The sequence below is a fragment of the Prenolepis imparis genome, unplaced genomic scaffold, assembly GCF_030444845.1.
Source record: "Prenolepis imparis isolate NDT839.2.m4 unplaced genomic scaffold, iyPreImpa1.0 SCAF_4, whole genome shotgun sequence".
NCBI classification, from domain to species: Eukaryota; Metazoa; Arthropoda; class Insecta; order Hymenoptera; family Formicidae; genus Prenolepis; species Prenolepis imparis.
In genome coordinates this window covers 19,260,402-19,313,737 of record NW_028141162.1, presented here as the reverse complement: position 1 = coordinate 19,313,737, position 53,336 = coordinate 19,260,402, and the positions used below count along the sequence as shown (strand labels likewise).

General features: G+C 31.9%; 1 protein-coding gene and 2 pseudogenes across 1 annotated transcript; 2 read left to right on the top strand and 1 right to left on the bottom strand.

Annotated features, from left to right (window-relative positions):
- Positions 1-23,645: 23,645 nt before the first annotated feature.
- On the bottom strand, positions 23,646-27,339 carry LOC145935250 (uncharacterized; annotated as a pseudogene).
- A 1,336-nt stretch (positions 27,340-28,675) lies between these two features.
- Positions 28,676-31,877, top strand: LOC145935248 (uncharacterized). Its single transcript, XM_083036394.1, has 3 exons — positions 28,676-28,870; positions 28,942-29,090; positions 31,715-31,877. The coding sequence occupies exons 1-3, from the start codon at positions 28,772-28,774 to the stop codon at positions 31,875-31,877; spliced, it is 411 nt and encodes a 136-aa protein (XP_082892520.1). The 5' UTR covers positions 28,676-28,771.
- Positions 31,878-32,883: 1,006 nt separating this feature from the next.
- On the top strand, positions 32,884-36,695 carry LOC145935245 (uncharacterized; annotated as a pseudogene).
- The last annotated feature ends 16,641 nt before the right edge of the window (positions 36,696-53,336 follow it).

The window sequence follows — 53,336 nt, the reverse complement described above, 5'->3', positions numbered from 1 at the left end:
ATATTAAGAATTACTACTATATATTACTACTACTATTACCATCACTACTATTACTAATATTTTTTTTTTAATTTTTTCTTGTTTCTTTTTTTACTGATTTTTTAATGATAATTCGAAATAAGCACAGTTAGAACACTTTTACAATTTTCATGCAATATTTTTTATTATTAATTATTGCTATTATTTATTATTATTATTATTTATTGTTATTTGTATTTTATAATTTATTATTTATTATTTAATACCTTTTTATTCACCAGAATATCTATACATAGAAAACACTATTGTCTTTTTTTGACCAATAATTAAGGCTATCTTAAAATATAAACAACCCATGATTCATCGTATCATGACAATAGCAATTGCTCGAAGTCATAAATCATACATGAGTAAACAAAGAAGATAAAGAGAGCGGAAATTTTTTTACCGTGATAAATTCGCCGAGGTACAGTAGGTTCCTTCGATATACATTAGTCATAATATAAACATACAGAATATATGTATATTATATTAGGTTTATTTGAGATACATTAGTCAGAACGATTTTATAAACTATTTTAGTAATAAATATAAAGATTATCACATTTTATCCCTTCTGTGTGTGTGTGTGTGTGTGTCAATGATAGATACCCCAGTATACAAAACGTTTTTAAATGTTATAAGACTGTGTCGGATGTTTTCTTCGGTTAAAATAAAATTCTCTTGAAAGGCCTTTGTATTCGAAAATTTCGTAAAACATAAATGGAACGTCTGTTCGATGCTCAACAATTTCTATAAATAAAATGGACGCCATGAATGTGGAAAAAGGGCACATACGCCAAAATATTATTTCGAGAAAATCGACTTCAAAGTTTTCATTAGAATATTACTTAATGAAAAATAATGCGATTAAACCAATTTTTTTTAAAGATGTATAATATATCCTTTAAACGTTCTGAAAACAGAGGTCACGATTTGAAGATGATATTTGTATGATTTTTTATGAGTTTTAAAAAATTGATTTATGTGTGCTCCTTTTCCATAAATAGAATAAAATCGTAAAAAAGTGATATCTTTTTTAATTAAATATAACTAAATTTATTAAATATAATTATATTTAATTAAATATAATTATTTATATTTTATGAATGTTTTTTATTTTTATATTGCTAGTACATTATTCAACAGGGTAGTTAAATTAATCGACCAAAAATTTAATTAATATCTCATTGTCAGTTATACTTTAAAAGGATCACAACCATATGATCGAAAAGTCGTAACTTAGACAAATTTATTGGCTAGTTTTGGTCAATTAATTTAACTACCCTGATAATTATTTAGTTTATAACTTTCTATATATTGTTTAAATAAATATTAAAATAATTATATAATATTATAATATATTATATATTTTATATAATATATTATATATTATAATATACATATATATTTAATATATATACGATATATGTAATATATATGTATATATATTGTATATTGTACCATATACATAGGTCGTCGGAAAAGTTTTGAGCCTCAACATGTAAATGTCGTTACTCGTCAAAACTATTCTGATACTATAATTGTACATGCTTTGAAAGATACCTCTGAAAATTTCAGCCACTTTAGACGCTCAGTTATTGTTTGACAGTCGTTTGTGTTAGTCGATGTCAGTGTTTTTGTAAAACATACTTCGACGGTCGCTATGGCCAAAATTCACGAATTGCGATTCGAATTGATTGATCACCCACCGTATTCACCAGATCTGGCCCCCAGCGACTTTTTTCTGTTTCCTAAGCTCAAAGTTTGGCTCGGAGGTCAGAGATTTTCATCAAACGAGGTCATCACATCCGTAGAAGCCTATTTTGCTGAGCAAGACGCCAACTACTATTAGGACAGGTTAATATAAAGAGATTGGAGCATCGCTGGAAAAAGTGTATCGACTTAAAAGGAGACTGTGTTGAAAAATAAAACTGAATTTAACCGAAAAAATACTTGTTTCTATGTTAGGCTCAAATCTTTTCAGTCTACTCTTGTATATAATTATTATTATTTTTAAAGTAAGGTCCGTTTTGAAATAAAAAAAGATCTTAACATATAAAAATAACTTATTATGGCCAAAAAACTTCTACAAGCTTACTTTATTTTTTCACATACTCATCATTGACTTCCACCCATTTTTGATATTGTTTCAACAGGTTTCTAAATCCATTGTTTTAAGAGTCTGCCGCCTGTGTCTTGAACCAGTTATAGTAACGCCGTTCTTTAGTTCGCCGTTAGGAAATTTAATAGATAACTTTGTGAGGTTTTTGGACCAAATGTTATGAGTGACAGTAAAGTTAGGCAATGGTGTCGTTTGTTTAGAGAAGGACACACACATCACGAACATAAGCATGACGTCTTTTAAATAAAATGTATTATTAATAAGACGAGGGACCAGGTATGTCGGCAACATCAGCGTCTGCAGCATGTAGCTTTAAAATATTTTTATTTTTTTACAGCAGTAGCATATAATTTGTCCGCCGACATAAGAAACAAATGTTTTTCATTAACTTGCATGTTTATAGCTGTTTCTCCCCTCGTCTTTAATGCAGATTTAAATACACAAATAGCATTAACAGAAGCCGACAAAAATTTATTACGTTTTTTTTGTTTTTACATTATTTAAAAGAGAAAACATTCTCTCCGGATCGGCATTAGAATTTGGAAGCGATCTAATAGTATTTATAACATTTTTTAAATTAGGATATTTAGCATTATTATTGGTGTCTCGACGTTGTAAAATTTCTTTCCAAGCATTATCAAAATTTAATTTAGTGAGGCTTTGTTTTTCTTCCATTGTAAAATCTGATTCTAATGCAATCCATTCTTTTTTTAAAGCATCTTCATCAAAACCGCTAATAGTTTTAATGACGAAAGAAACGTTATAGAATGATGTTTCTCTATTATAAAATAAGCTTACAAATGGTTGAAAAACTATTAATTGTGATAAAAATGTGTCATTTATTGGTAATCTTTTACGAATTTCTTCTGCAGCAGTCACATAAAATGTTAAACAATTTTCTCGAATAATTTTAACAATGTCTACGTGACCTTCCAGTAGTAATTCGTTAAGATATTCCTCACATTCTGAACCCAAAGTAACTTCATTAAGATTCTTTTTGGTTCTCCTTTAGATAGAATGCAATATTTTCAGAAAATGATTGTAAATGCTCTTCTTTTAAAAAAATTTTTGCAGATTTGGAAAAGAAATTTTTTGGATTTTGGTTGTAATAAATGAATTCTGGTTTCTAATGCTTGAAAAAATGCATTAAATGCATTAAAGAAATTTAAAGTATATTTTAAAAAAAGAAAATAAGCTTTTAGTTAACGTTGTTCATCATAGACAGTAGATATTTTCCAGAATTTTTTTTTTCCCTTACAACCATTTCGGTAAGAAAATATTTAATTGTATCCCAAGATTCAAGAAGTCGTTCGACACATAAATAATGAGACAGCCAGCGTGTATCACATAATTTTAATATTTTGCGATTTGTTTCTTGGAAACATTCACAAAATTCTCTGAAAATTGCTGTACGTTTTGGGCTGCTGTTCAAATAATTAGAAATTTTTTTTATAAATTCATTGCAATACGCAGGTATTATATTACATGCAGTATGCGCTGCTAATGCAGCGGAGTGGCAAGGGCATTTAAAGTTAGTAAACGTGGACATAGTTCTTCCAACTTTTTTTTGAACGATAAATATTTCCCTGTCATAACAGATGCGTTATCGCACGATAAGGCAACAATATTTGGAAATGGTATCTGCAGTTTCCACATTTCACATTTAAATGCCTGAAACAACTTTTCTGCGCTTGAATCTTTGGCATCAATATCGATTAATTTGACTAATTGCGAGCGAACATCTAATGTCTCCGAATCAACGTATCGGACAAAAAAGTCATCCATTTATTATTAGATATGTCTGATGTTTCGTCAATAAAAACTGAAAACTTTGTATTTTGAATTTTATTGACGACACGATCCGTCTCAATCGGACACAAAACGTTTGTAATAATGCTTTTACATTTCGTTCGACTCATGCTCATGCTTTTCAATACGTCAGGATCTTCTCCTATTTGTTGAAAAAATGTAAGAATCTCTGTGGCATTTTGATGAGAAATGTTTTTATCAGCAATTAATGCTGCATATCTGATTTCCGCGGATTTTTTACGCTCATTAAATGGCAAAAGAGATTTATTTTGCATATTTAAATCTTCTAAATTTGATTGATTTTTTTCTAGATATTTTTATATATATTTATATGTGTTTTGGATTCTGCATGACGATGGATTTGCGATAAACTACTAGCGATAGATTTATCGCAAATCAAACAAAAAATAAACTTTCATCATGTGGCACTTCACGCAACCAAAGTTTAAATTCTTCAATATCTAACCATTCTTTTTTAAATATTGATTTACGCAATTTTTTTATTGGTATCTCAACATTATCATTACTATTATTATCAGATGATAATGTATTCTTTTTAATATTATTTTGTTGATACGCGGAGTCAGCATGTCTTAATATGTATATTGAATTGCACGAAAAAGTTTTATTGCATATACTGCAATAAAATAAAGACTACTATCAGATGATACTTTACATACCCAAGATTTGTATCGGTCGTCTGTAAGCCAAGCTTCTGCAAAACTTCGCTTACGAGCTTTTCGGGACTTCGTCAATTCAACACACATTTTTCGTTACTTTATACTATTTGTTAAAGCGAAATATATATACTGATCAAGAGCTAATTGCTCGAAAACGAGAGATGTTTATAGTAAAACGGTCTACAGCTGACTCGACGAATTTCGAAGACAAATGTCAAAAACCTGTCGCTAGATTGTTATTGTGTCAAACAGCTGATTGGAGAGCTGCTTGACAAGACGAGACGCGCGGTAAAACGATCAACACGCGCAAAAAAGGTAAACACGGCTCGTCGGGAAGCCGAATATAATGATTGAAATACATTTCCCAATATACAATATTTTAAATTTTTTGACGGAAGAAACCACCACCTTCTCGCGGTTTCCGTTGAGCAACAATATGTACATCGTACATTAGTACAAAATAAATAGAGAATAAAAAGAATAAAATCTTAAATAATATTTATAAATTAAAATATTATTTTATTACAATTATTTCTTTAAAGATAAAAAATCTTTTTTAATAGAAAGGCGTATATATTGGCCAAGAGTGGATTTTTATATATAAAATATACTTATAATTATTAATTATAATTATTATTAATTAATAATTATTTTTAATTAAAATTTTAAATATAAGTTACTTAATTTATGTTTAAAATATATTAATTTTATTAATATTATTTTATAATATTAAATATATTTTTTATATTTTATATTTTCTTTTTGCATATTGGGTCACATCGCCTACTCGCTATCGCCAGTATTCCGGATTCGCTCGAAATTCGTAGCTCTATTCTATCAAAAGAAAATAAAGGACAAAAGATACATACCTGTCCTCTTCTATCTTCGAAGGACAAGGGTTCTCATCTTTTCGGTGCGCTCTGCGCTGCCAACCTACCCCCTCCACTGCAAGATGGCTGTCACGAAGTGGCTGTCGCGCGCGAAATCTTGCATCACTGTATGTCTGATGTTTCGTCAATAAAAACTGAAAACTTTGTATTTTGAATTTTATTGACGACACGATCCGTCTCAATCGGACACAAAACGTTTGTAATAATGCTTTTACATTTCGTTCGACTCATGCTCATGCTTTTCAATACGTCAGGATCTTCTCCTATTTGTTGAAAAAATGTAAGAATCTCTGTTGTATTTTGAGGAGAAATGTTTTTATCAGCAATTAATGCTGCATATCTGATTTCCGCGGATTTTTTACGCTCATTAAATGGCAAAAGAGATTTATTTTGCATATATAAATCTTCTAAATTTGATTGATTTTTTTCTAGATATTTTTTATATATATTTATATGTGTTTTGGATTCTGCATGATGATGGATTTGCGATAAACTACTAGCGATAGATTTATCGCAAATCAAACAAAAAAATAAACTTTCGTCATGTGGCACTTCACGCAACCAAAGTTTAAATTCTTCAATATCTAACCATTCTTTTTTAAATATTGATTTACGCGATTTTTTTATTGGTATCTCAACATCATCATTACTATTATTATCAGATGATAATGTATTCTTTTTAATATTATTTTGATGATACGCGGAGTCAGCATGTCTTAATATGTATGTTGAATTGCACGAAAAAGTTTTATTGCATATACTGCAATAAAAAAAATAAAGACTACTATCAAATGATACTTTACGTACCCAAGATTTGTATCGGTCGTCTGTAAGCCAAGCTTCTGCAAAACTTCGCTTACGAGCTTTTCGGGGCTTCGTCAATTCAACACACATTTTTCGTTACTTTATACTATTTGTTAAAGCGAAATATATATACTGATCAAGAGCTAATTGCTCGAAAACGAGAGATGTTTATAGTAAAACGGTCTACAGCTGACTCGACGAATTTCGAAGACAAATGTCAAAAACCTGTCGCTAGATTGTTATTGTGTCAAACAGCTGATTGGAGAGCTGCTTGACAAGACGAGACGCGCGGTAAAACGATCAACACGCGCAAAAAAGGTAAACACGGCTCGTCGGGAAGCCGAATATAATGATTGAAATACATTTCCCAAAATACAATATTTTAAATTTTTTGACGGAAGAAACCACCACCTTCTCGCGGTTTCCGTTGAGCAACAATATGTACATCGTACATTAGTACAAAATAAATAGAGAATAAAAAGAATAAAATCTTAAATAATATTTATAAATTAAAATATTATTTTATTACAATTATTTCTTTAAAGATAAAAAATCTTTTTTAATAGAAAGGCGTATATATTGGCCAAGAGTGGATTTTTATATATAAAATATACTTATAATTATTAATTATAATTATTATTAATTAATAATTATTTTTAATTAAAATTTTAAATATAAGTTACTTAATTTATGTTTAAAATATATTAATTTTATTAATATTATTTTATAATATTAAATATATTTTTTATATTTTATATTTTCTTTTTGCATATTGGGTCACATCGCCTACTCGCTATCGCCAGTATTCCGGATTCGCTCGAAATTCGTAGCTCTATTCTATCAAAAGAAAATAAAGGACAAAAGATACATACCTGTCCTCTTCTATCTTCGAAGGACAAGGGTTCTCATCTTTTCGGTGCGCTCTGCGCTGCCAACCTACCCCCTCCACTGCAAGATGGCTGTCACGAAGTGGCTGTCGCGCGCGAAATCTTGCATCACTGTATGTCTGATGTTTCGTCAATAAAAACTGAAAACTTTGTATTTTGAATTTTATTGACGACACGATCCGTCTCAATCGGACACAAAACGTTTGTAATAATGCTTTTACATTTCGTTCGACTCATGCTCATGCTTTTCAATACGTCAGGATCTTCTCCTATTTGTTGAAAAAATGTAAGAATCTCTGTTGTATTTTGAGGAGAAATGTTTTTATCAGCAATTAATGCTGCATATCTGATTTCCGCGGATTTTTTACGCTCATTAAATGGCAAAAGAGATTTATTTTGCATATATAAATCTTCTAAATTTGATTGATTTTTTTCTAGATATTTTTTATATATATTTATATGTGTTTTGGATTCTGCATGATGATGGATTTGCGATAAACTACTAGCGATAGATTTATCGCAAATCAAACAAAAAAATAAACTTTCGTCATGTGGCACTTCACGCAACCAAAGTTTAAATTCTTCAATATCTAACCATTCTTTTTTAAATATTGATTTACGCGATTTTTTTATTGGTATCTCAACATCATCATTACTATTATTATCAGATGATAATGTATTCTTTTTAATATTATTTTGATGATACGCGGAGTCAGCATGTCTTAATATGTATGTTGAATTGCACGAAAAAGTTTTATTGCATATACTGCAATAAAAAAAATAAAGACTACTATCAAATGATACTTTACGTACCCAAGATTTGTATCGGTCGTCTGTAAGCCAAGCTTCTGCAAAACTTCGCTTACGAGCTTTTCGGGGCTTCGTCAATTCAACACACATTTTTCGTTACTTTATACTATTTGTTAAAGCGAAATATATATACTGATCAAGAGCTAATTGCTCGAAAACGAGAGATGTTTATAGTAAAACGGTCTACAGCTGACTCGACGAATTTCGAAGACAAATGTCAAAAACCTGTCGCTAGATTGTTATTGTGTCAAACAGCTGATTGGAGAGCTGCTTGACAAGACGAGACGCGCGGTAAAACGATCAACACGCGCAAAAAAGGTAAACACGGCTCGTCGGGAAGCCGAATATAATGATTGAAATACATTTCCCAAAATACAATATTTTAAATTTTTTGACGGAAGAAACCACCACCTTCTCGCGGTTTCCGTTGAGCAACAATATGTACATCGTACATTAGTACAAAATAAATAGAGAATAAAAAGAATAAAATCTTAAATAATATTTATAAATTAAAATATTATTTTATTACAATTATTTCTTTAAAGATAAAAAATCTTTTTTAATAGAAAGGCGTATATATTGGCCAAGAGTGGATTTTTATATATAAAATATACTTATAATTATTAATTATAATTATTATTAATTAATAATTATTTTTAATTAAAATTTTAAATATAAGTTACTTAATTTATGTTTAAAATATATTAATTTTATTAATATTATTTTATAATATTAAATATATTTTTTATATTTTATATTTTCTGTTTGCATATTGGGTCACATCGCCTACTCGCTATCGCCAGTATTCCGGATTCGCTCGAAATTCGTAGCTCTATTCTATTAAAAGAAAATAAAGGACAAAAGATACATACCTGTCCTCTTCTATCTTCGAAGGACAAGGGTTCTCATCTTTTCGGTGCGCTCTGCGCTGCCAACCTACCCCCTCCACTGCAAGATGGCTGTCACGAAGTGGCTGTCGCGCGCGAAATCTTGCATCACTGTATGTCTGATGTTTCGTCAATAAAAACTGAAAACTTTGTATTTTGAATTTTATTGACGACACGATCCGTCTCAATCGGACACAAAACGTTTGTAATAATGCTTTTACATTTCGTTCGACTCATGCTCATGCTTTTCAATACGTCAGGATCTTCTCCTATTTGTTGAAAAAATGTAAGAATCTCTGTTGTATTTTGAGGAGAAATGTTTTTATCAGCAATTAATGCTGCATATCTGATTTCCGCGGATTTTTTACGCTCATTAAATGGCAAAAGAGATTTATTTTGCATATATAAATCTTCTAAATTTGATTGATTTTTTTCTAGATATTTTTTATATATATTTATATGTGTTTTGGATTCTGCATGATGATGGATTTGCGATAAACTACTAGCGATAGATTTATCGCAAATCAAACAAAAAAATAAACTTTCGTCATGTGGCACTTCACGCAACCAAAGTTTAAATTCTTCAATATCTAACCATTCTTTTTTAAATATTGATTTACGCAATTTTTTTATTGGTATCTCAACATTATCATTACTATTATTATCAGATGATAATGTATTCTTTTTAATATTATTTTGTTGATACACGGAGTCAGCATGTCTTAATATGTATATTGAATTGCACGAAAAAGTTTTATTGCATATACTGCAATAAAATAAAGACTACTATCAGATGATACTTTACATACCCAAGATTTGTATCGGTCGTCTGTAAGCCAAGCTTCTGCAAAACTTCGCTTACGAGCTTTTCGGGACTTCGTCAATTCAACACACATTTTTCGTTACTTTATACTATTTGTTAAAGCGAAATATATATACTGATCAAGAGCTAATTGCTCGAAAACGAGAGATGTTTATAGTAAAACGGTCTACAGCTGACTCGACGAATTTCGAAGACAAATGTCAAAAACCTGTCGCTAGATTGTTATTGTGTCAAACAGCTGATTGGAGAGCTGCTTGACAAGACGAGACGCGCGGTAAAACGATCAACACGCGCAAAAAAGGTAAACACGGCTCGTCGGGAAGCCGAATATAATGATTGAAATACATTTCCCAAAATACAATATTTTAAATTTTTTGACGGAAGAAACCACCACCTTCTCGCGGTTTCCGTTGAGCAACAATATGTACATCGTACATTAGTACAAAATAAATAGAGAATAAAAAGAATAAAATCTTAAATAATATTTATAAATTAAAATATTATTTTATTACAATTATTTCTTTAAAGATAAAAAATCTTTTTTAATAGAAAGGCGTATATATTGGCCAAGAGTGGATTTTTATATATAAAATATACTTATAATTATTAATTATAATTATTATTAATTAATAATTATTTTTAATTAAAATTTTAAATATAAGTTACTTAATTTATGTTTAAAATATATTAATTTTATTAATATTATTTTATAATATTAAATATATTTTTTATATTTTATATTTTCTTTTTGCATATTGGGTCACATCGCCTACTCGCTATCGCCAGTATTCCGGATTCGCTCGAAATTCGTAGCTCTATTCTATCAAAAGAAAATAAAGGACAAAAGATACATACCTGTCCTCTTCTATCTTCGAAGGACAAGGGTTCTCATCTTTTCGGTGCGCTCTGCGCTGCCAACCTACCCCCTCCACTGCAAGATGGCTGTCACGAAGTGGCTGTCGCGCGCGAAATCTTGCATCACTGTATGTCTGATGTTTCGTCAATAAAAACTGAAAACTTTGTATTTTGAATTTTATTGACGACACGATCCGTCTCAATCGGACACAAAACGTTTGTAATAATGCTTTTACATTTCGTTCGACTCATGCTCATGCTTTTCAATACGTCAGGATCTTCTCCTATTTGTTGAAAAAATGTAAGAATCTCTGTTGTATTTTGAGGAGAAATGTTTTTATCAGCAATTAATGCTGCATATCTGATTTCCGCGGATTTTTTACGCTCATTAAATGGCAAAAGAGATTTATTTTGCATATATAAATCTTCTAAATTTGATTGATTTTTTTCTAGATATTTTTTATATATATTTATATGTGTTTTGGATTCTGCATGATGATGGATTTGCGATAAACTACTAGCGATAGATTTATCGCAAATCAAACAAAAAAATAAACTTTCGTCATGTGGCACTTCACGCAACCAAAGTTTAAATTCTTCAATATCTAACCATTCTTTTTTAAATATTGATTTACGCGATTTTTTTATTGGTATCTCAACATCATCATTACTATTATTATCAGATGATAATGTATTCTTTTTAATATTATTTTGATGATACGCGGAGTCAGCATGTCTTAATATGTATGTTGAATTGCACGAAAAAGTTTTATTGCATATACTGCAATAAAAAAAATAAAGACTACTATCAAATGATACTTTACGTACCCAAGATTTGTATCGGTCGTCTGTAAGCCAAGCTTCTGCAAAACTTCGCTTACGAGCTTTTCGGGGCTTCGTCAATTCAACACACATTTTTCGTTACTTTATACTATTTGTTAAAGCGAAATATATATACTGATCAAGAGCTAATTGCTCGAAAACGAGAGATGTTTATAGTAAAACGTTCTATAGCTGACTCGACGAATTTCGAAGACATAAATGTCAAAAACCTGTCGCTAGAGATTGTTATTGTGTCAAACAGCTGATTGGAGAGCTGCTTGACAAGACGAGACGCGCGGTAAAACGATCGACACGCGCAAAAAAGATAAACACGGTTCGTCGGGAAGCCGAATATAATGAAATACATTTCCCAATATACAATATTTTAAATTTTTTGACGGAAGAAACCACCATCTTCTCGCGGTTTCCGTTGAGCAACAATATGTACATCGTATATTAGTACAAAATAAATAGGGAATAAAAAGAATAAAATCTTAAACAATATTTATAAATTAAAATATTATTTTATTACAATTATTTCTTTAAAGATAAAAAATCTTTTTTAATAGAAAGGCGTATATATTGGCCAAGAGTGGATTTTTATATATAAAATATACTTATAATTATTAATTATAATTATTATTAATTAATAATTATTTTTAATTATAATTTTAAATATAAGTTACTTAATTTATGTTAAAAATAAATTAATTTTATTAATATTATTTTATAATATTAAATATATTTTTTATATTTTATATTTTCTTTTTGCATATTGGGTCGCATCGCCTACTCGCTATCGCCAGTATTCCGAATACGTTCGAAATTCGTTACTCTATATCTATCAAAAGAAAATAAAGGACAAAAGATATATATCTGTCCTCTTCTATCTTCGAAGGACAAGGGTTCTCATCTTTTCGGTGCGCTCTGCGCTGCCAACCTACCCCCTCCACTACAAGATGGCTGTCGCGAAGTGGCTGTCGCGCGTGAAATCTTGCATCACTGCAAAGGAGGGGGAGTTTTCTGACTGCAATATTTGTAGATGGTATCTTTACGACTTTTTTATGAGGGATCTTAAACATTTTCCCAAAAGGTATAGAACAAACGCCGATGATCGACAATTTTGTACCCTCGTTAATATAATTTTATTACGGAAGCGCCGATGTCCAGCTGCTCGAACTTGTCAACGGAGCGTTCTAGAATCCATTAAAACTATGTTTTTTTTCATTTTATGAACAAAATGTCCATTAAATGTCCATAAATCATTAGGATATTATGGAAAGAAATGAAGATTTTAGGGCCGACGCTGCGACGAACATGTCAAAACATTATTTATAGGTGCAAATGTAAAAGCGTTGACGTTCGGCAGCTTTGTATCCTCGCGGATCGGTCGTAAACGAGAGCGAAACATCTTCCTTAATATTTTTTAAGGAAGAATTGCGACGTATCGGCGCCAACGTTCGGCTGCTCGAATTTTTATAAACAGATAGCGCTCGATTTTATTACTATGATATTCCTTTGCGATAATTTTGAGAGGGATAGGGCTGAAGCTTATGGAGAGTGGGTCTCCGCGTCAAAAAGTCTTTAGCATTCGACGAGTTAAAGTGTCCTATGCGAAGTGTCAGTGGCACAGTGTAGTGAGTTAAAAAGAAATGGAAAATAATAATTTCGAAAGAATATTAGACGAGTCATCTGATGAAGATCACGAGTTGTCGGATAAGTGTAGACGAATCTGACGAAGATCACGCGTTGTCGAGTGACAGTAATTATATTAGTGATCGCAGTGAGGACCTTACGGATATTCACGATAAGGTAGTGTCTAATTCACAAATCCTTGCGCTAAACGGACGTACAAAAGTTTGCGCCATATACTTTTATTATTCTACGGGTGGTGCTCTGGCTTTATGTACTTCATGTATGATCTCTATTCAAGATTTCGGGCACATGTATGCTGTACGAAAGCATGTGATTAAATTACACAATGCAGTGGATTGTCAATGGTGTTGCAATTGTAGAGAATCATTGTGTCAGATATTTCCATGTGATATGTGTCCTATTTGCACAAAATAAACTTTTGGAGATTGTGCTGGGACACTTAAAGTGAGAATTCTACAAGTGTTGTGAAAATGGCGAGTCAGAAAAAATCGAAGGTGTCTTCGGTGGTACAGTTTCTACGAAATCGTGAACTCGGTGTACAGAAACCCCAAACAAAAGATTTGGCCCATTTTATAGAAATTCATGAAGATATTTTAAGAACAACTGGCGGTTTATCTAAATGCTTCAGAGCACACAACAATATCAAATGCTTTCGACGTCGCTATAAAAGATTATAAATATTACACATACCTATTTTATGAATAAAAAATTATTTTAAATATAAAAATACATATTTTACTTTAGAATAATTCCTCTCTTTCCTCCCATTTATATTAAGAATATTATAATAAAAGAATTATTATTATTAATATTGGAAAAAAATATTATTTAAAAAAAAAATCTTCGCATGCGCCTCGCGCTATCTCTTTCTTCTCTCTCGCGCTATCTCTCTCACGGTCCCTAACCTCGCGCTATCTGTCTCTCTTTCGTGTACCTCGCCGCGATATCTCTCTCCTTCACATGCGCTATCTCTTTCTTCTCTCTCACGCTACCTCTCAGTCTCTAGCCTGGCGTTTCCCCTTCCCCGTATGACGTCAGACCCCGCAAGGACCAGGCAACAAGTTATGTATGAGAGCTGCTTACGGGTGGGAGAAAGATGGAGAATGGAAATGCATGCAAAAATTACATCATAATTTAGACTTTAAAAACTCTTTATTTATATATTTTTTCTTACATATTATGGACTAAAAACTAAAGCTGCCAGCTCACAATCGATGAGTTGATGTTTATTGAAGGCGTCGCTAGCGCGTATTACATTTGATACTTCTTTAGGATTCGTTACATTGGACGCGATATTTGAAAATTGTGTAAATTTAACATCGACTGTCTCGGTAATTTTAACCAATCGATCAAAAGATACATCAATGCATGGATCGAGATCGAACATACGGTGTAACGTCGATTCGATCATCATCATGCATACATTTGAAGATTCGAGAGTTATGAGTTTGGCGTTGTTAATCGTATGAACTCGCATTGTTAGCGGTCCAACGCTTATAAAACTGTGAACATCATTAGAGTCGTTCCGAAGAAAATTTTAAAGTATCATCGAATATGAAATTTTTATGCTTTTATTCCACATATTCCTACAATTTTTTTTTGAAGATCTTACATTGAAAATTATTGTACGGAATTCACAAATTTGACATAATAACTTTAAAAGCGTATTTATTTCGTTCTTAAATCGGATTTTTTTTTTTTATGCAAAGAATAATATTATAAAATCGTAAATCCCCTTACTAATCTTGATCATTGAATAAATCTCACCATTTATCTATATTTCCCTTCAATCAGAAATTTAAATAAATTTAAAATCATACTATATTATCGTATGCAATTAATTACAACTGCGATTTAGTGCGATTATTTATATTTATAATAAAAAATGGAAAAATGTTTATATTTGTTTTATTTGAATATAAATGCTTAACGAGAAGACTAGAGGAGACCGGGGCTAATAGGCTCAGTTCAAAGATATTATAAAATACCTCTTTTGTTATAAAATATATATATTTTTTGTTTTGTTTTGAACACGCGTTTTAGATTGGTCATCACTAATTAAATAAAAATATATTATATAACTAATTTTTATCGGATCTATATTGATGTTTTATTTCTTCTAGTATAACAATATTGATATGTGTGCAATTGAAAACTATTAAAATCATCATAAAAGCCCGATCTCTAAAAGTTAATAAATTATATAATTTTTTCCATGATTCACGTATATGGCACCACTGTGCGACATTTCTCTCGCGCTATCTCTCTCACGGTCCCTAGCCTCGCGCTATCTCTCTCTTTCGTATACCTCACGCTCTCTCATGAACGCCTCACGCTATCTCTCGTAATCGCCTCACGCTCTCTCTTTTCTAAGCGTTCTCATGGTCCTTTCCGTTGGTATAAACAAAATAGCGTATGGCATACAGCATTACGGTGAGCGCTGATGTCCAACCGCTCGAATTTATAAACAGATATTTATTATAATAAAAAGAACACTCTCTTCTCTCGACCAATACTGGCAAAATTCTTTATTAGATAAAATCACGACGTTTCGACCAAAGTTTTAGGTCCTTATCAAGTGATCCCTAATAAAATACAGAAAATCAAATTTATAACGCAGAACGAAAGAATATAAAGTAACATAAATACATACTTGCGAAAAATAGTTAAAATCTTAGTAAGTAAACGAGTGAGTACATGTCAAATAGACATAATGTCTAGTCGTCGAACAGAAACAAGCAACTAATCGACCTTTATTATTTGGTCATAAATGCTGTTTAAATTATCGGTGTCCTTTTGTAAATTTATTGTGTTGTTATTTTTCTTAATAAAGAACATTTCAGCAATCTCTCTTTTCCTAACATGTTTTTCACTGTGTAATATTATCGGGATCGACCAGTCAAAATCATGATCAAATTCAATTTTATGTTTACTGACTACTGACAAATTACTAGAATGCATTTTTATGTTGCTGAAATGTTCCTTAACCCGTGTGCTCAGATGTCTTTTTGTTTGTCCGATATATGAAGTATCACAGTCCTTACAATTAATTTTATAAACCACCTCCGTTTTATTATCACGATATTTATTCACAGTAAAAAAATTTGTGTTAAATTTAACACATTTCACATGTCCCAATTTATCCACTCTAATTTTAATGTCAATTTAACAGAAGACAAATATGTAAATAAATAACACACGTAATATGTGAAAAAATAACACAAAAATGTAACACTTGGATGTTATCTGGAAATAAAGTTTATGTTAAATTAACATACTTGTAAAGTTAAATTTAATTAAAATAAAATGTTATTTTTACATTTTTTAAAATAGTTGTTTAAAGATTTTAATGAAATTAAAATGTTAAATTTACACAGCCGGTGTGTTAAGAATTTTATATTTCAACGTTAAAAAAATGTTAACGTAACATTTTTTAAATGTTAACGTAACATTTTTTAAATGTTAACGTAACATTTTTTAAATGTTAACGTAACATTTTTTAAATGTTAACGCAACATTTTTGAAATGTCAGCGTTACATTTTTTAAATGTTTACGTTACATTTTTTAAATGTTAACGCAATATTTTTGAAATGTCAGCGTTACATTTTTGAAATGTTAACGTTACATTTTTGAAATGTTAACGTTACATTTTCTAAATATTAATGTTACATTTTTAAAATGTTTATTGCTATTATTATAGTATTATAATATTGCAGTATTATAATACTAATATATTAATATTATTTATTGTTATATAACATAAAATAACACATTTTTCCACAAAGTGTTTTATTTATTATAGAAATGTTATCGGATACATTTGACAAAATTGCACATTTTAATAATAGTCAATCAAATTTATAATCTGTTCCTTATTTGAAGAAACAGATTACAATTGTATAAAAATTACAAATTACAAAAAATACTCTGTTACAATAACCGTATCATTTTCTGATGTCTTATACATTTCCCAAGCTTTGGTAAATGGCAAATTGACCATTTTCATTATAAAGAAGGAAGAATTATTTTTTATGATGTATCCCAAATTTAGTGGAGATATGTCAATAGTATTCCAACTTTCATATAAAACATATATTGTAGAATTTAAAGAAAAATATAATTTTGTTTTACCAAAATTCGGAAACTTTTCAGAAAAAGATGTACATATAAATTTATTTAATTTTATATTTGTACTTCTAAATTGTACGTTTTTTCCAACGTAAATTAATGTATTTAATGTAATATTTAAATGTTCTGCAATTATTGCTCCATAGTCTGTAGACTTCAAATGTTCCTTTTTAAAATTTTGGAGGATTGGCTGTTCCTCAATAAAATTACACTTATTTTTCCACTCATAGTTAATATATTTTTGATGACGTAACGATAAAGTAAACGCAATATCTTTAAAGTTTTTTAATTTATGAGCTAAATCTTTAAAATAACCATTTTTAGCTTCAAATCGCATAGTCCAGTAAGCTCTTGGAGGGCCCATTTTTTCTATTATAGTAGGATAATGCGTAATTATATGATCTTTTGGAGTTAATAGAACAGAAAATTCTTTTATTACAAGTTCATGATGTTCTTTTATCGTTATTTGTAAATCATGTAACATATTAGGCGTAATTTTTGGTGATAAAACAATCTTTAACATTTTTATGAGTAATAAAATTATTTTCCATTTATTGAAATTTTCTCCCAGTTTTGGAACTATATCTTCTAGAATTAAAGGCAAAAATATTGTTAAACAAAGAATTTGTGCTGCACGTTGTCCAATTGAATTTGACTTTTTATTAAAATGTATAATGCTTGGAAGATTTTTTCTATTACAAAAGCCATAATCAAACGCTTGTACTTTATCATTTAAATTATTTAAAGTTATTAGTCCAGATTTATTACAAAAATCTATGAATAATTTTAGATCTCTGTGGCAAATGCCCTCCAAAAAATCATGCATTACATCAATGTTGAGATTTTCGGAAACTTTAAAATAAGCTATATTTAACAAAGCACTTTTATGTTTTATTCCAAAAAAATTAAATGTATCGCTGTTCGCATAGTTTCGTTGATATGATAAATGACAAAAACTTTCTGTTGTTCGTAATAAATTTAAATCTTCAACACATGCTTTTTGGGCATGTTCTTTATGCATTGTACAAATTTTACATAGTGATGAGAATTGAAAGATTCATTCATGCCAAGCAACATAGTTCCAGCTAAATTATCGCAAGATAAAGATATTAATGTACCTTTCACATAAGTATTCAGAGGTTCAATAAATATTCCTTGCTTTTCTAGAATTTTAATGTCATTTACAATGACCTCTAAGACAGGATTTATACCAAATTTTTTAATATTAGCATTATAACTTAAAGCTACTAAAAAAATATTTTGCAACATTGAATTAATATGAATAGGAAAATTATTAATTGTAAAATAAAACGCTCCAATTTTATGAATTCCAGCTTTGCTTCCTAAAGGACTACATACCTCAAATTCATCAAAATAAAGTTGAATCTGAATTGCGTTCTTATTTATTTGGAAAAAGGATTAGTTTTATAAACTGTACCATCAATGAAATTAGTGTAAGCATTATTATTTTCAAAAATATTATTTGTAAAGAATTGTTGAGTAGCTTCATTATTTAATATAAATTGAAGAGTTTCTAATATAGGTATATATGTAAAAGTACGTGTAACTGGAACTTGTCTATAGCATTGTGCTGTACTGTCGTATTTTTTTTTCATTCCAACACCATGAGCTTTCTGGATAGGCTGTACAAAATTTTGTGGCAAATTTTTATTTCGTTTATATACAGTCATGTGATTGTCAAATGCATATCTAAAGTCGTGAGCAAGATTTTGACGTTCGTCTAAATGTGAAAGTGATATAATATCATCAATGAGTGGAAAAATTATATTTGATGTTGATTCTAAAATACTTGTTATAATAAGATCAGGTAAACCTAAAGAATATAAGTGTGTTACGTAATTAGATATATTTTCTTGCATTAGTTGCTTTTTCTCAGTCTCTGACTTATTTGATGTTACAGTTTCATTTTCAATCAAATCACAATTATCATTAATATCAACTTCTTCAAAAATCTCAACATTTTCAGCATTTGATTTTTCATAAGCGTTACTTTTGGAAAGTATATTTTTTTTTTGGAGAATACATTTTTTCAAATGTTTTGTAAAGCCACAATATGTTCTAAAAACGGCAGGGCAATTTGTACAACTCGTACATTTTAAAATAAGATTAGAGCTCTCAAACAGCATATGTACATTACATAAGTGACGACATATATCTTTGATTTGTAATGTTTTATATTCGCATAAGTAACACTGAAAAGACATTTTTAATTATAATTACGTTGGAAAAAGCGTACAAAGGAAAAATGAAATTTATAATAAATATTATATTATAAACAAGGTTAAGAGTATTTTATTGACCAACACTGGCTAAAGTAATAATTCTTTTATTACGACGTTTCGACCCTAAATTGGGTCCTCTTCAGGCTACAAAAATTGATCACAATACAGAGTCGTTAATACATTTAGATAACACTTTTGATTTATAGTAGTAATATTGTAATTAGTAATACCTATTCTTTAATGTAATGTGGTAAACCCTATACGCACATGATGTTATGTTAAAATGTGAGTTAAAATTGACAGAATCATAGTCAGTATCAAACTGAGATATGGTGTTTATTTTTGACGTGTATAACTAACAGTAAGTCAGAGACATTGTTTTGAGAGCATTAAAAGTCAAATAATTAAAATAGAAATAAACACAATTACAATAATAAAGCTAAAGGACTCTATAAACCCATAATAGGATATGTATCGAAAGAATTATAAGTAATATTAAAATTGAATAATTAAAGGTAATTTGAATTAAAAATATAATTAAAAAATGCGTTGGATGGGACTAAAATAATTTGAGAATAGTGTCATAAATTGAATTTAAATTTTCCGTGTCCCTTTGCGAATTTATAGAATTCTTTTGCTTTTTAATAAAAATCATTTCGCTTATTTCTCTCTTTTTCAAGTTAGCTTCATTATGTAGGATCGATACATTAGACCAATCGAAATTATGATTAAGCGACGATCTATGCTTACTAATCACCGAATAATTACTTTCATGTTTTTTGATGTTAGAGTTATGTTTTTTTATGCGCGTTTCCAAATGACGTTTGGTTTGCCCAATATAACAGGAAGTGCAATTCTTACAAGAGATCCCATATACGACATTAGTTCTCTTATAGGGATGAAGTTGGTCTTTCCCTTTCTTAATTAATTTGTCTAGTCTGTTAGGAACAGTATATACGACTTCAAGGCCACACTTTCCCAGTAATCGCTGTATATCTTCACTTAATCCCTTGACATATGGAAAAATGATTACATTAGATGTGTCAAAAGATTTTTTTTCTCCGGATGGATAATTATCATATGACTTAGAGTGTAAAAACTTAAGTCTTCTATTAATGATTGAGTTAATTAAAGTAATTGGATAGCAATTATTGGAAAGAATCTGTTTGACCAACGAAATATTCTGTGAATGAAACTTCCTGTCCGAAAGAATAATAGCCCTATCAGTGAGGCTAAGAATAGTACTGATTTTGTATTTATGAGGATGGTTAGAATAAAAGTTAATATATCTTCCCGAAAATGTAGATTTCCGGTACCAATTAGTTGTTAATTTCTGATTTTGCCTTATAATGGATGTGTCCAGAAAATTAATACAATCATTTGATTCTATCTTGCAAGTAAATTGTAGTCTAGGATGATAGCCATTAAATTGCGATAAAATATTGTCTATCTGATTTCTCGGAACAATAGCGAAAATATCATCAACATATCTGCAATAAACCGACAGTGAAAAAGATAGTGCATTCCGGCAGTATGACTCCAAATCATCCATAACCAGGTCTGATAGAATCGGAGAAAGAGGGGACCCCATAGGCATTCCGAAAATTTGTTCGTAATAACCATTTTCAAAGGAAAAACTCGTGGAGTCAATAACAAATTCCAACGCGTACAAAAATTGATTCAGGTTAATGATCGTATTTTGAGAGATATCTTTCCATCTATCTTTGATTGCCGAAACAACCAAGGATTTAGGAACATTTGTGTATAAAGACTTAACATCCAAGGATATCATGCATTCATTATCTTTAATATTAGCGCTCTTAATGCCTCTTCCAAACGACCAGCTATCCCTTACATGTGAAACAGGCCTCTTAACAGACCGAGATATAATGTTCCTCAAGTATACCGCTAGATTGTACGTAGGACTGCCAATAGAGGATACAATAAGTCGCAATGGAAAGTCTTTTTTATGCACCTTTGGTAGGCCATATATTCTAGGAAGATTCCCATTACTGCAAGCCAAACGCTTGAAGGTCATTTCATCAATTATATCGTTTTGTCGCCATGATCGCATTAAAGAGTTTAAGTTATTAGTCAATTTTTTTTAAGGATCTTTATCAAGCTTCTTATAAGTACTAGTGTCCGCAAGTAAAGATGTCATATTATTTATATAATCAATTCTGTTCAAAACGACCGTGATCTGACCCTTGTCGGCCTTTGTGACAAATAAGTCTTTGTTATTTTTAAGGAATCTATCACATTGTTGGTATTGAAAGCGAATTACGTTATCAATATATTTTGGATGTTTTTTGCTATGCAAAAATTTTTTAATAGAGTTTACAAATCCATTTTTTATAGTTTCCTTAGATTCATCAGACATCTTGTTATTATTCGTTTCAAAATTTTTTATATGTTCTATAGCTACGAAGGCACGATCTTTAGGATTCTGACAATTAAGATTAAGACTAAATTTTTCACCCAAGCACAGTATATTTTGAACAGAATTGGGAAGAGTTTTATCGCTCAGATTTATAAGCCATTTAGATTTGTCAATGTTTTCCAGAAAATTATCCTTAACTATATGTTTGTCTAAAATATTATTGAATTTATCGACAAGTCTGTTTTCTGAGTATTCATTAGCTGAGATAAACCTTCATAGTTATAAGAGTAAAATTCATCAAGAAAAGAATCAGATAACAAGGATGACAATTCACATTCGATATTATATCGTTTATTTTTTAAAAATCTAATGTTAAGATGTAGATCTTTTATTTCAAAATTTAATAAAGTTTTCTTGTTCTTCTCCATCAGATTATAATTTAATCTAGAGACCCAGTTACTATGAAACGTGAGATTAAACCGTAAATTGCTGATATGCGCCGGAAGAACATCATAACTGCGACATTTTAGTAGGAATTTAAGTTGTTGTTCTGATTCCATGATCTTCCTGTTCGTGTTCATCCAATTTTTTAAACAGATAGTATGTTCCTTTCCATATTTTCTCGAGATTTCATCGAAAAAACTTCTTATTTCAATCAACACCATTATTAGGTCCAGGTGTGTAAATAACAAAATGTAAGATGTGATTGCCAGTCGAATTTTAAAAACAAGGTTAAGAGTATTTTATTGACCAACACTGGCTAAAGTAATAATTCTTTTATTACGACGTTTCGACCCTAAATTGGGTCCTTGGAAACGCGCATAAAAGAACATAACTCTAACATCAAAAAACATGAAAGTAATTATTCGGTGATTAGTAAGCATAGATCGTCGCTTAATCATGATTTCGATTGGTCTAATGTATCGATCCTACATAATGAAGCTAACTTGAAAAAGAGAGAAATAAGCGAAATGATTTTTATTAAAAAGCAAAAGAATTCTATAAATTCGCAAAGGGACACGGAAAATTTAAATTCAATTTATGACACTATTCTCAAATTATTTTAGTCCCATCCAACGCATTTTTTAATTATATTTTTAATTCAAATTACCTTTAATTATTCAATTTTAATATTACTTATAATTCTTTCGATACATATCCTACTATGGGTTTATAGAGTCCTTTAGCTTTATTATTGTAATTGTGTTTATTTCTATTTTAATTATTTGACTTTTAATGCTCTCAAAACAATGTCTCTGACTTACTGTTAGTTATACACGTCAAAAATAAACACCATATCTCAGTTTGATACTGACTATGATTCTGTCAATTTTAACTCACATTTTAACATAACATCATGTGCGTATAGGGTTTACCACATTACATTAAAGAATAGGTATTACTAATTACAATATTACTACTATAAATCAAAAGTGTTATCTAAATGTATTAACGACTCTGTATTGTGATCAATTTTTGTAGCCTGAAGAGGACCCAATTTAGGGTCGAAACGTCGTAATAAAAGAATTATTACTTTAGCCAGTGTTGGTCAATAAAATACTCTTAACCTTGTTTTCAAAATTCGACTGGCAATCACATCTTACATTTTATTATATTATAATCTTATTTTTTAAATAAACAAAAAATTATATATATACCTTTCTTTTAATATTTGCATTTTTATACTCACAAAAATAAAAAAAAAAACTTTAACTCTTGCATGAATATCAATGTTCAATATTTTAATACTTATATATTATTTCTATAATCTCTTAAATAATATGAGAATGTTATATTATGTTTAATTAAATTGTTTGAATAATACCTTTAATTTAACGATAATTTGTTTTTTGTTACCTCAAGTTTCGTGTGTACTTCAATCACTTTACTCGTACATTTACTTGGAATCGTGTAGAAATAGTGTTGTAAAAAAATCCAAAAATTTTTAAGATCGTTCTCAAATTCTACATGAAAAGCATAGTGAGCCTTGAAAAGGTAATCAATTGATTTAATAATATCGTTCGTTGTTAATAAAATAAATTTCTTGTCTATTTCAAGAAAATATTGTTCAGGTGCTATTTTATTAGGACCAACAACAATAATTCTTGGTTGATTTACGTTTTCATTTGAATGCAAGGGTGTCCCATTCTGAAAAGTAAAACAATTAATGTTTGTGCAATATCGCGGCAAGTGGAGCGCGGTCAGTGCGCGAGCGAGTTAGACAAAGGAGACGGCACAGCACGGCACAAAAAAAGGAAGAAGATAAATTTCACACGACGAGAATATATTTACAGTCCACTATATACAAAAGTGCGTTTAATATTGTTCGAAGGTAGCGACAGAAAAGCGCACGACGATTGCAAGAAGTGCAATCGATAGGACGATCGAAAGTGCTTGTGAAAAAGCGTAAGAAAAGCAAAAGCGTACTAATCTCGGTCTGTGCGTGTAGAAATCGACAAGACGAGTGCGAGCAAAAGGCGCCGAACAAACGGTCTTTATCCCGCTGACCTTCGAGAAGATTCTGAAACAAAATCACAGTATTTGTGATTTTGTAATATAAAGATATCGAATCTTCTCGAAAGTCGGAGGACAAAGCCGTTTGTTTTCGTCGTTATTGTTTTCGCCCACGGAACGGTTACTCGTGAGCGATTAAACGGCGGTGATATTTAGCGCGCGAACCGCGCGCTGCGACGCGATATAGCGGGGCGCGCCGTGGTGCCATTGGCGCACGGGCGGAAAGCGCGTGTCGCCGCGCCAAATATGAGCGCGTTAATTGTCGCAACCGGATGCGCGCTCGTTGCTAAGAGAACGTGCATCCGCGTTGCACCTTACACACACACATATGAGCACACCCTCTCCTTCTCTCTCTCTATCTCTCTATCTCTCTCTCTATCTCTCTCTCTCTCTAATCCGCAACAATGTTATATTGCGATTATTGTAAATAAAATTAATAATTGTAAAAAAAATAATTTTAATCTTTTACCTGTACAAAAACAATCAATTTTCTAATTATATTATTTGTTTTATCTCTTGTAGCTAATTTTTTTCCTCTTGCTGTTGGTGGTAATAATAGTGCCAAGGCAATAAATGAGTTAGTAATAAGATTCCATTCTTAAAAATAAAATATTAAAACACGTTAAAAATCAATATTAATAATATTAATATGTAATTTCCATATAAAAAAATTAACGTACCAAGAGGAATTTAATTTTTTTCAGTTTTAAAAACTGACAAAATAGCATCGATATATTGTGGATATATTTTACAAAATCTATCTTGATCAATTTCAGGAAAAAGTAGATTAAATTCTACATCAATCTAAATAAAAAAAATTTATTAAAAATCTAGTTTTAAAAATAAAAGGAATGCGCAGAAAAAAATTTCTATATGATGTTGCTATTTGTAAATCAAACAAGTTTTATACACTTCAGCTTGGCAAGAATATAGTTATAATATGAAATAATTATGTATATGTAAAATATGGGAAATTTTATTACGTGATAATAAATTATATAAAAATAAATTAAGAAAAATTAGTAATTAACCATAACATTGTAAAATTTAGCTTTTGAGTTAAAAAGGCGCAAGATAACTTTTATTATATTTTTACAATTAAGTAATGGTGCTTACCAGTTCAGGCATATCCAAAAATCTTGGAAATACGTTAAAAAAATTCTTATTTAGATATAAATATCGACGAACTTTAAAAGTTTCTTTAGTTTTCTCTATAATCTGGTCTTTCTGTTCTAATGTTGCATGTTTCATAAAATTGATTGAATCTTTAATGATGTCCGATTCATCAACAGGCTCAGTCGTTATATTATTATCAATATTTTCTTTTTGTTTGTTATCCACAATTACTTTTGAGATGCTTCCCTTTCGTTGTACATTTGATAAACGTGAAGCAATATATCCAGTCCCAGTTTTAGGATTATAAAAGTGTTCCTATAAAATTATATTAATAAACAATTATGCACAATGCAAAAGTATAAAATATTCTCTTTGATATGTATACAGATATATACATAAATAAATAATATATTATTTGTATGTTTCTAATAGTACTCTCATGTTAATCAATTTACAAAAACTAAAAATTGCTTTCTATTTGTAATGTATACAAGCAAAACCAAGTTATTCTTTTTTAAATACTGTTGATAAATAGAAGCAACATTGTAATTGTCTATTTCTGCAAAACTGTTATTAATTGTAAGTTGTTTCTTTTAATATTTTACATGTATGAAATAATGAAATCCAGATCTATTTATAGATGATACAAAGAAATAGAAAGATTTCAACATATTTTTATATTATATTTTTAAATTAAGTTTGAAAGTAATAAGAATGCAGCCTACAAAGTGATAGAAAAACAGTAGAATATGTATAATTAAAAAGTAAAAAATTATTGATTAATTGTACTTATATGGCAGTGCTTTTAGAATATCTACAAATATAAATTTATAAATTATATAAATTTTGTAAAATATATGAATGCAATCTTGTTTTATATATATATAAAAAAAAATTAATGTTATGATAATTGAAATATAAAAACTTACATAGCCAAGATCACCTTCACAGTTTTTTAAATTTGGGAAGAGTTCAATAATTGTTTGTGCATATTTAGACTTTTCCCAAGAATAGATTTGTCTATTTACTTTTTTTTTATATTCTAATAAACTTTGCACAACAATTTTTATTAAAAGCTTTCTGTACTTTTCTGATAAATATTTATTTTTTTCATAATTGTCAAGTATTTCTTGTCCGCACGCAAAATTTTTTATTATTTCATGCAACTTCTAATAGAACAGAAATACAACATAAACTTTTTATTTTTAATTTTCTATTTTATAATTTATAAAAAAAGGAAAATTTAACATACCTCTTTTGATATAACTTCAGTACTTTCGGAAACGGTAGTATCTAATTTATATTTTTTGGACGACGATGCATTTTCTTCATACTCACTATTTGAGAAATCTGATATAACGGAACTTCTAATAGAACATGTATCTACATCTGAACTTGTAGATGGTTGATTCACTTCTTTAGGGATGTGCGACAATGCTATAAAAAAAATTGTAATGTTCTTTAAGAAACAAAATATAAAAGAAACTGGTAAAATGTAATAAAATATGTATACTATTCATATCTTACAAATATCAATAATATTTGTCGTTGTTTTAATTTTTATAATAACGCCTCGTGGATTTATTCGAACAAATTCTGATAAAATGTCTGGTTGAAGTTTAGCATCATTTTCATCCGTAAAGATAAACTCTGTATTCCTTAATGATGGAAAAATGTTTTCAGCTGTAAACATATATTACAATGAAATATACATTGCAATTAAATAAAAATGATAAAACTTTAATATATTAATGAAAATATGTTAAAAATAACCTTTTTCAATAAAATGTTCGTAGTTACATGGTTCTTCAATTTTGGCCCATATTTTATCGTCTCCGTATTGCAAAACGCAAAACAAATAATTTGGGTTAATTTCATTCATGAATGCCATAATGAAAACAAATAAAGGCTGTAAAAATAATATGAGAATTATGATTAATGTGATATATTACAAAATTATTATATATTAATATGAAATATAAAAACTCTACAGTTACGGTTAGTTATACACATTGAATAGAGCAGATTATCCAGATATTTATTAATATATTAACATTAAAACAACATTTGGTACATAAAAAACAGTAAAACTTAAAGTAATTGACTAATCACTGTTCTCATTTGCTCATCATACTTTTCACGTTTATAATTTTTGATAGGTTAGGTTATGAAGATTATAATTAATCAATTTATTTATAAGGTTGCAAACATGTTAAGATATGCTAACCGGTTGCTATTGATCAATCTATCTATTTATCAATCTATTTAACGGAAAAGTATCAAACTCATTTACTATCATATTTCCATTAATATATTCACAATGCCTGCAAGACATAATCTTTATTATATTATTTGAAATAATAATTCTCTTATCACATATGTGTACCTTATTGTTAGTTTCACTTATCTTATATATCACTGAAAGGATCACTCACTTATTCGCGATACTCACCTTATATATATACGCAAAGCACGCAATGGCCACACAATAGCTTCAGCACGTATATCAAAAGACACGGTAGTGTCTCGCGCCAAGTACCGCGTAAGCAAAACCACGCGCAGCGACTGCGAGGTATAGCATTAGCCGCCGCGCAGCAATCATGTCCGCACTTGCACTCAGTAACCGCCAGAAAACAAAAGACGATATCTCTTTATGATAAATAACATAAAAGATATGTCGATTTAACAGATAAAAACTGTAATAGAGAGAAAAATAACATAAGTTATCTGTTCATAAGTTACAACAAACATTTAAAAAATGTTACGTTAACATTTTTTTATGTTAAAATATAGAATTCCTAACAGACCGGTAATGTAAATTTAACATTTTAATTTCATTAAAACTTTTAAACAACTATTTCAAAAAATGTAAAAATTACATTTTATTTTAATTAAATTTAACTTTATAAGTATGTTAATTTAACATACAAAATATATCATCAAGAATTCGTACATTTTTATTTAATTGTGTTGTTTTAACACTTAAAAACAGTGAATATTAACTCAACACAGAAATGTCAAAATAACACAACGACAATATGTTACATTAACATAAGAGTATGTTAAAAATTTAACACAAAAATTTCTACGCGAGATAATTTTAACAGAAATACAAAATGTTTTTTACCGTGTTACTACGATTTATTTGAGGAGATGGGGCTGAAGCTTATGGAGAGAGAGTCTGTCTCTGCGATGTTCATCACAAAGTTTAAAGCAGTCGCCGAGCTAAGTATCGCTAAGTGTCGTCGAGCTAAGTTATTAAGTGCAGTGCAAAATGCCTTTTGGATCGGGAGACATTTTGAGCCCAAATTTTTTTAACAAGAATGTCCTTAGGACTTCATGAAATAATAGACATAATATCTTGGAAGACCCACCTGCTAGAAAATTTATTGAGGACTCTGTTCCTTATATTCACAATGCCGGTAAGTTTTTATTATTATATAATAAATTTGTTTATTAATATTATCTACTAAATATATTTGTCGATTTTCAGAAGATAACCGAGGAATCCGTCCAAATCGGCGGATACCTTAATCTTCGGCATATGGAACAAGTACGAAATTATCGGTGGTGTGATCGGCGGGAATTGGCCGAGCTATGGGGCGACGCGGAGGGGATCGTGGAATGGGCACAGGATTACTGGTGGGATGACGTCTTCTGCTTCAGAAAATTGTTCGGCGAGGAATCATATCCTCCCGAACCTGTCAGGGAGGAATTATGGGTCTAGTGAGTATCTCTTTTTAATTTTAAAAATTATTAAAATAATAAAATAATTAATAAAAATTTTAAAATTTTTAAGTTGTTTTTATATCGCTAGTACAATAATCAAAGGGGTAGTTGTAAATTAATCAACCAAACTAGCCAAAATTTGTTTATTTAATAGAAGTTACGACGCTTCGACCATATGGTTGTGGTCCTTTTCAAGTATAAACTGAAATAATAATTAATTTAAAAAAAAAACGGTTTGAATACAAAAAAAAACAGTAATATACATAAATGGATTTGCTGTAAAATTTTGAGTACATACGTTCTTATTGAAACACTTCACAAATTTGAGTTAAAACAAATCATTAACATCTTGTCGAATTTTAAAGAGAGAGAAAAACATTGTATCAGTATGAAAGTTTGTCAGTGACTGAAATATAAAAATAGGAAACCAAGCTAAACGACCTTTATTATTTTGTCATAGATTTTATTTAAGCTATCTGTGTCCTTTTGTAGGTTGATTGTATTATTGAATTTTTTAATATATAACATTTCCGCGATTTCTCTCTTTTTCACATATTTCTCATTATGTAATATATTAGGTTTTGTCCAAATCAAATTCATGTCCGAATTCCAATTTATGTTTACTTATAACGGAATGATTGGCTTCATGCAATTTTATATTGTTAAAATGCTCTTTCACTCGAGTATGTAAGTGCCTTTTTGTTTGGCCGATATATGATGCATTACAATTTTTGCAATCTAATTTATATACAACATTAGTCCTCTGATCATTATGTAAACTATCTTGACTACGTTTAATCAATGTATTTAGTTTTTCTTTTTATGTTATTTTATAGACGTTGAAGCCCATGCCACGCATAACACGACATATATCATAACTCACATCTTTAGCATATGACAATGAAATAAAAGATGTTCTGTCAGATTGTCCACGATTCATATCACAATCTTATCTAATCACAAAATTATTGTGATTACGATTTTTAATACATTAATTCTTTTTTCTTGTATATGTCGTTTGATGATGTGTTTAGGGAAACAATTATTAAGTAAGATATCATTCACCATCTCAATGTTTTTATGATGGCAAATGTCATTGGATAGTAGAATGGCATGATCAACCAGATTATAAATAGTATTAATTTTATATTTTAAAGGGTGGTTAGAAAAAAAAGTTTATATATCTTCCAGAACATGTAGATTTCCTGTACCAATTAGTAATGAGTCTATTGTCAGAACGAATGATCGTTGTATTTAGGAAATTAATGGAAGAACTAACTTCAATTTCATATGTGAAATTCAAGCATTGGTGGTAATTATTAAAAGTCATTAATATCACATCTATTTTTGTACGTGGCAATATAGCAATAACGTCGTCTACATATATATAATATATGGGGACAGTGAAACTTAACAAACTTAAACATTGTGTCTCCAAATCATCCATCACAATATCTGCTAGGATAGATGATAAAAGAGAACCCATCGGGCTGCCAAATATTTGTTCATAAAACTGACCAATGAAGCTGAAACTAGTTGAATCTAAAATCAATTCTATTGCATGTAAAAATTGAGCTAAATTGAAATTTGTGTTCTTAGCAATGTCAGTCCAACGTTTTTTAATGGCATTTAAAACCAACTCTTTAGGAATATTTGTGAATAATGAACTAACATCTAAAGATATCATTATATCATTATCATTAATAAAAGTATCTTTAATATTTTTAACGTTTATCGCTCGTTTATTGCTTGTTTTGCAGAATTTGATAAATTGTATCGAAGGCAGACACCAGTTATCATTATTAATACGTCAGAAATTGTAAGGCCGGCAGCTTCGAACATAATTGTATCATTTCTCTCATTAGACAAATTTTCATAAGAATAATAGGATATTCTTCCGAATGGGACACTTCGAGTTCGGAACAGCCCTTTAGCGTACTGAAAGTAGATACCAAAACAACGTAATATATAAAATTTCAGCCGCGGCAAATCATTTTTTCAACAGTTTTTACCTAAAAGTAAAATCTCAATTAAACTCAATAACAGTATTAATACTTTATAATTATCAGTTTGTGTTTTTGGTTAAAGCAGAGAATTCTCTCCAAGAGCAGGGATAAATAAATATCTGGGTGTTGTCCTGAATGGATTGTAATCCTTCAGGATTAGGTACATTATATCAATGTTAGGTGTTGAGTGAACTTCGTTTCATCTTGCAAAGTACATGCGTGGATGCAGTGAGTTCCGCCCCCCCCATCCCTACGGGGGGCTCCACGCCATTGGACAGATCCACGCATATCAGAAACGTATGTATATATACACACACACACACACACACACGGGGGGTGCAAGGGGGCCTTCGGCCCCCCTCCCGCACCCTCCACGTCGATAGGCAGCGCGTGGATTTTCGCATGTGCGGTGTCCAATTTTTTTAAAGAAAATTTTTAAAGAAAATTTTTTTTTATAAAAACATTTGAAAAAATAATTTGCCGCGACAACTGAAATTTTATATAATACGTTATTTTGGTATCTACTTTCAGTACGCAAAAGGGCTGCCCTCAACTCGAAGTGTCCCATTCGGAAGAACAGCCGAATAATCTTCTAAAAATGTCTCATTGTCAGACATATCGCTATCATAATCTTGAAAATGATCAGATCTTTTTAAAAGTCCATCTTTTGAAGTATCATTTGTATCAGATGTAGCGGTATCAGATGTAGAGGTATGAACAAATGTATTGTCTTTATTATGTAAAGAATTGACGTTTTTGTTAGATGAGAGATCGTTAGGAATGTTATCTCCTATAATTTAAAAATAAATTTATATAAAAATATTAAATTCAAACATATTTTCTATAAAAAATATGTTATTATTTGCACATTATAACGTTATAATTGAAGAAAATAATACCTAATACGTTGATGTTATTTATATCCATCGTACTTCGAATATTTCTCCATCGCTTATCAGTCCGAGGATCCACTTGTGATTTTGTATACGTAGGATCCAGAAAAGATTTATATATCCTTTTTTCGCGTCTTGAAGGATCCATTTTATCCCTACTGCATAAATTATAAGTCAGAAATCAAAATATACTTATTATTATAACTTATAGTGACTTATACGATATTGCAAACACTTGCAATTTGTGATCAGAACTTATAGCCGCTTTTACGCGCGTGTATAACGATGGGTACAATATCAATAACGTGTCTATAAGTTAAATAAAAAAAATGATTAGAGCTTTCTACTTGTTCCAACTTCTGAAAAATTATTTATGTTTTTTGTAATGCAAAGAATTTAGATATTAAATAATATTAATATTAATTTATATATTACATTTTTTAATTACTTTAATTAGTTTTTCAGTCCATTATTTTGCCAAAAAACTTATGCATCCATTTTATATTACGTCCCTGAATTTTCTTGGCGCTACCGCGCAGCATGCGCGGTGAGCTGGCGGGAGCCGAGGCCGGGAGCATATAGCGGGAGCATATAGCACGTGTAATACGTATGATAAACAAAAGAAAAGTAATATATTTCTTTTCTTTTGTTTTGGATATAACTCGTCTTTGTTTGCGGTCAATACCTATTGTGAAAAGTGAAAAGTAGTAAGAAAACTGTTACCTGCAACATATCATTTCTACAAAGTTTATACATAAAAGTTTGTATAAATTCAAGGTTATGAAAAGTTTTATTGCAGAAGCAAAAATGTCTGATGCAAGTGATGTGAAATTTGCGTATGTTAAATATTCCACTGGAGAGAAGGAGATCGTTTCGATAGATCGGATCAAAAGATTCAACGCTAAAAATATAAATTATGTAAAAAAATATAAAATTTTGTGGAATGACGCCTATTATGACGGCGTAATTATTTTTGTCGCAGGTAAATATAAATTATTTATTTTTATGCTTTTATGAAATATGTAAAGCAATGATTTATATGTAGAGTGAACTATAATAAATATTGTCAAGAGATTATTTTATATATTGAAATGTATAATGTTAATGTTGCGACGCCGTAACCCTCGTCGGGAACGCCGATCCCGAGGGGGCGGTGTGCAATTGAATACAAGTATATTACGGTAAGCGGTAGAACGGTAATCTCGGTAACGAACACACTCGGTACTCCCGCTGTAGTATCAAATGCGGTATCAAGTATTGGGCGCCAGGCGCGAATTCTCGCGCCGCGGTACGGTATGCTCGGTAATAGTTTCCGGTTGCTCTTAGGCCGGTATTCATAGTCCGTTCTTATTTCAAGACCGTCTTAAGTAATGTCTTAAGACGCAAATACGGCTCTGTGATTGGTTAATCACATCTTAAGATTGTACTTAAGACAGTCTTAAATATAAGAACTGACTATGAATACCGGCCTTAGCTCAGTAGATGGTAGAGAGGCGCGGTTCTTTTGAGATATCGATATAAAGGGTAGACTCTGGAGAGAGGACGTTATAATATTCAACACACAGTTAACAATATTTAACACATATATTTAGAGACGTTTACAATGGTTATTGATACAATCGGGTACTTATTGCCACGGCCCTGTTATAAGGTCGAACGGATAATACAATGTATGAAAAACGGACGAAACATATTATTGAACAGCGGTCGAGATAAACACGATACAAAAACTAAAGTCTTGACGGAATTCGGTATGTATGCGGGACTATAATTATTCGGTAGCGATATACGAATTATACGTTAGTCTTGACGGGAATATCGTCACAACGGAAGAATACGGTAAATTGACTTTCGGCAATGGCATTCAAAGACAATTGAGATCAACGCGACCACGCATAACGAACGTGATCGGCAAACAATTCAATATTTATTTCGGCGACCTCGGAACTCGCTCGTTCCTTCGCGACGGTCGCGGGAATACAAATTGCGGCAAAAGCGGTACGGAAATGCGGGATTAACTAATGAGAATTTTGCGAATTTATTGCGACTCTCGCGGAGTTGTGTTCGGTACGGTAACGTTAACTCGCGAGAACGACCTCACGCCAATTCCATCATTAATCCACGCGACGTTAATTAAATGAAGTCGACATTAATTCGCTTCTGACAAATATTCACATAAACGGTATTCTACTATACGGTACGGTACACTACTCTACATAAAACGATTGTCGGCGACAACTTCACTGAGAGGAATCTACTCGCGACACCCGGAGTCAGCTGGTCTCGCGGTAACGATATTTATATGGCGAGGTTATTCTCGCCCAGAAACGGTAATTGAGTTTTACTCACGGATATAATTCGAAGATACTTAATTCACGACACGACACCAGTCTAGTCCGGGCCGTACATCTATCGACTACCTAAATGGTGGCTTACAATATTGCTGTCGGAATATTGGCGTTGTCGGGTCCCGTTTCTGGCCTTGCCGTCTCACGTGCTCGCCGAACAGTGAACGGTAGCGAGAGCGTCCTCAGGTCCCTCGAGTCCCGCGTCGATCTCCCGCGCATCCTGTCGATACTCGGATCGCCTTGATCCGCCCATCGATTTCCTAGCGCCCGCGAAGTTTGAAAGCTGGTTTCCTCGATCGTCGGTATGGTCATAATACGGTATAGCTGATTTTCGGGGTTGGACTTGGCAAGCTGGCCGGGCCGTACTCCAGTCCTTCCCGGGCTTGTTGACGGTCACGGACCCTCCACTCATTCTGCAGCATGATGTGGGTCCGGAAGAGTCCATATTAGTTTCGGTATCTAAAACAGTTAGTATCGGTAATCGAGTACTACGATGGCGGGAGTGACGGAAACTCGATACTTGACCGGAGTGAAGGGGAGTACTTCTATTCACGATCCCCTCGGTACTTTCCAAATGCAGTCTCTTCTTCGAATCCCAGGCATCTTGCTTCACATTTTCCATGATTACCTCCCGCTCAGGTGTCGCACCGCGACTTCCTAAGGTCGCATCCTACGGCCTCGTGATAACGGAATCACGGTAACGCGAGAATATAATCCTAATTACGGTCGCTCCCTCTCAGTGGTGAGGGGCAAACCCAGAACCGTTCCCCCCCCCCCCCCTCGGTCGGGCCATTGCCCTTGTGACGGCGCTCAAAAGGCGTCACGTCACAATGTATAATGGGTAATGTAATATAGTGAAGTTCAGAAGTTTTTCTAATTATTTTTATATTCTTTTGATTCATATATTTTATGAGAAAAGAGATTATAGAAAACAATTTTTTATTAATATTTTGTATATATATATATATAATATATTTATATAATTATATATATATATAATACATATCATACATACATCATACATATGTATATATACATAAATGTATACATATATATATGTATGTATGTATATGTACAATAAAACATTCCTAGCCAAAAATTTGTTATAGTAAACCTATTTTCAATTTATTAATATAAATTATATTAATTTATACATTAATTTATTAATATAATATAATATTAATATATAATATTACAATAAATAATTTTCTATAGTTATTATTACTAAAAAAGATTTTTATATTACATTTCAGCTTATTTACTACAGAAACTATGCTTTAAGTGTATTTAAAATGTATGAATTCTGTTGTATTTTTTGTTGTTATTAGAATCAGAAGAAACATTAGAGGCAAAAATTAAAAAAAATAGATCACGATTGCGTTCTATAAAGTTATACATCTGCATCAGAAAGCGATACAGGATGCAAAGATTTATTACAAGAAGTAAGATTATTAGATTTGTTATACATATCTACGTTTAGGCATTACATATATTTTTAATCAAATATTTTTATTTTTATTATTATAATAAATTATTTATATGTGTATATATACAAATGTGTTTATATGGATAATTAAAATATTATTTTTTATATATTAATTTGAAATTTTTTTTCAGAATAATAATATAAGCACACAAAAATCCAAAACTGAAAAAGAATTGTTGTTAGCAAAGAAACTACAGAATATATCAAGTCAAAAATCATTCGCTACAACTGTATGTTTCATTTTTAATATTATTTTATGCTCTAAATAATTTTAATAATTTTTTTATTTTTAAATATTTCGTATAAAATACATATTTTGCATGATTACGATTTGTATGATTGTGATTTTTATTTATTTATAGAATGACAAAGAAGTAGGAAGATTTAAAAAAGAGATAGAAAATTTAAAAAAACGTATAGCAGAACTAAAACTTACTTTACAAAAGAAAGATACTCTTGCAGAAGATTATCTCAAAAACACTTTGGCTTTACAGAAAGATATGTTTGAAGAAATAAAAGATCTAAAAAGTATGGTTGATAAATACTGTTATGATGTAACACACACACACACACACACACACACACACACACACACACACACACACACACACACGCACGCACGCACGCACGCACGCACGCACGCTTTACTAACGTAATGACATTTTATAGCTATGTTCATTGAACAGCAATCAAATAAGGAAAAAACCCGAGGACAACATGATGAAACACTTTTCTCTGTTGGTCATAAACAAGAAACTGATAAAAATGTATGTCCTTTTGAGTAGTATATGGGCCACTATAGCGAGTCAAAACAAACCCCCACCACTCGGCCACTGGCGCCAGAGGGGCGTGGCTAGACACGGCTTTTCGATCGCTGATTGGTCTATTTGTTTATTGGGGTCATTAGACCCAGGGTTCTGATAGGCTCTCTCCATAGTGGCCCAGCATTCTGATTGGCTGATTTTTTTTGGAAAGATGGTGGGTGAGTAGGGAGGGTTTTGGAAAAAGCCGACAAAATGGCGATAAAAATCGAGGTATAGCGAAGCCGGCGTGGGGGTTTATGACACCCGGCACGCTGATTGGTTGATTTTTGTATTTGGTAGGGAAGGGGGAGAGCGGACAGGGTTTCTGAAAAAAAGCCGACAATATGGCGATAAAAAAAATCGAGGTATAGCGCTGCCGTCGTGGCGTTTATAACACTTCGTACGTCGCACGTCTACCTGTAGCGATAGACCGGATAGGCCCCGGTGACTATGTATAGCGCTGAAAAAAAGATAAAAAATATGAGCATGCACTAATTTCGACTGACCGCTTACTCAGTGTCGTATTGTCAAATATCGTCAGCACCGTCGGTAACAAAAGAAACAAAAAATAAATAAAAAATACAACTGGCCAGCGTCCGTTTACAATTTCGACTAATCGCTTACTCAGCGTCGCATTGTCGGATATTATTGGCAGCTCAGGTCACAAAGGAGGCCTAAGAGAAAACACGAGCGTTCGAGTTCGTATTTAGTAACGCTATGTCCAGGTTTTATTGCTGAAAAGAATAAAATTATTTCGAAGTAAAGGGAGGATAGAGAGAAGGAAAATATTAGACAATTTGAAGTACAAAATTTTACTTTATGCTACTTTTTAAATAAAATTGATATTATTACATATACGTGATACATAATATATATTTTCTTTATAGCTTATTACACTTAAAATTACAGGAACGAAACATTTTATAAATGTTACAATTATTGTTACAATTATTACTAATACTATATACAAATACTACAACTATTACAATAATTTACATTACTTTCCTAAAAAATGTATAAAATTCTTATATCCTACTTTGAAAGAAAGACGTGGAAGACCGAAGAAAATACGCGAGAAAAGAATATTATTATTCCGATGATAAATAACCGTGCGGAACTGAGTAGCGGCTATTAATAAATCTACATTTTACCAATACTGGTGCGCATATTTTCGTCTCGCCCCGCGTTACAATTTCATGAAACGCGGTGCGTCGAATTGCTCTAAAACGTAGATTTATTGTAGTTTCATTTTCTTCTTCTCCTACGTCATCTTCTTTTTCTTTTCCTTGATTCTTTTCTCGCGCTAATAATAATTTTTTAATGCTCTTAAAATTAACGTGCCGCGAATTCTCGTAATTAAGGGTTATTCCTTTAACTTTACAAGTCTCATATTCACAGCCCCCGGGTGTTCGCACAATGTAGGCGTAAAATTTTGGGCCACCGGACACGAACTCTTCGATGTAGCTACCGCGACCGTTGGTAAACGAGCTCTCGAGCTCGTTAGTCATATCGCCTAAAAAATTACCCGTGCACGGCTCATATTCATGCGGATCACCGGTGCTCACATAAATACAGGAATCGGTATCGTAATATAACACGCGGCGATCTAAACGCTCTAAATATTCGTATAATTTTAATCGTGTTTGCGCGGTCATATATGCAGCTATTACTACGTTGGTTATCGGTGAGGGTACGACAGCCTCTTGTCGCAATCGCCACGAAACATATATTACCTCGTCGTTTACAGGTAATATATCGGTTATCTCGTGCTCGGGATTTGTTAATAATGATATAAAACGCTGCTGCGTTTTAACGACTTCGGTGTTCGACAAATTGGATCGCTGGCCAAATTTTCCCCAGAATGAATTCAAACAAAGCTTCGCGACCGAACGTAAACCAGGGTTTCGCGCTATGTTACGCTTATCGAGAACAATACCCTCGGTTTCCCCGTACTCTCTCAGATATTGCTCTTTAGCGTCATCGTCCTCGCATTCGCTCGGCCACCCACTTGCTTCCTGTTTAAGTTGTAGAAATGAGTTTATATATTCGGTGAACAATCCACCTTGCCGTGTTTCGCGATTATATTGACTAATTTCATATTGCCAAATTTCATTTACTTCCCTGCCAGCACTGGTACGTGTTCAATACGTCACTATGACGTGCTAACTCGTCACACGTTACGTTGCAACGACGTTGCAACTGGTGTTTGAAACGTAATTGCCACGTCACTGTCACGTAACTAACAGCCAAATTCTTGGTGATAGAAACGTTATAGTGACGTGTATTTTGCGACTTTATGTAACGAGTTGAGCACCTATTTGCGAGATTGCAATTAAGAGATTGAGAAATTAGTTTGTACTGTTATGTATGTAAACTATATATATCTTAGCGAAAGGTCTCGGGTTCGATTCCCGATTCAGCGACTTTCGGATCTATATTTTTCTCGCCTATAATTTTATAGGGGGGTTAGAGGGGAGTCGGGAAATAAATCTCGAATTGAGATTATTCCCAAATAAAGTCTTATAATATAAGAATTAGTCTTAGTCAGTGTCGGTCAATAAAATCTTAAACCTTGTATATATATCTTTATATATTGGATAGACAAAATGAGTGATTATATTATTATATTTATGTGACAGAAATTTAAACAGACAAATTATATTTTATTTTAAATATCACATAACATCTGTTAAAATTTCTGTCACAATAAGTATAATCATAATGTATTTTGTCAATATAGTTTATTACATATATAACACATATATAGTTTATTACATATATAACAGTAAAAACTAATCTCAACTTCTCAAAATCGGACGACTATGTTTTATAATATAGATAGAACACTGAGAAAAGAGATAATAAAATAAAATAATGTAAAAATATATATATTTTTTTATGTTACATTTAGCTTTTTTATTTTCTGTTTACACCTCTTTCGCAGTCAATGTTAATAAAATTTATCGAAATACGTAACTCTTAAATCGTGTAAATTATCAAAAGTATCAACATAATGAAAAATATGGTTATCATTTTAAAAATAAACAGTCTCTCTCTTAAAGAAATATTATTATAAAGAATTATTTTATGTGTGAGAAATGTAAACGCAAGTGTGAAAATTAAAATATTTTCTATACATATATGTATAACGCACACTATGCATGTATTGCACATATTAAAAAATAAATAAAACTAATCTTTGTTAAATTTTTAAATTAAAATTAAAATAAAATCAAAATACTTCTTTAGAATCAAATACTAATATACTGAATAATACTTCAAAATAATATATCTATTATAATAATATGCTATTTATGAGATCTTTAGAATAGTTTTTTATCTTTTGGTGATTATAATACGCTTTGGTGTTCATCATTTGATGAATATTCATCATTGAATAATTCCTCACTTCCCGAATCATCTGAGTTTGAACTTAATGGGGGCGTTTTCTCCTTTCGACATCTTTTTTCTTTCCTGAAAAGTGAATAACAAGAGATATCCATTACATACGAAGCACATTGAAAAAAGCATAAAGTTCTGATTGCAGAAGATGCAATATATATTGTATATACATACTTATATACATATATAACATTAATTGAAATAGAAACAAAAATGATTAGTTTAACAGAGACCCACGGAAAAGATGAGTATCTTGCCATTATAATAACTATTTTGATCATAACGTAGTCAATCGGGACACTCACGCAATTTGTATATGTATATGTATATGTAAATTGTCACATTAAAAAACTTCCACATTAAAAAAAGAGAAACTTTTTATTGACTTTTAAACTTACTCAGATTTTCTTTGTGCTCTTTGTTTCGCATGTTTTAACCATTCTGCAGCAACAGAAGAAATTTGCTCACACGTAATATCTTGATGTCGCATTTTAACAACTGAAAATTATAAAGCAAATGTAAATGCTAAAACAAACTGCAGTGAGTACAAATATATTAGTAAAAGATTTATTTATTGCTTTTGTATAGATAGATTAAATTAAAATCAATTTCAATAAATTCAATGAACTTAGTCAAATATAGTATTAAAAGTATATGTATAATGTACAATAATGATTGAAGTTCACAAAGTGTTGTGAAATATAGAATTTGAAAATATCTAAAAGAAAGCTAATATAAAATATATTACATTTTTATTATAATAATTAACTTTATATTTTAATAATAAACTTTTCTTATAAAATACTTTTTGAGACATAATGTCTTCATATCTTTAGTGTCATACAAACTGAAAATTCTTAAGCATACGAATTCATATGTATTTGCAAAATGTCTGATAAGTGTTGCTATAATACTAGTGTGCATATAGAAAAAATTAAACTAAACAGACCTTCATCATTTTGCAAACTATATAAAATATTACAATTATTAATTGGCTCGATAATTAGAAATTAAAAGGTAATAAATATTAGGCCTTTTCTCGAGCAGGAAATAAATAAAGTGACGATGTTGATATGTAGTATTGAAACTACTTGGTATACTGCCAAATCTTATATGGAATAATCTCATACTTGAGATTTTTATTCCATACATCCCCCCTAAAGAATTAGATGCGAGAGAAAAATATAGATTCGAAAGTCGCTGAATCGGGAATCGAACCCGAGACCTTTCGCTTGCCGGGCGACTGCTCTTCCAACTGAGCTATTCAGATCCTTTCGATTCTATATTTTTCTCTGCTTTTAAGTAAATACTTTAAATATTACTATGACAACGCATTATGGCCTGCGTATAATTATTACAATTATTAATTGGCTCGATAATTAGAAATTAAAAGGTAATAAATATTAGGCCTTTTCTCGAGCAGGAAATAAATAAAGTGACGATGTTGATATGTAGTATTGAAACTACTTGGTATACTTATATATAAAATATATATAAAATATAGCCAAATCTTATATATAAAATATAACCAAAAATTGTATGTAATTTTTATAACATATTAATATATATATATATATATATATATATATGTACATACATGTTAAAATTTTCGATATCTGCAAATTTTGAAATGCACCCTTATGTCTTTGTCCTAACCAACTGTACTGTTGAGCCATTTCATCAGTTATAAGATAATGTAAAACATTACAGATCGTTTTTTTAATATCTGCACTAGTAACTTGCGTAAGACTTGTTATCTACAGAGAATAGAAATAAATTAATTTCAATATACATGCATATTTAAAAATATGTAGATGAAATAATAATATGAAATTTTTACCAAATTTTTTTTGAATGCAGAATTATTTTCAATTATGCTTTCCACTTCTTTAAGGCTAGCTGCAGTTGCTATAGGAAAAACTTCAAGTGTATTGCATTCATCCAAAACAGACTGAACTTTTGAAGATTCACAATTTTTTTCCAAAATATCTAGCCTCTGAATGATTTCTCGAATTAAGGAAGTGAGACCATTCATAGATACCTTCAAACTTTCCACTATTCTCAAGATTTGATGAATTTCATGATTAATTTCTGAAATAATAATAGTTACGTCAAAACTTTTGTTTACAATATTAAATATAAAGAAGTGTTACATTTTTTCTTACCTTTATCATTAGAAGACAATACAGCAGTATCTAGTTTTTTATTTCTAGAGGATAATGATTTTTTATCCATAACTGAAGAACAGTTGTTTGATACATAAGTTTTAGTATGCGTGCTAGCTGAGGCAACTGGAGAAGAAAAGTTATCCAATACATAAGCTTTACTATGCGTGCCAGCTGATACAACTGAAGAAGAGTTGTCCGAAACATAAGTTTTACTATGCGTGTCAGCTGATGCAACTGAGGAAGAGTTGTCCGGTACATAAGTTTTACTATGCGTGGCAACTGAGGCAACTGAACAAAAAGAGTTGTTTGATATATTAGCTTCATTATGGCTGTGGTCAAAACTGTGCTTCTGTACTACTAAATGCTTTGAAATATCATTATATGTTTATTCTTATCAAATGTGGAACAAAAGTATATAGAATAATATTTCAAAGCATTCATAATGCAGTCTTAGCCTAGTAGCCTGTACCAGCAACTGGCACTTCAAGAAGTGGCGGTAAATTCGTTTTTTGGGGTTTTTTTCTTCTTTTTTCACGAATCTGTTGTTCATTTTCGTCATTATCACTAAATTGTACTTTAGCGTTATCTCTCCTCTGTTTCTTTTTCTCATCTGTATTATATGGCGAGTCAATATCGCTTTGATATTCCGCTTTCTTTAATTTAATTTTGGTATTTGAAAATGAATCTAAAAGTTAAAAAAAAAACATTTTATTAGCAATATTTATGTGAAAATAAAGAAATGAGAGATTAAAGAAAAGAAATGCAAAAATACAGAAAAATAAAAAGATAGGAAATACAAAAGCAGCCAATGAATAATATAAACCTGTTTTATATAGAATTGTTTTTATTGGTTCTAATGACCAATTGTCTTTTATAGAACTTCTTGTATAAACGATAGTATCAAAATCTTTATCTGATTTTACTTTCGGCCAGTATGCTAGCATTTCATCTTCGATAACCCACTTATCTGGAATGATCTGGATTCCATCATAAAATTCGATTACATAAAATAATCCTTTGTCCATCGTTAATAATTTTTCCATCATTATAATAAACTGAAAAGAAAAAACAAATATATAAATCAATATTTTTCAACGCATACAGAAGAAAAACGTATATACAATACTACAAGAATGAATATATAAATCAATATTTTTGAACAAACGCAGAGGAACATATAACATACCATAAAATTTTAATATTTTTAATACATATTTTTTCCATACTTTGTTTCTTGAAATTTTTATTCATTAGAATGTAATAGAGATATAGCGACATTTTTATTTCTTTTCCACGGTACTATAAAACATTATTTTTAATAGTATCCTCAAGAGGCCATTGCCTCAGACCAGAAAGTTTAGAAGGTAAATCCCAACAAGTTGTGATTTGCAAGGGAGAGTATACAAATCTTCCACGACAGTAAAATATTGTCCTATTATGACTAAAGAATTAGTTCTCCTATTAAAGGCAATATTTCTAAGTATAACTATAGTTCCGTCATGGGTCAAAAAACAATTGTCTCTTCTATCCTCAGCTATTAAATAGGTAAATAGGTTAATAAGGTAAAACCAAATCCTACAATTTTGCTATATTGTGGGTCGCCACAATCGGATAAAAGAGGGCCGTTTTCATGAAGGGACTCTTGCAAAATGCCAAACTCATTTTTTTTAATGTTATTTTTGCTGATATCTATATTGTGCATTTCTACATATCGGCGGTGTAATTGAGCTAATATTTGTTGAGGTTTACGTATGAGACTTTTAATTGTTTGAAGAAAATTTTCAAAACGAAAGACTGAGAAAGAATCAAGTGGTCCATGTTTGCGAACATCATTCGTTAAATGTAAAAGAGCATGAACATTAAAAGACACATTTTCTTCACCGTATAATATAGTAAATGTTTCATTGAAATTTTTTAACAGTTTGTCAGCATAAAGAATCATTTCTTCGCTGACATTTTCCATGCACAAAATTCTCAAAGCTACATGTAAGACTAAAAAATTTAAATATATATCATTATCTAAAAGTCCTTGTAAAACTATGGGCCCTGTATATAAAAGCAATTGTCTAAATTCGGTTGCCTTGTAATATTTTAAGTCTTCTAATGATCTTGGTTTACGAGAAAATTCTAAACTTGCAGACAAATTCATCGAATTTTCTAATCTATCTGAGATTCTTCTTTTAGATTCGTGACTAAGTTTGTAATAATTATTTCCAGTTGTCCATAAAATGAATAATTTTTTAGTAACTCCTAAACAAACAACATGCATATAATCTAGAACTACATCAGAAACTAAATCGACATGTGGAACAAATTGCAAAATATTATTATTGTTTTGAAAGTCAATAACAGTTCTCAAATTAGAATTTGTGCCAGGAAAACATACTCTATTTTTCACATATTTGCCATGAATAAAACACTTTAAGCAACTACCATAACCAGTATGGCCTTTAGTAGAAAGTAAAAAAGATTTTGCAGGAGCATCTGCACTTATACACTGTAGTCTCATAGGCAGAACTTTACCATTTATTTTTAATCCGTTATTAATAAGATAAATAATTTCATTGACAAATTCTTCTAAGAATAAATTTATGTCATTTGGTTTTTTTTCCACAATAAGCTCCTACCATCATTTCACCTTGTATTCCTGCAACACTTATTAAAATTGGCCAAAGTTGTTGACCCGAAGATTTGAATAATGGTAAGCCATCAATATTTAAAGTTAAATTGACATTTTCAATATTATGATTTGATAATACTCGAACTAATTCATTTACAAGTCCTTTATGATAATACTCTCCAGGAGGTACAATTTTAAGTTGAGTAGATTTAGGTGTACCTAAGATGGTACGGATAGTTGAAGGAAATATAGTTCTAAAACATTTATGTTTCCTTATGTCTTTCAGTAACATATCAGCATGCGTCATTGGTATATTTAAAGTTTTACACCATGTAGCCAAATGCAATGGAGTAAAATCATCATCCACTTCATTTTCAATTTCATCACAAATGTTAATGTCATCAACAACCCCACAAGCGTTATTTATTGTTATATTACTGTTATCACTATTAAGTTCATCGTTTTCACTATTGTCTATGATTTCCATATCATGAAGTGCATTATTGCTGTTTTCACAATTTTCACAAGTTTCATTGCTTCTATTATTTTCATCATTGTCTTTTTGGAATCTGACTCTCTCAGCTCTTTCCATAGGATACTGACAATTTTCTAGTTTCCTCATACGGTAGTGAAAATATTTCCTTGAAAGTTGGCTCACCAATTTTCTGCTTCTCATAGTTTGTGACATTATGAGACTAGAAACATTGTATATAATAAAAATAATTATATATTTTATTTGTTATTTTTCTAATAAATTTCTTATATGAGCATCACGTGCAAAATATTTTGACTACATGCTTGCACAAACAAGTGTAATTCATATAAAATATATAATTCTACATTTTGCCCCTTTTTATAAATATTAAGCATGTTTAGATCAATATATCATAATGTGCGTACAAGTAAAAGCATTTCACACAACAGAATAAAAAAAAGTAAAAATCAAGAAATATATTTGTAACAGCCGCTTTTTGCGAGCGTCGGACGGCTCAGTCGGGATCAGGGCTCGAAAAGAGGTCGACACAGAACACGCGGTTAATTTTATGTTAATAAAACTATTTAATAAAAGAAATAAACAAAAGAAAAATGATACACATGCAGGTACAGCGATTAAACACCGCACGGAAAATAATATGCAGTATCGTAATAACTCGCGAGGTACTCATAAGACACGCAGTAAACGTACTACGGGTAATAACATTTAAACTATCGTTCGTTAAATAACATATAAAATAACATTCGGCATCTACACGTATCGCGGTAGATAATATGCAACAAAATAATATTCGGTATTTAAACGTATCGCGGTAAAGAATATACAAAACAAGATTCGGTATTTAAACGTATCGCGGTGAAGAATATACAAGATAATATTCGATATCTAAACGCATCGCGGTAAATAATATACATATATCGATCGCGCACGCCATTAGTGCGCCCGGGGCGTATCGGTAGGTAGGCGCGAGTCGAGATTACGCTAATGATGGCCGCGGGGCCACTTTCGGGGGAAAAGCGCGATTTCTTATATTAAAGAAATTCGGGAAGGCGGACCGCGGGCGTGTAGCGAGACGCGCGTGGTCGGGGGCGCGGTGCGTTACGTGTGTGCGTATCCCCATACGGGGGTGAGCGCTGTGTACGGCGCGAGAGAGTGGGCGGCGCGTTAAGAGAGCCGCGAAGGATCCTCTCTCGCAAGAATGCGACCGGGACTGCGTTTATTGCAGCGGGGTGAGGAAGCGGAAAACGAGCGGGTCGGAAGTCGGTTCTCGCGGATAACTCGAGAGAGGCCAGAGCACACTCTACCCCTTTGACCGACTGTTTCGGGTTTCCCGGTCGAATCGGAAGACTCCTTACGGACAGCTGCGAGACCTCTCAGCCGAGACGGAGTACACTCTATCTCAATAGTCCGAGTCGTTGTCTAGTGATCTGACGGGAATCAGATCGGGAGATGGAATGCCAATCCTAGGATCTAGGGCTCCTTTTATACCCGTTCGGAGCTAGATCTGCGGCGGATCATTCGGCAGCTTGATAACGGTACTTGCCGCGGCGGTAGGCTTCGGCCGGATTCGGCAGCCATCGGGCGCGCTCGGCGCGGCGGTATACGTGCCGTATATCGCCGTATACGACGGGTATATACCATACGCATATTCGTATGTCGTTCGACGGCATTGTAATTGCGCAAGATTAGGGGGCGCAATGCGCCTGCTGCATTGCCCGGCTGGTGTTCGCCGGGCGCAGCCTTCCGACGGAGAGTCGGGGAACGATGGGGGGATGCATCGTTACATATTTATTATCAAATTATAGGTTAGATTAGATTAAATTATGTATAAATTTGAGGACACGAAGAGGACACTTGCCTAAAGATTTGAAAAAGAGTAATGAAGCAAGAAAAGAGAATATAATGCATGAAAAATATACAGGATAAAAAGTATAATTATAAAAGCGTAAAAAAAAAACAGTTACTTACATGTTTGGTGTGTTCTTCCACACTTTCTTCTTCTTTTAGATTTTTTTTGCTCTGGTTAGCTAATTTGCCAGAACTAGGTATCATAAACTGGTTAAATATGAATAATATTTTCTTGACACACACAAAAACACGTTTAGACTTCGGATTCTCGAGAAGGATAATGCACGGATTTTTGCACACTCACTACCAGTAATGGCTGCTGCACTCTGCACACAAGATACGGAAACGTGCGGCAAGAAGCGAACGCAATAGCCAATCAACGTGTCGCTTTTTAATATAAGAGCTGTAAATTTATTGGTCACCGCGTCGCTTCTTTTTTGTTACGTCTCTGCGAGGTAACAATTGAAAGTTTTTAATTTTATATTAAAAATAAGTTATATGTTATTTCAATTAATTTTTATATAAGATATTAACCACAAAATTACAAAAAATCCGACAGACAGCTAATTAAATTCTTTTGTACGTTACGTCGCGGCAACGTGTAAAAGACGTATCATATTTTTTTGCGACTTTGTGACCAATATAGAACGTCGCTTTCACGTCTAGTGCTGGCAGGGTTTTATCACAAGATAACCCTTTTCGATGGCCTTGCGTAATTCGCAGGACACCCACATGTCCTCGAATTCGCGTTCGCTAGGACGCTCGTGCGTACACGCCGACTGCGAAAATGTTTCGCAGCAACTGCGACATAAGGCAAATAACAATTTTCCGTGCGAGCGATACGGAAGTACCGGATGAAATAAATCGCGCGGTGGAAGTACTGTACAACGTACCAGGCCTTCGACAGAGTCAAAATTATAATTCGGTGCCGTTCCGATTAAAGTGGAGCATTCATCTCCGATATAAATGACAGGATGGCCGATAGGGAAAGCATCCGTCTTCAATACATACGGGTACAAAGAACATACGTCCACGTAACGTATTTTCTCCGCACCCGAAATTTTGTAAAGTGTCGCGATATTTCCCGTACGTCCACCGAAAAATGCGTCGCGAGGATCGAGCAGTGCTGTTTCCAGCAACGGATGCTTCTCGAGAAATTCGCGCATCTCGCGATTATCCCGCATTTCTCGATCGAAAGCACACTCCCACTTTTCTGTCACCAAGTACCCCCGTTGTCGAAGTCACGTGATCGCGAGAGTTCGCTCGTATCGCGAGTCAATCGTGTCTCTACGCTTCATAGCCGACGGAAGCGGTCTATCGCGATTTATCGGAAAGCATGAAGTACATCCATGCCAAAAGCAGCCGTGGAATTGCAACACGTGACGAGATGTTATCCCCGTTTCCGATGTCTTTTCATAATAACCATCGACGAGTGTGCCGTCGTTCGTGCGATATTCACGTGCACGCCCTGCGTGGTTTATAGGATGACCGAGCTCGCGCTCCTTCCATATCAACCACTGCAGAGCTTTACGCGAATGCGTGTTCGCTTTTCTGTAGCCGCCTGATGGAATGACACCTATCGTATTCGTGTGTAAGAAGTTTTTCCGAAAAACTGTCATACACGTCGAAGCAATAGTTGTACATTCCTCGAACGGGCATACATTTCCGCGATCTATAAAAATTTTTCTAAACGCCATGCACGCTCGTCGAAGTATATCAACATCGGTACGGCAATATTGCACTATCTCGCGTTGAAAATCAAACGCAGAGTTTTTTAGCCGCATGTCAGTGTGCCACGCGAGAAAGCGTTCGCGCTCTTTCGATTTCATGGTTTCGGGAGAGTAGTAATGCGCGGCGGGTAATGGTCCAACATACATTTGATTTTCGACAGTATTCAATAAGTGCGGAAATATGCCTTTATCCACTGTATCCTCCAGCCCGAAAGCTTTCGGCAACTCGGATAAACGCATCGGCATATAATTTACGCTATCGATAAACTTTGTATGTCCAACCGTTAATACGACGATTTTAGTTCCGTTCAGAATAACTTTCGGCACGAGATTGACGCTATTTTCCACAATATGTTTCAAAATAAATTGAGCGTCGAACGCTTTCGCATTATGCGCTATGCATATGATCTGTTTGAAATATTTCGTCCTTCACGTTGCGAAATCGACAAAATATTTCACCGGATCATTACGAAACACGAACTCTCGCACTCCGCACCAGCGACAACGCACGGACATGTCATTGTTTCGCGCGCACACTTCGCAAATTTGTTGCGCGACGCAGAGTGTCGGAACGTGTTTTTTACTGACGTCGTACCTTCGATCGTCTCGTCCTGCCGCGTTTCGAAATCGTAAAACACAAATGCTACGCGTCCTTTTCTGTCTTTATATGAAAATGTGCTCGTTTCCTCATTATCAACACTGCAAAAACAAGTGTGTTACTTTTACACATTTTAAGCGTGTTATTCTGTAGACACTTTTTACACGTTTCATCGTGTGTAAAATAAGAACACACGTGTGTTGAATGTATGCATCTATGCGTGTTGTTTTTACACGTTTTACGCGTATTCGTTGCATTATGTGTATACGATGTACATGATGCAACATTTTGCACGTTACTTCTACGGCCGTCGAACACCCCTAAAATTGTTTTACAGCGGGATTTCTAATTTTTTTGATTAATTTTTCGTATGGATTTTCCGTAGGATTAATTTATTTATATGTTTATATTAAATTTTTATTTCTTTTATACGAATTTAAACACAAAATACAAACTTTTAATACTGATCTGATCAATTATTAATGATTTTATAAATTATAATATTTTGTTATACATATATTTGTATAGAGTTGTGTTTACATATATATATTTTAGTTAGGTAGCATGTTATATAGATAGGTCTATATATTAGTTAGCTTATATATTATACATTTTTATTACATGGTTAGTCACCCATTACAGAGTTAGTCATTATATATTTTCTTTAGTTCTTTGTATTTTTTTTCAATTAATTTTTTTACACACTTATAAATGTGTTTCTTTTTTCCGTGTTAGTTTCGCTCGTGCGTTATTATCAACGTGTGTTGTACCGTACGATATGTGTAACATAGTACTTTCTGTATTATATCAACACGCTTTAAGTGTGTTTGAATTAACGTGTTGTTAACGAGTTGTAATCGAGAAGTGTGTATAACACCTAACCATATTAAAACTACACATTTACGTGTATTGTACACGTATTATTCTATTCAAAGTGTGTAGTATCAACACAGCAGCCGTTCAGTACACGTGAGAAAAGTGTGTTATGTGTTATTTCTACACACGTTGAACACACATCGAACACGGCCATTTTTTGTAGTGTAACCATATTAAAACTACACATTTACGTGTATTGTACACGTATTATTCTATTCAAAGTGTGTAGTATCAACACAGCAGCCGTTCAGTACACGTGAGCAAAGTGTGTTATGTCTTATTTCTACACACGTTGAACACACATCGAACACGGCCATTTTTTGCAGTGTAGTAGATAGGCTACATACCCACCCACATCCTCTTTTTCGTGTTGAAAAGCCTCGCGCATTAATATTATTTCTGCGGCGGCGTTTAATAGTTCTTTATCACCGCCGAAATGCCCCAATCTATATAGCACTAGTAAAGAATTAGAGATCGAACCCGCGAATTTCATGAAAATATCGTAATTATTACACGGCTCTTCCGTCAGCCGTGATAAATATGACGCAGCATTTATCGTCGGCGCTAAATTCGCGGCCAAAGTTAAGCATTCCAATATTAAATTTTTCAGAGCTGCCATTTTTTCCTTCTCGCTGCACTTAACGTTTACACGTAACTCACAACACACGACGATAACACGATACGTGAAAACGCGTTCACGAAGCTGCGTAGCTCGGATGATGTCAAACTCAAAATGTGCATTTTCTATTACGTTACGAAGAATTTATACTTTATATCCACGCCCACCAAAAAAGCAGGCGTTGAAAAATTCAACATTTTCTTTGTTTATATTTTAAAAGAATGGGAGGCTCGAAAAATTTTCAATTTTCTCGCTAGCGGTTATTTCGTTTTTCGAGAAGAAGGCGGACGTAAAGCATTCTTAATCTACTTTACTTACCTATCGGATGATGCTTTTCTTAACATCTAGGCGTGGCAGAAAAGATTTTAGTTATTTAATTGGCGAACGTCGATTTTTTTTCTGACGAATATTCTAGCTGGTGTTTGAGTTTTGCAACTATTTCCTTAGCAGCATCGGGGAAAATCATAAAATCATTTGCTCTTATTTTTTCAGCTACAAATAGCTGTGTAGACTATAACCCTGTTTTTTTATCCTACCATATAATGTTGCGTGATCTAAATCACCGGCCTTACTTTTTTTTGTCTTCAAACATTTATTTTACTTTTATTACAGGCGATTTATTACACTAATCTTCGTCCTAATCCTGTGTTCTCGAGTTTCTAAATCCCATGCTATATTTTAAAAGAACAAAAATATTTTCAAATAAAATATAATCTCTCATACGTTTTCTTTTTGTTTAATGAGTTTTGTTTAAACATAAAAATTCTATTCGACATGAAAAATTGATTTTTTCGTTTATTCACTTACATATACAAATTTTTCTTTCGTCCTCTTCTCGCGTTACACGTGCGTCTCAATTCTCATCTCTAGAAATTTCTAAATATTTCTAGAAGTTTCTTATTTTTAACGCACAGATCTGAACATGAAAAATCCTGATTTTTCACGTATAAATTATGTCTTCCCCACTTTGATTTTTTAAATTTTTGCGAGAGAGGGAGATTGGCAATATAAGCACATCGACAAATCGCTCTTCCGTATTCATTCGAATTCGAGCGTACGAAAACATAAGTTTGTGCTACGAAGAAAGAATTCCACGTGATTTCGCCATTTTGCCGCGTGTCGTGATTATTCGTGTCGTTTTACAAGTGAAAACAATGGCCACACGTAAGGAAGTAACTAATTTTGCGAAATCTGAACGCGATCGCAATATTCGCAAGACGGATAACAACGACAACATCGACATCGATAACGCCGAAAGAAACGAGCAACGTTATTTATTGTTATCTACAACGTATGGACTTAATTCTTCGCACACTAAGAAGATACACATTGATTTGCAATCGAGGAACGACGGCGGTGGCTTCGTACCGATTGTTATATTATCAGGCAATTATGCCGATGGAATTTGCTTCGACGTCGATACGTGGCAGAAGTTTCAAGCCAATATGGAGCATATGAATCTATACTTGAATGAGACTCAAAAGATTAAACCTGATCCCATTATTATCGAGAATATTTCGATCAACTTCACTACTGCTTACACTGCAAAAACAAGTGTGTTACTTTTACACATTTTAAGCGTGTTATTCTGTAGACACTTTTTACACGTTTCATCGTGTGTAAAATAAGAACACACGTGTGTTGAATGTATGCATCTATGCGTATTGTTTTTACACGTTTTACGCGTATTCGTTGCATTATGTGTATACGATGTACATGATGCAACATTTTGCACGTTACTTCTACGGCCGTCGAACACCCCTAAAATTGTTTTACAGCGGGATTTCCAATTTTTTTGATTCATTTTTCGTATGGATTTTCCGTAGGATTAATTTATTTATATGTTTATATTAAATTTTTATTTCTTTTATACGAATTTAAACACAAAATACAAACTTTTAATACTGATCTGATCAATTATTAATGATTTTATAAATTATAATATTTTGTTATACATATATTTGTATACAGTTGTGTTTACATATATATATTTTAGTTAGGTAGCATGTTATATAGATAGGTCTATATATTAGTTAGCTTATATATTATACATTTTTATTACATGGTTAGTCACCCATTACAGAGTTAGTCATTATATATTTTCTTTAGTTCTTTGTATTTTTTTTCAATTAATTTTTTTTACACACTTATAAATGTGTTTCTTTTTTCCGTGTTAGTTTCGCTCGTGCGTTATTATCAACGTGTGTTGTACCGTACGATATGTGTAACATAGTACTTTCTGTATTATATCAACACGCTTTAAGTG

Coding starts and splice junctions, on each gene's coding strand:
- LOC145935248 (XM_083036394.1), top strand. CDS start 28,772: ATGTCCTTAGGACTTCATGAAATAATAGACATAATATCTTGGAAGACC. Junction 28,871..28,941: donor TCCTTATATTCACAATGCCG/GTAAGTTTTTAT, acceptor GTCGATTTTCAG/AAGATAACCGAGGAATCCGT. Junction 29,091..31,714: donor GAATGGGCACAGGATTACTG/GTGGGATGACGT, acceptor ATCTACTTTCAG/TACGCAAAAGGGCTGCCCTC.